Here is a 72,089-nt window from a genome sequence, read left to right on the forward strand (position 1 = left end):
ATACTAAGAAACATAACTCACCAGCCCGTGTTCTGCTCCTTAAAACTAAGTTGCTATTAAGAATAGAAATAAGTGACATTAATATAAACTAAAGAGTGTGGAACAGTCCAAACTTAAATAAGTCTCTTCGTTATCATCACCACTCGAGCCATGCAGTCTGATACAGAACCTGCGCTCAGCGGGAAACAAAAGTGGAGACACATAGACTACATTATCTGCCGTGATGTGAATTCCTACTCACTCGTTGAAGGGGGAACAATCCCCCTCACAAATTCCAAAGCCCGTTGCGGGGAATCAAAAAAAATTTTCGTTCCGTCATGATTGATCCGTAGACGCGCAGGGAAAAGGAGGCCGAATTCAATTCCCGCTCCTCTGAGTTCAGCCTTTACCTGGTTAAATGCCGCTCTCCGCTTTGCAACATCAGCACTTACATCTGGGTAGAAGTGTATACGCGATCCTTTGTATAACACCTGTCCCTTTTCACGTGCCAAACGGAGAATCAATTCCCTCATCTGGTAGTGATGCATTCGCACGATGAACGGCCTGGGGGCTTGATTAGCTTTCGGCGGGGGGGCTAGAGAACGGTGAGCCCTGTCCACCTCCGGTTTTTTGGCGAAACTCTGTTCCCCGAATACCTCGAGAACCAGTGATTCAATAAATGCAGAAGGATGAGAGCCCTCGGAGCCCTCGGGAATACCGATCACACGAATATTGTTCCTCCTGGATCGATTTTCCAAGTCATCGAGTTTGGCCCTCATTTTTTCGTTATCTTTCGACAGCGCTGAGCAGGTAGATTCCAGGGCAGTAACGCGACCATCCACGTCGGTAAGGGATTCTTCCACATCCTTCAGTTTCTGTTCTTGCTCTAGTAATGAAGTTTTCACTGCAGAGATAGATGATTTAAGCTCTGCAAGGATCTCCACTCTGAGCGCCGCTACCTCAGATCTAATCCCGCCAAGGAGTTCCCTGATATCCCCCTGACTCGAGACGGCCCCGTCCACACTCTGCATTTCGCCAGCAACCTCAGTAATATCGGCCGTCTTTTTAGCGTTGTTTCTCGGCATATTTCCTACTGAGGGTCGTGAATAGTATTTCAAACGCTGTCACCGAGGAAGTGTTGAATATGTCGAAAAATAAATAAGAAACGTGCGGAGCAGAAAACTTTACGACTTCTCACGCCGCCATCTTACCGGAAGTCCTCTATAGTAGTCATCTTTAAATATTTTTATTTTATTCTTTTTTTTTTTTTTCAAAATTTTTTTCAACATGATAACATGCACTTATTTGATGAGAGGAAACTTAAAACGCTTTACATATATTCACCTCTGACACTATTAGTTGGATACTGCAAATGTGGTTTGATGTTGCTCGTAAGTGCAAGATATTGTCACCAAAAAGTCTTGAGTGAAGTTCAAAAGAGACTTTGAAAACAGTTGAGTAATGAAGACAATCACTAAATAATCACAAAACTTTTGGCAAGAAAACACACTGCTTGTACGATAAATGTATTTTATTAATAGTTAATCTCTACAAATTCTTTAATTTTAGAAAACTGAATTGGTGTAAAAGTCTGGAAACTTTTTTCAAGATGAGGCAGTGCTCTTGGAAGGAGGACCATAAACATGGCTGATAATGTGGATCACACAGAGGTAAGCCTTAAATATAAGTAAAAATCCACTCTGAAAACAGAGAGGTTTTTCAGCGTACTTTTCAAATCCTGTGATTTATTTTGTGGTCGCCATACTGCCATTACATTTTTGACATCTTCATAATGTAAAGTCTTAAAATTGCTTTGAGCATGTAGAGGGATGTAGATTATGGAACAGCTGGACTGATTCCCAATCTCCGTACACCAGGAACTAGTACCCTAAAACCACAGTACCTCAGACCAGTCTTTCAGTCATTCCTGGTGTACAGAGTGGAAAATCATTCAGATTGTTGCAAATATCACTGTACATAGTGTTAGTAAGGCAGTGACCTGAAGATTGGCAGGTGAACCTAACAAACTTTATGGCAGCTGGTACAGATCAGAACATCTAAATTTATCTGATTACTGTCACGATTTGGTTATGTTTCATGTTCCTGTTTCATGTCTGTCATGTGATACCCTGTTTAAGTCATGTGATCCTGCCATTTGTTCCCTTGTCTGATGTGTCATGTTGTCATTGTTTCATTGTTCACAGGTGTCCCTTGTCTTGTCATTAGTCTTGTGTGTATTTAAGCCCTCATGTTTGCCATGTGTCTTTGTCAAGTTTTGTTTCACTGTAACCACGGTTGGTAAGCGTCACGTGCGTCTGTGCGTCCGTCTGTGCGTGCGTGCGACTGTAGCCAGTTCGGGCTCGCGTGTCTCTGTTACTACGACTCGGCTACCCCTTTTGCGTTGTGTTGTGTTGTGTTGTGTGATGAATAAAAACTGGAGTCCAATTGCTGGTTCAGAGGTTCTTTATCTGCCTGCATGAGTTGAAAAATGCAGTAATTATTTGTTGCATTCAATGTAGTGCATGTTTAATCAGCCTTCTCCTCGCTCCGCTCAGACCTCCCGCAGACTGAAGCGATCTCACAATGCACAATCTTATTTACAGTAATAAAGAATATAAAGAAAATAGTAATCAGGTGTATCAACAGTCAGTGAAATAATACGATATATATATTTATTTATATATATCTCTAAATAGCCTATACATTGACACTAACCAAGCTCATATGATATACATATTTAAATCACCCACATTCCAGCATTTTATATAACCAATTCGGTTGAACACATATAACAAAGAAATCACAAGTAGTGCATGTTTAATCAGCCTTCTCCTGTCAAACATTCGAACATAGAAAATATATCAGCAGACACGCTTCACAGGCCAACTTTCACACTAACATACAACACAACGTGATATTGCATTCACTCAGTTAAACTTTCGCTTATGCAGGAAAAACAGCTTTAAGAGGGAAGATCACATACTTGTGCATACTCATTTACATTTTAACGAAACCGATCACTTAATTAGTTGTTATTTCCACTTATAACACTCTTTTGAACAGGAGTGCACACAATACATACCTTGCTCTGCTCAGACCTCACCTGGACTGAAGCGAGAGCGTGTAACGCACCAATGATGTCACAACTGCGACGAACGCAAAACTTATAAAGACATAAAAATTAATTTTCTTTTCTTTTCTTACATACATACGTAGCAGAAAAATTAGGATTTTGTGTGACTTTAAAATAAAACACAAGTTATAATTAATACCCGTTACATTCACCCCCTTCTGAATTCACCAAAATCCCAAAGACTCAACCAACTTCACTTATACACTTGACTGGGGTCTCCAAAATGTCTCTACCCATTTCAGCCTGAAAATGCTACCTTCTTAAAAGGTTGAGAGAAATTCAAGGGTGATAAGGTCTTAAAAAACTCCCAGAATAAAATGATGCCTTTTACACCATACCAGGTTTTAAACCACATATCTTCAAGTCAAATGTATAGCATCTATATCACATCAAATGAATTGCTTTACAGCCACAAGGATAATGCTCAAATGTATCAGAGAATATGAACTTAGACTATAGAATAACTCTTAAAACAAGGCGAGTAGTGACTGGGACTTTCTACCCAATGTGTTTGTAAGTGATTTAATCTTTAACTGTCTTTGTGCCATAGATTCAATAAGACGATTGACCTTCTTAACCACTCTTCCAGCACGTGTAACTCGTTCTTGAGTATTTTCTACACCCTGGGTGTCTCGATCTCTAGCCTCTGAACTAGGCTGTTCTGTATTGGGCATATCTCTTTCCTCCACTCTGGGAAGTTTCACTTTGTGAGCTTTGACCCAGGGAATGTTCTGTTTAATCTAATACCCAGAGGCTTGTCTGTCTCTCTGAACTTTCACTTTCCAAGCAATCTGCAGGATCCTGGGGCTGCGGATGAGCAACTGACTCCCCATCATCATCACAGTCATCGAGATACAGGTTACTGGCTCCTCCAAGTTCCGTCTGAATGGGTAAGAAGCTGATGTTCAACAAAGGATTGCGATGTACAACTCTCTTAGTTCCTTTTTCATCCTGTACAATGTAGGTATGTATCTGGGGATTCCGGTTGATGACAACATACAAGGTTGACTCTCACTTGTCGGCAAGTTTTCTCCTTCCCCTCTCTCCCTTATTAGCAATCAGCACATGATCTCCAATGCTTAGGTGAGTGCCTTTTACTCTCTTGTTATATCCTTGAGCTTTTTTTTTCTGTTCTTTGACAGCATGCTGCTGTGCAATAGTTGCTGCTTCATGGAGATGAGAGAGTAGTGTCTTGGCGTGACTACCATAATCAACCACCACAGGATCTCGGAGTACCTGTTTGAACATCACGTCTACCGGAAGTCTTGGCACACGGCCAAACATGAGGTAAAAACGTGAGAAACCTGTTGTTTCATGCACAGTGGCATTATAAGCAAATGATAAGGTCTGGATTTGTTGGGGCCACCGATGCTTAGGTTTGAGAGGCAAAGAACGCAACATAGCTCCTAGAGTCCTATTAAATCGTTCACTTCCCCCATTGCCCATTGGATGATACGCTGTGGTGTGCGACTTAGCCACTCCTGACAATTTAAGTAGCTTGGCGATCAAACCACTCTCAAAATTAGCGCCCTGGTCGGTGTGTATACGTTCAGGAAAGCCATAGACGCAGAAAATGTGACCCCACAGCTTCCTGGCCACTTGCTTAGCTGTCTGATTTGCACATGGAAATGCGTGAGCTAATTTTGTAAAGTGGTCCGTGACCACCAACACATCAACAGAGTTCTGCCTAGAGTCTTCTGCGCTCCAGAAATCCAAACATAACAATTCCATGGGTGCTGAGGTTCTGATACTCTCCAACGGGGCTCTAGCAGATGGTTCAGGTGATTTAGCGAGAATGCATCTCTGGCAACATTTAACATAAGACTTGATGTCTTGCTCCAACTTTGGCCAATAGAATCACTGCCTCGCTAAATGAAGCGTTCTTGCTTGCCCTTGATGTCCAGTGAGGTCATGAATGCCACTCAACACTTTGGCTCTAAGAATCTGAGGGAGTACAAATTGATTACTCTTGTGCTTAGAAATATTTGAATCTTAATACCTACATCCTGTTCTTCCATAGTCCTCATGAAATTCTGGAAGAGATGCTGAAGAGCTGTCCTGAAGGCTGTCGGAACTTGTAACGCAAATTAGAATGATCAGATTGTCAGCTCCCTCTCTATGATTAAATTACTAAAGTTACCCCTGATCAAACCCCTTTTAGTCTGGGATCTAATTGACTTACTGAAATCATCATCTACAAACGCCTCTATTGTCTCACAATGCCGCCGCGCAGGACGTGCAGACCAAATGGCGCCGTCAATTGGAGTAACTCATCGATTGCCACCTAAAAACACAGAACTCTTATTCCTGAATCAACAAAAACCTTTTGTTTTACTGCCCTCCGGGGAGTCATGAGAAGCAGAAACGCCGTGATGTCTACAATTTCCAAACCCCCTAGAGATCTCTTAGACACTGATTTACAGCTCAGGACAACAGGACAGTGTCCGACCGGACGCGCTGGCTGATAATCTCATCAAAATTCGAGTAAAACGCACACACATAGCCCATCACCCCGCGGCTCCAAGAGCAAAAGTCCGCCACACGGTTCCACATGTAAAGGACTCCACATACGCACATACATACATATTGAACCCCGAGAGGGGGGAGCAAAAGTTCAGCACGCGCTTGTGCACTCTCAGCAAACATACACCGAGACAATCTCATGCCTGGACATTATGATCGAAAATCACTCTTTTCTATATATTCTTGAAATGTATTTGTGTTATATGTCATGGTCTGTATATGGAAGACCGTTATAACTAAGTTTTATGGTATAATCAAAAGGTGAAATGCTCCTCATATTGAAGAATCATGTAACTCTGTGTTATTAACTGCCAGAACCGCGATCCGTGGTATCATTGCGTTCAGAAAAAACCAAAGGTGCTGAATTCGTAATTCAATGTATAAAATTATGCATTCTTTCATTTATGCCAAGTTATAAATGTTTTATACCCAAAGTTTACTTCTCCAGTACGTAGCTCCAGAGGGCGTGTACTTGGGTGAACAAAGGTAGTTTGGCGCCACACACATTCGCCACGCGATTGGAGTAAGTACGTGAGAAGGCGTGGTTTTAGCTCCTTCAAAATACGGCGCCAGTCCTCTCTTCATTGCAGTTCCGCCACGAGAGAGAAAGAGAGGCCCGCCTTTTTCCTGCCTTCTTCCAAAGAAACCTTCGGTTACTTGTTTTATTTCGTCTTAAGTGTTTCTTTTGAGAGTCTATCTCAGTTTGATAATCTTCTTACAACCAACGAAACCGACTTAAGCTCTTTGGCTAAGTTTAACGAATGCTCCGAGTTACCATCGCAACAAACCCCGCCTTGACGAAGCTGCTGACCACGTGTTCCTGGCTCCTTTGTTACACGAAGCATACACAAGAGGGCATCACTGAGCAAGTACTGTATTTCTTGAATTTGTAATCCAACGAAATGCTGTTTTAAGTGGTCAAATAATTACTAGAAATTGTTGGGGTCTTGTTGAGCATTAAGGTTTTAAACTGTTTTGCCTTTCTTACTTGTCCTGACTCTCACACACACACTTACACTCACACATCCACACGTGCTCCTGAACACACACACACACCCGTTTCTCAAACTTACACACACACACACACACCCACACACGCACTCCTAAGCCCACACGCACCCTCACCCTTTTTACGCACACACACACAACCAATCCTCTAACACTCTCTCTCCCCTTTTCTCCTTCTCTCTATATCTCTCTCATAAGTTTGTTTTGTTTTATTTGATTTTATTCTTTATTTTGCGATCGCTACATTGTTTGTTTGTTATGCATATTTACTCCTGCGTGATTTGAAATAATACATGTAATCTTAGTTGTTCGATTAAAACCTTTAATCTGTGTGAATTGAATCTGTCTCATATTGTGCCATTATTGAAATCCCTAAAGGTGTTATTACCTACTAAGCTCTACCAACAGTTTACTATTATATATGTAAATGAATATCTGAAGTTGTCTACACACGAAAATAATCAATTCCTTGTGGCCACGGGAAAGGGTTATTTGTCGGTGTGAAAGACGACAGGTTTTTGCTCAGAAATTGTGCATCCGATCTGCCGGACGGATGGTTCGCACAATAAATGAACTTTAAACTCCTATCTAAATTCCCCTAATTAAAATATAATTCTACCTACCTATATCAGTAATTACTACGAGAAATCGTGTAATTGATGATATAAGTTGAGGTTTTAACCTAATCCCTATTTGGCATAATTCAATTTGTGTAAACGACATATACATATTCATATCTCATGAATAAGACCTCTCATTTGAGCTAATAAATTCCCTAACGTAGAGGAATTGTTGTTACAAACTTTATTAAAGGGATACTTCACCTCTGGAAAGATGAATGTGTATTTAAAATGGGTCATTTATGGAGAAGAAATGTGAAATTATTTTTGAATTTGGAGCTTTCTAGACTGAGAAAAGCCAGAAAATTTATTTTTGGCTTATGTGGATGAAAGACAACAACTCCCAGAATGCACTTGCTTCGCTGCTCTATGAGGCCACTCCCAAGCCACGCCTACCGGTAAGAGTGCGCAGTAAAACAACAAGACTAGGCTATTAGTGAGTCTCCGTGACGAGTCTGCACGGGATTTCGAGATCGCCCAAAATGTCCGAGATTCAGCTTTTTGCATTCTACAGTCACCATTCATTATGTTTACTGTGGCGAGCAGGACGAGGCTGAGGCCCGCGGGAGAACGACACGAGGCCGGTGGCGTGATTACTGATGACCGACACCGAGACGCACCGGTCTCGTATCTCTCACGGAGGAGTGGGTATTTTCTCAGTAATGTTAAAACGCACATCAACCGATCACTTGTTTAGCGTTCATGTAAACACTACATTCAGATTCACCGATCGGAATGAATTCAGTTAGATTGAAACAAAAGGTGTGCATGTAAACAATGAAAGGCGACTGCAGAAAGCAAAAGCCGAATCCCGGACATTTTGGATGATCTCGATGGCCGGACATGTCCGGGAAAAAGAGGATGGTAACCCCTACTACTCAGCTTTCTCCTACTACTCAGCTTTCTCCACAGAACAAGAGCCTGCTAGCTTAGCTTCCAAAGAAAGATGGCTGACACTATGTGTACATTCTGAGAGTGAGATCCCCTAAATTTAGAGCATCTCCCTCAGGCCATGCTGCCAAACAGACAATGGTCATCATGGGTAGGGGCATTTTGGGGAAGTGGAAACAGGCAAGCAAACAAAATTTTATTTTATTTTTTTAAGACCAACATTTTTTTTTGTGTGTATATCAAAAACATTTACCTAAAACTTTGTCCTTCAACAGGCCATGGGTTATTTCTTCTCCCCCGGTTCTATGGCAGCCGTGTAAATCACCAGCATCATTAAGGATGCCATTCGAAACCTACAGTAGAACATACAGGGCTTACAGTATGTACTGGACAGACTTTTAAACAGCAACATTAACAATCTACAATTACTATCAAACCATGTATTGACACAATGTATTAACCTATTTCCAAGGTGCAGGCAGTAATATGTGACCAGGCAACGACTAACATCAAGGCTTTGCACCTACTTGGGGCCACCCTGGACCCTCTGGGTGGCGAGGATTCCCACTGCATTCTGGTGGGTGTTCAGAGGGTTCCTGTGGTCTTCGATGTCCCACACCTACTGAAGTCCATTAGGAACAACCTCTTCAAATGGCCTAAAGGTAAGCACAGTAAACACAGCAATCACATTTGTAATGATTTGTCTATGAAATGGTTTCATGAAGACGAATGGCATGACTAAGATACAACATTATCGCAATGATTCTCATACCAGCTCATATTTATTTACATCCTTAGATCCAAGGCAAAGATGTTCTTTGGTGACATATTTCAAACTTTTATGAGCTCGACAAGCTCCACACTATACTCATGGCGAGAGGCACATACCTTTGCCTGCATTTTCAAAAATGCGTGTTAGTTTGGCAACACAGTTGTTTAGCCACACTGTTTCTGCAGGTAAATTCCATGTGCATTATTCATTTTTGCAATGACTAGTAGCAGATTTTGAAGATTATAATGTAATACTGACCTCCTATTACAGTTTTTCTCAATTGCTAAAACACAATTTCTGAAACCTTGCTCCATTTTCTGAAAACATTAAACACAAAACCTCATCTTCAAGCACTATTCACAAAACCTCTGACTCCTCTTGCAAAATGAAACTTTCACCTCAAAACAGTTTTACCTGTGTTCAAAATCAAACACTGCTCTCAAATCTTAAACAAAGTGATCAAAATGATATATACTATCAAGCAGTCAGTAAACAATACACCAAAAAAAAGAAAACACATTGTTCGAAACATATAGTTCTCGAAAGATATCTATGCTATTCTGTTTAGACTTACCCGTGACACCTTACTGTACCATCAAATCGTTCAGGGAGAAGTACATTTTTAATCTCAAAACAAATTTCTTATGTTTCCGTCATTGTCTTTTGATGAACGAAAACATGTTCTGTCATAGTAGCTCAAAATTGATCAGAAATTACTACTCTGCTTTGCTCTTTGCATTTTTTTGTGTTCTTCCTCCTCCTTGTACCCCTATTTTTACAGTACTGTACCCTGCACCTCACAAACTTGTCCTTTGTCTCTGTGATACTGTAATTATTGTTCTTTGTTGATATGAACCTGCAACCAGTCAAAATCTATTGAGCAGTCAGTGCTGTTAACAAATGGAAAGTACAATGTTCAGGGCCATACAATTTGTTCATTGTACAGTATACAGCCTACAATGCACTGTACTACTGTATTTACGGCAATACGGCAGAAGCAAAAGAAACTGCTGAATTTATTGCCAGAATAAATCGCCTTTATTAACTCCAGGTAATTCTAAAAAAAATAAAAATTAACTTCACAAACATACAACCTACCAACTAACTTCAACCTACTAACTACAACCTACCTACTAACTACGACACACCTACCCACACCTACCTATCTACAACTACCCTACATGCAGTCTCCCAGTTTCTGAGCTTAACATATTCCTTACTCCTTAATTAGGTCTGCCAAGGATTCAAACTCCTGGAGACGACCCCTTGGTACAGGAAGCCAGGAGAAGGAGAACTTCCTTGTTGACTGCATAAGCTGGGTGGCAAGCTGGCAGTTCAGGTCAGTCAATAAGAAAAGCGTGAGTTTGGACTGCTCGACTGGCTGGGGTCACATTTGCTTTAAAAAGATGAAATCACCCACACTGTGTAAGAGTACACGACCCACTTTCCCACTGTAAATATTGATAGGCCTCAGTACTTTTGTAATTTTTCATTGCTGCTCCATCAACTCCTTCTGACAGGACGAAGTAGTTAAATATGTGGAATCTTTGTATTAAAGTCATACGAGCAAGTTAATTCTCTCTTTTGGAAGTGGACCTTCTCAGTTCAACTCAGCTGTTATTTGTCAAATAATCACAGACAGAAACACATACAGGAGAACTGAGAGCTCTTTAATTATATTAATGATAGAAAAGAGAGAATACAGGACAGTCTCTGACTCGATATGAAACACTTCTATAAAGACACAAGAATATTACAAATAACTCTCTTCTGATTTCCATGAAGCTCTGGTTAATATGTGTATATAAACTTAGTACTCTTCTAATATATTCTGTGCACTTTAAATCAAGCCTTTTTAGGGATAGTTCACCCGAAACTGTCCACTGACTTCTAATGTATGGACAAAGAAATCTCTAAATATTGTCTTTTATGTTCCACAGAAGAAAGAAAGTTATCCAGCTTTTGGTCGACATGAGGGCATATGTACATTATGTCAATTATCATTTTTGAGTGAATCATCTTTTTAATATATTTACGTTGAATCATTTAGCAGACGCTTTAATCCAGAGCGATTTACAAATGAAGAGAACAATAGAAGTTAAACTAACAATATTCAAGTGCTGTGAATAATAGCGTGAATAGTAGTTATTTGGTAAAAGAGTATAATGTACATGCATTAGGAACACAAGCAAGACTATGACATTAAACTACTTGATGTTGTTGATCTGTCAGTCTATCGGGGGAATTAATGAGAATAAACCGTGCTTTATACAACCCTCCTCTCCATCGTATGATAAAGTCCTGCTGATACAGAACGCCAGCAGAAGCATCAACGGCACATCAATACATCTTTAATAAAACTCTGTTTACCGTATGTGTTTAATGGAGCGCAAACAGAGCAATTGAGTTTTGAGTTTTATGAGTCAAGAGTTATCTCTAATAACCCTAAATGTCACAGAAAGGAAGGGTGTGTGCAGTGAAAAGAATGACATTGACTTCATTTATTGAGTGCAGATGTTTAAACTGAACTGCAGGCGGTCTGTGAATGAGACGCAGGCTTTTGCATTGAAACACAGCAGGCAAACGCTGCACTACTGTCTCGAGAGTGTTCGTCCCCGCTGTGTGTCGAACTCTGATGTGTGTCAGTTCTACAACAGCAGTGAACAGACTTCATTAACCCTCCAACATCAGGCCTCAAGAACATGTACAATACACAGTCAGCCAGTGGGTTCAGATACACAAGATATTTAGACAAATACCTAAATATATGAAACCATGTAAAATTGCTGTAACTGTTAAAATGTTCAGTAAAACTGATTACGTATGGGAGAATGAGAAAAGTGTAAGTCAGAAGCACCAGGAACAAACTGCCCAAAATTTTCTTGCGGTTTAGAGAAGTAAGTGATATTGTGTGTGAAAGACCGCGACAAGTGCCAACAAAACACAGAATGATTATCAGGTAGGGGATTAAACAGCCGATCGATAGGGACAAATGGCTAAACAGCCGATGAGAGTTAATGCCTGTAAAGATCAGAGGAACAAACCAGATGATCACAGAAACGACACAGCAGACTTTTAGTGAATGATGAGATCTGTACCAGATAGGATTAGAAACCATAAGATATCGTTCAAAAGCAACACATGCCATAAAATACACACCCACAATCAAACTATACACATATGCCATATGCACATCCAATGACCATGTGAATGTGTGTGTTAATCTACAAATGATCTGAATGAGATCTGAAAAAATCAAATGAATAACAAACACTGGAGTGGAGCGATGAGATTTGATAAGAGCACACAACGCAAACAGAGTTAAGATCATGATTGGAATCTCAATGGCTGCAATGATCCAGATAATGAATGGGTCTGCAGAATCAAGTTTACTGAGAAATTCCCACGTCTGATCATCATTATAATCTACTCCACTTGATCCGTTGGTATAAAAATCTTCACTTGATCCGTTGCTGCTGGCGTTTTGTTCTGCCATTGTTTCATGAAATCTTGACAGGCAACACTAAATAACAAACCAGTCATTAGTTTAAAAACATGCATTCATTTACTATTTACTACTTTATTAAAAACATTAGGGAAAGATATATGACATAACTTGTTTTCTGTGTGATTGTTGAAATAAAGTTTCCTCAGTTTGCTTGACATGTTCTTTAGAGGAGATGTGTGTAATGTTAGAAAGCTTGAAATACGTGAAATGTAAGATTAAAGTTTGGAAATCCTCCATTTGAACAATATCACAGAAGCAAGAATGCTGTTGTTCTGAATATTCAGTCCAGCACAGCTGCAAGTGTACAATGGTTTATTAAACTAGGAATAAATCTTGAAGAACTTACGTTACTGACAGGATTGTGTGTTTCGTCTGCAGGTCAAAGCAGAAGTTTGTGGAGCAACACACAGACTGACAGATGTTTCACAAGTTTCCACTGCCGTGTTTAAAGAGCTCTTCATTCACTGCACACACTGTAAAAACACACATCTTAAAGCTTGTGGATCTAATGTAGGAAATGCCTGAGATTACAGACAAACTATTTGATCCAACGTGTGCAACTGTAATTACCTTAAAGACACAATTAACTAACAATGGTGCTTTGAGTGAAAAACCAGTCTAACTTTCACAAACGGTTCGGCTCAACTACGACGACTGAAGTAATCTGAAAACGCTTTATATCTGATGCTTTCATTTTTAAAGTTCACTCAGCGTTTATAACTCTTTCCCCGCAAGTGTTTTTGCTCATTTTCAGATAAACTGAACTGTTCAGGTAAACTTAAGTCAACGGAATTATAATGCATTTCTATACAAATTATTATACATATATTTAAACGTGGATACATCAAATTTCTTCTTCCTATCACAGATCCTGTGATAAAGCAGTCTTCGACTCTACAGTGTCTGAACCACAAGCTCTCAGTCGTGGAAAATGAGTCGAACTCAGAGAAGTGATCGTCCACTTGAAGATGAAGATGTGACACTCAAACTCTTCAGTTTCTTTGGTTCAGCCGTTTGTAGGCCTGAGTTTGTAACTAATGCATTATTCACTTCTGCACATTGTTTTAACATTTGTGATGCTTATTTATTTAGTGATGTAATATTCAAAGTGTACTTTTCAGTAATACAGGTATAACTGAAATGTTCTACAAAAGTGTATAATATAGCTCTGCCATAGCATTTCACTGATCTTTATTATAATGTATTTTGTTCAAGAGATTATATCTGCTGCTGTACTTTTTTAATGTACTCTAGGTATTTATTTTGCAATGTACACAAGATAGTATATTAAAGTTTTCTTGATTTCAAAGTGTGTGTATGTCTTAACATTTATATATAGTATATTTTAAATGAACTGTAAAGAAATACACTTAAATGCACTAAATGTACTTGAAGTTCCATTTTAGCACAATTTAATATATTAAAATATATTGCAAATATCTTAAAATTGATCTTAAGCATATCTTGAAATACATTTAATATACTGTTGTTTCAAAATAATATATTTAACACGCACTTAGTACAGTATAATTTAAATATATTAAGTATGCCCAAAAAAGCACAATTTAAATACATTTCCTTTTCAACTGGGAAACAGATGATGAAGTTTATGAGCTGATCACATCATCATCAAATGAATATCAAGAACCTGAAATGGAAACTGGTTCTGACAGGACCTTAAAGAAAACTCTGTGGTGAGATCTGGTATTTATCTCATCTCCTGAAGAACCCCTAGTATAGAAGTAGCTAGGTAGTCTTTTGCTGTCAGGTCAGAATAGGATTAAATCCTCACTAGCTTGTTTAGCCTATACCAGTAAATCTAGGCATGTCCTTACACCTTCGTGCAACAATAACAATCATTGACAACTAGGCCTATTGATCAAACTCATGCTTACCCTCCAGCAGAATCTCTCCTGGATCCTTCGTTGTCCTTGGTCTTCACAAGATATACTATAATGCTCTTTCTATTACTTATAGAACTGTCTTTGTAAGCTGAAGTAAAACTGAACAGTGTTTGTCTTTATAAAATAAAAAAAATTATTTGAACAAACGATAAAAATACTGGTTACACAATGATTAACATTTGTTGCAAATCATCAAGAGGTTACAGGTTATAATACTTCATCTTATCCAATCTCAACAGGGCAGTCCTGTATGAGTGGAGAATTACACAGGCTATTTACCTTGTAAGCAGTTCAAGCAATAGATGTAAAAAATAACTTGTCCTCATCTGAGCTATTCAAGTTAAGATAATACAGCAGAGCAATTTAAGCAAAAAGAATTTCAGTTAATAACTCCCCAGGGATGCACACGACATCAAAAATGCAACAACTAACAGTCAAAAAGCAGTCATATTTATACGGAACTGGGTTACATTGTTCCAATGCAGTTTCTTGGATTTTTTTAGTTCCAGAGGAACTAAATCATGTGACATCAACCTTCTATTGCCTCAGTCAAGGAGGCTTCTGATGTCGACATTGTTCCCCATATATGGGCATTCTTCCCTCCTTTCCGTCTTCTGCGCTTCAGGCCTCTGTGTTAGTGTGTGCGTGTATATGTATCTGGAAGTGTATTTGTAGGTTCAAAATATCTTTCAAAATTCAAATAATTCCCTGCAACTTCCAAACCTGCTTTAAACAATTCCATCTTAATTTCTTTAATTTCTTCTACACATAATCAAGCACACTAGAGAGTCAACAAGCTGAACAACATGTGCTAACGTTTGAATAAAGGCTGAAACACAATGACACAATAATTCCCACATGAGACGACATGATCTTGCCGGGAATCAGACTGAAGACTGAAGACGCTGCTCATCAGGAGATGATTGTGTTTATGAGCTGCTCAGCGTTCTTTTATAGCCTGAATTAACTCCAGAAACACCAAACAAAGATGCATTAAACATCATTAAGAGTTAATGTACATGCAACTGCATCAGCAATCAGCAAACCAAACCAAACTCCACAATATAAAACCATTTAAAAAAAGACACAAGTGTTATAGAAAGGAGAATGAGAATAGCCAGAAATACAGTTATATAATACTAAGATTTTGTCATACTGTAAGTTTATCATATTATGGTTATGCAGTAAGGGCTGAATAACATTTCTCTTTGTAGTTTTGAGATAATGACATTTATGCGTGGTTTGTGAAAATGAAAAGAAAATTGTCACTGAAATAAGGCCATGAAACCCATACTGATTATTTCTTCACAAGACTTTTGAAAATTGTATCATGTAGCATAGAATATTTGCTCCAAAACTATGTGAAAATCATCCTGACTGCTCATTCAGATAAGACAATATATTAATTTAAAAAATGTAAGACGTGTTTTCTGTAAGAAATATTTATGCGAAGAGGCGTGATCACATCATTAATATGTAAGCCTTTCACACCTGAGAAAGACAAAGACCCTCCCCTAACGGCCCTATTAGGAGCTATCAGGCCCTATCATTCTGAGCAACCTTGCACAAAGAATGAGATTTAAAAAAGAATGGCTTTTTGATTGTTTGGATTTATTTACAACACAATATAATCCAAAGATACACAACAAATGACAAAAAAGCACACTATTGAAAACAATGATCCAAAGACAGAGACCTTTGTGCCATTCCTAAAAACATTGTACATACATTTCATTTCCAAGGTGTTTGACTCCAAACTGAATGTCAGAATGGGAAAGAAAGGTGATTTAAGCAATTTTGAGCGTGGCATGGTTGTTGGTGCCAGACGGGCCGGTCTGAGTATTTCACAATGTGCCCAGTTACTGGGATTTTCACGCACAACCATTTCTAGGGTTTACAAAGAATGGTGTGAAAAGGGAAAAACATCCAGTATGCGGCAGTCCTGTGGGCGAAAATGCCTTGTTGATGCTAGAGGTCAGAGGAGAATGGGCCGACTGATTCAAGCTGATAGAAGAGCAACTTTGACTGAAATAACCACTCGTTACAACCGAGGTATGCAGCAAAGCATTTGTGAAGCCACAACACGCAGAACCTTGAGGCGGATGGGCTACAACAGCAGAAGACCCCACCGGGTACCACTCATCTCCACTACAAATAGGAAAAAGAGGCTACAATTTGCACAAGCTCACCAAAATTAGACAGTTGAAGACTGGAAAAATGTTGCCTGGTCTGATGAGTCTCGATTTCTGTTGAGACATTCAGATGGTAGAGTCAGAATTTGGCGTAAACAGAATGAGAACATGGATCCATCATGCCTTGTTACCATTGTGCAGGCTGGTGGTGGTGGTGTAATGGTGTGGGGGATGTTTTCTTGGCACACTTTAGGCCCCTTAGTGCCAATTAGGCATCGTTTAAATGCCACGGCCTACCTGAGCATTGTTTCTGAAAAATGTCCATCCCTTTATGACCACCATGTACCCATCCTCTGATGGCTACTTCCAGCAGGATAATGCACCATGTCACAAAGCTCGAATCATTTCAAATTGGTTTCTTGAACATGACAATGAGTTCACTGTACTAAAATGGCCCCCACAGTCACCAGATCTCAACCCAATAGAGCATCTTTGGGATGTGGTGGAACGGGAGCTTCGTGCCCTGGATGTGCATCCCACAAATCTCCATCAACTGCAAGATGCTATCCTATCAATATGGGCCAACATTTCTAAAGAATGCTTTCAGCACCTTGTTGAATCAATGCCACGTAGAATTAAGGCAATTCTGAAGGCGAAAGGGGGTCACAAACACAGTATTAGTATGGTGTTCCTAATAATCCTTTAGGTGAGTGTATACCTCAATGTACAAAATAATATAATCAGATTTATATGGGAACATATGTCTTAAATATGTTGAAAAATATATTTATTTATATTACATAATACATTATATATATTATTATCATATTATATATTGTATACATGGTAAATATGAAATAATCTAATGTACAATGTCTGTCATATATTTTAAAATATAATAGATTGAATAAGACATCAATACAGTTCACATTAACTGCATGAGGTTTATTTCAAAAGCAACAGCTGAAGGGACAGTGACCTGAGAACAAACAGAATGAAAGGCATGTCACCATGGTTCCATCTGAAGCTTATGTACACATAATGTACATAATGTGATCGGCAAACGGCAAGCTGGTTTGCTGGTAGGGATGTGCCATATATGCCATATCATAATATCATAGTTCCAGGCTATAAAATCTTTTTTTTTTCTTTTAAACATGTTATATTTTTATGTGATCCAATAGATGGCAACAACAAAAACTATAAATGAACAAAAATACTTACATTTCCTAAAGGACAACTGTTCTTTATTGTAATAAAATAAAACAGTCTTCAGTGCAACAAAAACAGAACAATCCCTCAGTGGAAAAAACAGGACAACAATCCTTTAGTGCAGTGTTATGGATCCCGCATGCTAACTTATCAAGACCCACTCTGATTGGCCAGCCTTGGCTAGTCCTTCAGTTGTCCATGGACTTTTTCTTCTCCAACTCACAGATCCTTTTGTTTATGGCCGTTCGTATGTCTGGAATCTTCGCCCCTGGGTGTTGCTGAAAAACTGCATCTGTAAAAGAAAAGAAAATGTGACCAGTCACGGAAAGTAGGGACACAAGTCGGTTCTGGGGCATTTTGAGTTATTCACAGATTCTGAAAGTGTAGTCTCCAAGCTTTCCAACGATGTGTAACACAAGGAAATCTGATAATATTTGGAGAAGTTATGGCCATTTAAAGGTAGGCACTCAAAAACGCACAAAGGGGAGAAAACAGCGTCTGAAGATTCTCACCTTTCTCCTGCTGGGAGTGACAATAGGGCTCATTTACATCTCATTTAGATAAGCCATACCCCCCTGTAAAGCTGTAAGCACGGGGGGAGCAGAAAGGCCAGGAAAATGTGCCATCAAATAAAAAATAAAAAATAAAGTTTGCAGGTAATATATAAATAAATGTCTCTTAGCATCTACCGATAAAACTGTATAGGCAACTCTTGTGTACACTGAATAAAAAATAAGATAAACTCTAGACAATGTTCAAATCAAAAACAGGATGTGCTATGTGATATATAGGCTATAGTATGAGTAGGCTATTAGTAGGCTATAGCATTCATTTCGTTCGTTTTTTTAAATAAGATACTAGCTGAAATGTGTTTTTTTAAAATCAAGTGATCAAAGTGCTCGTTGCTGCGGCGATCAATGCATTGTCTTCACTCGACGCACGCTTCAATCCGTTGCGCATACTCTCAATTCGTTCTGTTTAATATCACAAAACATAATGCAAACGTTTGCGTGTCCCTGCTTGATATACAACCACTGCTGAACATAATCGTTTTGATAAGAGAAAAAAACTATACGAAAAAAAAAAAAAATAACTATACGAGGGCGGATTCGAACTCAGACCCTCTGACACTACTGGCGAACGCATTACCTCTGGACCATTAAGATACACATTAGAAAAATTGTTGGATCTATATATTGGCACTGACAACATGCATTAGGCTACATCTCATTAAACAACAAATTAAACCCCATGTAACCTACTATTTAAATCGATTGCTGGACATCGTAATGTTATTGGTGTCCATCTTAATTTAATTTTGAAATCAGATAGAGCCGGCCAGAGCGCTGCATAATAAGTAGCCACGCCGGCTTATTCATTATGGAAATTCACACCGACAATGACACGCCCCTACTGCGTGCTAGAATCTCCGAAAAACAAGCCGATTTCAAAATCAAAATGTACGCTTTTAAATATACCAATACTGCTATCTCAAACATGCAGAGGCTTCTTCGTGATCTCAACAAACAGATTCTGCAAAAAAACGAAAATCACAAATTTTTTAAAAAAAAGCTTCTTTCTCATTTTGCTCGAAAGTTGTGCTGCCGACTTGTGTCCCTGGTTTCCGTGACGGGTCACAAATAAGAAAGACATCCATAATGTTAGCCTCTGATTGTTGCAAAAGATGAGGTGGATCCTAATACTGGTAATATTTTTCTTATATGCCTAGTCCCCGCTCTTCAGTGGGTTACCTGTAAATAGTTCAGTCTGAAATCAGAATTGGCTTCTCAAAGAACCAAGGAAGGAGTTAGGAAGGTTCTCCAAGGGGCTTTTAGAGCGATGAGGTTATACTACTGTATCCACTTTGTTTTCCAGGAAGTATTGTGGTCAGTGAAAGCAACTGTATTTTGCCATAGCCAAGCGTATGCCTATGGGAGGTGAATTGGTGCTTGTGCTGGGATTTTAAAGCTGCAACAGGGGATCTATTTTAATGCTAAAAAATGTTTGATGTATTCTGACTAGATAGAGAAATCGCTTTATATCTAAAAGAATATCAAAGCTGTTAAAGCTTTTTATACGTCCATCTGTTTCGCTAGTTGTGTACATTTCAGTCCTAAAGTGTTTGTTACCCTTTACCATTTACAATAACTTTGCAAAATATATTAATCCATTAAAAGTAAATTCTTATTGTCTTACTGAGTAAAGCTGTAAGCTTCTTGGGGTCCAGAGGCTGGAGTCTCTCTGCAGATGGATCGACCTTGTTGACCCCTCCCGTCAGGTTGGACTTCAGTAGGACATCAATGCTGAACAGGCCCAGCAGGAGGGTGCGGGCCATTCCTTTCGCTGTAGGTTGTGCTTTTGCAGTCTCCCAACAATGGGCAGACACTCTGGTGGAGTCATCATTCCCACCTAATTAATTGTAAGAAGGAAAGACAAACCAGAATAAAAACAAAGAAAATCACCAGTGACAGAATGTTTTTTCCTCAGACCAATTTTGCCTCAGTGGCGCTACAGTGTTTAACCCTAGGCTAAATTTTTCCTACAGGAAACCCTATACTACATCAGTAGATATCCCCTAAAAATGTAGACACAGATACATCTCTAAGAATAACACCAAAAATAAGGAGACTGATTTATTCAATCTAAAAGAATCACTATTTTAATCTACAAGAGATAGTTGCCTTTAACTGCCATTTTGCGCAGCCTGGTGTTCTCCTTATGTAAAGCCTTGACTTGGGTCTCAAGATCTTTACTGGCTGCAGAAGATCCTACACTCTGCTGGTCCTGCAGTCTTTCATTCTCTTCCCTGAGGGCCCTGATCTCCACCTCAAGTGCCTCTAAAGCAGTCCCCACTGGGCTGAGGTTAGGTTCTTCTTGGAGAAGAACCTCTAATTCAGACTGTCTTGCAGCTATGAGCTATGAGTCTAGTTTTTCTGTTGGGTAAAAATGACCAAATCAATTATGTATGAAACAATACACACAAAAGTTAGGAAAATGAAACCAAAAACTGATTAAAATGAATCATTAAGGACTTCCGGTTATGGCGGCCATGTAGGAAGACGTGTTTTTTTTGCTGCTCCGCTGCTAAGTTCGCAAAAAAGCTCTCCTGCTCATTTACAGTTTCAAATAGAAGAATATTTTGAGGTGTGCCTAGCTCGGTAAAGTCACAAAAGGGGAAAGGTGGGACAACCAGACAGCCGAGCCTGTTTGACTGTAATCTTCGTGACGAAGCATCCAAGGCTAACCAGGCCAAAATGAACCAGCAGGCACCAAAGCTGATCAAATACTGGCAAAATTAGGCTCAATGGAAACAGGGTTCACCTCTAGGCTTGATAGTTTGGCAGCAACTCTACAAGATGTGAAAAAGGAGATTAGTGACTGCAAAGACGCACGTCCTATGCGGAGGAGCGCATTTCCACCGCGGAAGACGAGCTAATTAGCCTGCAAGCTAAAGACAACACGCTACAAGCTAAGAACAAAACCATGGAGGATAAACTAATGGATAGTTATAAAGCGCTATACAAATAAAAAGTGAAAAAGCGCTATACAAATAAATTTGAATTGAATAGTTGCTAGATCTCGTTTAAACAATCTACGGCTTGTGAATTTGCCAGAGGGCGCTGAAGGTGGGGACATGTGTGCCTTTTTAGAGAAATGGATCCCCGAGGCGTTGGAAAACGAGGGGCTACAGTCCTCTATTGTTTTGGAAAGAGCACACAGAATCGGACCAAAGAACGACAACGCATCACGCCCGAGGACCGTGATAATGAGGTTTCACAACTATAAGAACAAGCAGGCAGTATTTATCGCTGCACGGGAGAAAAAGGAGGCTTATTACGAAGTTTCTACCCAGATTTGGCCACGGGAATTGCCCAGCTGAGGAAGAAGTTCGACCAAGTTCGCGCGGAACTACGTAAACTGGGTATTCGCCATGGAATGTCTCATCCCGCGACCCTGCTTGTGACTCACAAGGGCAAAACTCATTCTTTTAAAACCCCTGCTGAGGCACACTTTTTTCTCAGGAGAATCCAAGAACACTTACATGAAGAAGAGACAGGAACACAAGATGATAGAGCCAATTAATGTGGTATGTGATTTGTTGTAGGCAGGACACAAATAACCATGACAAGCCCATTTTCAATTTATTTTATCTTATTTCACTTAATGACTGACACGTAATTATTTTGTACTAAAGTTTGAAGCTATATATTTACAAAAGTGTATTATATAGCATGACTGTTTACTTCTATTCAACAGTGATCATAAGATGTCACATTATTATGAGACAAATTAAGATTTTACTGTTATACAACAAGCCGAGTGTTAATCGAAGTGAGCAGGAGTTATAAGTTAATACTTGTTAGAGTACATCTTGTCTGCAACATCTTCAAAAGATAAAACAGGTTATGAATAAACTGAAAGAAATGAATGCTAAAATCTTACTGTTGCAAGAAACTCATCTCATTGATGATAGTATAAGGGTGAGAAGGAGGTGGAAGGGCACTGTGTATGCGGCATCGTTTACATCTCAAGCTAGAGGGGTTATGACACTAATTCATGAGTCGGTTCCATTTAAAATAAAAAATATTATTAAAGATAAAAGGGGAATATTTCTTATACTTCAAGGATCTTTGTTATCAGAAATGCTAAATATAACAAATGTTTATGGTCCTAATGTGGTTGATAGCAATTTTTATAATGACCTATTTCTTACTCTTTCAACACTTCCAGGACTTCATATGATAGCCGGGGATTTTAATTGTACATTAAACCCAGAAATAGACAGATCAACTGGGGTTGATAATTCACATAACAACTGTAGGGCTACAATCCATAGGTTTATGAGAGATTTAAATTTATTAGATATATGGAGAGAGAGAAACCCAAATATTAAAACTTATTCCTGTCATTCGGGTACCTTTAAGACATACTCTAGATAGAATAGATTTCTTTCTTGTTTCTTCAGAATTGCAATCTAAAATTTCTGACTGCTCTTATGATAATATTGTGATCTCGTATCATGCACCATGCTGTTTGGCCTACAGGGATGATAAATTATTAAGAGATCCACCCAGATGGCATTTCCAACAAATGGTTACAAGATGAAGACTTATATTTAGGAAAATTTAGGAAATATTTAGGAAAACAGATAGATGAGTACTTTCAAATTAATACTACACAAACTACTGCATGCGTTAAATGGGAAGCTTTCAGAATATGATAAGCAGTCTGCTTTTAGAGCTGCCTCAAGTCTTCTACGCTTGAAACAGACATTTTACGAGCAAGGTGATAGAGCTGGCAAATTGTTGGCATGGCAAATAAAACAGCTTGAAACGAAATCGCCAATTACATCAATAATATCAAATGGGCAGACACTGTTGGATCCAATAGAAATTAATAATGCGTTTAAGGGCTATTATGAAGAATTGTATGGTGGATGGCAATAAACCTGCACTTACAAAATTCCAGGACAGTCTCCCTCACCCTGCTTATAGTAGCCTACGACCATTATAGCATAATATACAGACCACACATCACAGCATCACTTTAATTGAGAATAAAAATAAAAGGAATTATGAGAGCTCAAATATATCCATTTCTTAACAGGTGCATCACTCAACTGAACTCAACTGACATTGCCAGGCACACAGATGTAACCAAAAGAAATGTCCCAAAGGTATATTCACAAACCATTAATTGACCTTTACATAGTTCTTACCAAAGGAGTTTAAATTAATCACTGTAGCATTGAATGTTCCCAGTATATATAGGTTTTAACATCAGAATTTGCTGAAATGAATGTTTTGTCTTTGCAGCACATCGCAGAAGAAAGGGCCGAAAAACACAGATAATGGAGGCAATTGACAAGGGTCTGGACCGTCTCCTGCAAAATGAGAACACCCATGACTACGATAGGGAGCGGTTTGAATGGGAGAAAGAGATGGAGAGAAATAGAATGGAGCTGGAAAGGAAACGCCTTGATTTTGAAATAAAGAAGATGGAAGCTGATGAAAAGAGAGCAGAAGACAACAGGGTGCTAATGCTCCAGATCTTTCAGTGCTTTAGGCCCCAGTCCAAGCATTCACCTTTTTCAGCCCCACATTACTACCCTTATACACCACCTCATCCACGCCCATCAGCTGAGAGCATGGACTTTCCATCCACAACCCCTGGACCCCCTGCCCCAGCAGCATATCAAGTGCACTACTACAATGACCCACCCAACTAGCTTTTTGTGCCTTAACATCTTGCAGGAAAGCATTATTTGTTCTTAGGCCTTTAAGATTTAGTGTGTTTTAGAAGGTCTGGCAGTTCACCATTTTTATTTATTTCACTTTACTTTGATTTTTGTATGGTTTCAGTGCTTCCCTACAGAAAGCAATATTTAGCACGTTATGTAGGGGAAAGGGTGTGTTAAAAAAACTTTGGCTGGACAAATTCCGAATGTGCCTTTTTCTTTTAGGAAAGCAATATTTGCACATTTCTTTTATATTTTGTAAAAATAGTTTATTTTATAACAAAACACTGAAAAAAAAAGTTGAACAAAACTTCAATCTTATGTGAATTGCCAAGTTCAGAAATGAAGGATGCTCTGCACTATAAATAAATGTTTGATTTCAATTTCACGTGCGTCTTGACTGCATAGTTTGTGTATGAGCTTCCAAAGCTTCTTTGCAATTTACTGATTTGTATTAATATGGGCTACTAAGGCCTCCCGGATGTGCTCTGCATGGGGAGAGAGTAGAAAATATCTGCTGCTCTGGTCCTGCCTCTGATTGATCAAACACATCTTCCAGGGGTTCCTGGTAAGCAACTTTCTGCATTTCACAGAAGTTGTGCAACACTACACAAGCAGACACAACATACTTCACATTTTGGGTTTGACAGTCATTTCTTTTCATTATGCATCTCCAACGGCCCTTGAGGCGGCCAAATGCGTGTTCAACGTGGATACGAGCACGGCTCAAGGAGGCGTTGTAGGCTGCCCTGGGACCCCTCGCTGTACCTTCCGGGAATGGCTTCATTATGTTGCTAGTCAAGCTGTAGGCAGAATCGGCCACAATCAGGACAGGTATGTCGACCCCTTGGATGTTCCTGCTGACTGGAGGGAAAAAGGTACCATCCTCCAGCTTGCGGCACAGACGTGAACACTCAAAAACATATGCATCGTGGCACTTCCCAGGCCAGCCAACATCAAAATCAAGGAAGCTGTAAGTGTGGTCTACAAGACCTTGAAGAAGAACACTGTACCATCCTTTTCTGTTATAAAAGTCGGTGGGATAGCTCGATGGGGCTATGATTGGTATGTGTGTGCCATCCAAAGCCCCAGCACACATGGGGAATCCTGTCTTCCTCTCAAATCCTGTGATGATGGCTTGGACTTCAGCGACAGTTTTTGGCCTCTTTACAAAAACCCTCCTGAGTTTGCTCAGTGCCTCACACACCTCCCAGAAAATATTACAGGCGGTGCTGGTTCCAATACCAAACAGGTTGGCAACATCGTGGAACTCAACATTACTGGCAAGCTTGTAGATTGTAACTGCTACCCTCTTCTCTAGAGGTACTGGATCCAACATGTTGGTAGTTTGAGGTTTGATGTATGGGTGCAGCTGGTCACAAAGGATATTGAAGGTCTCTTTGGGCATTCTGAAGTTGAGGTACCAATCATTGTCTTGAAAATTCTGGAGCACCTCTGTTTCCCAAAAGGAAGGGCCTCGCTCTCGTGTTGTTCTCTCATTGTAGTATGAATTTGCTATGAAAGAGAGAAGGCCATCAGTACATAATGTCAGTTTGCAGTGTTAATATTCAACACAGACGCAAGTAATCAAAACATTTTTTTTTACAAATTTAAGTACCTAAACTACAGAAAACGATTCAAATGAGAACAATAACATCAAAAGTATTAAGACATTTAAAGGGATACTCCACTTTAAAATGAAAAAATTTTCATCATATACTCACCCTCATGTTGTTTCAAACCTGTATGAATTTCTTTCTTCTGCTGAACAGAGAGGAAGATATTTAGAAGATTATCAGTAACCAGACAGTTTCTGGTCCCATGGAAGTCAATGATATTCTTCTACATATCTTCCTTTCTGTTCAGCAGAAGAAAGAAATTCATACAGGTTTGAAACAACACGAGGGTGAGTATATGATGACAGAATTTTCATTTTAAAGTGGAGTATCCCTTTAAGGATGACATTTTGATTTTCAATCTAAAGTTAAAACCTAAACCCAGCCCTGACTTACTACACTTTATAACTATACAAGTAGACCACCAGAAAAAAACTGCCAATATTGCTTGCATTTGTGTACATTTTTATTACACCTTTATTGTAGTCTGTATTCTTCACTGTATCTTTACAGTTTACACATGGGCAAGCATTTTTATTATAATTATTCATAGGCTTTTATTATTTAAATGTGCCATGTAGGCTATTCTATATGGATAGCAATGATAAATAAACAAAAATACTTAAAAAAAATATACTATAACCATATACAAATAGTTTATATCCATACTACATTTCTTGTAGCCCAGTGGAAATATGTTTTCAATGGGTGACTAAATGGCACTGTACACTTTTTGCGTATGGTTGAGGGTCCGGTTAGATGGATAAAAAACATTTCACCAGGTTAAAATCTATTAGCTCAAGCTTTACGCTTGATTTATTTGTAACATTAACCTCTAATTATGAAGTGAGCCCTCGCTTGATTGTGCATTATTTTTGAATAGCTATTGCTTGGAGATGTCTTGTCGTTATCTCTAGATGTATGATACAAACATAAAAATTATACTTACCGCATGCTGCTATACATGTCATCCATCTCGATCTAATCATTCTTTTTGTCTTCGCACTTGTGGTGTTTTTCATCTTTCTCTTTCTGCAAATTGTATATGGTGTATAGCGACATGACCCAGCACCCAAAACACTGTCAAAACACTCCAACGCACCCTCCATTCTTCGCGAAAGATGGATAAAAAGGGCGCAAAAGAAAGAAATAGCTACCTTGAAAAAAAAAAAAGCCCCGCCAAATCCTGGCTAAATCAGAGATGCCGATTCGCACGGGACTAATATTATCACAGGACCTCCGTTTTCGGCGAAATATGGTAGGTCATTTGCGGGGGAATTATTACTTTACAAATTACAGACATGGCCGATTCGCACGGATTAAGATCACAGACGACCTCCGCAATTATTACAAATGACTGGAGGTCACCAGGTAATACTTATCCCGTGCGAATAGGGCTTTTATTATTCTTTGTTTCAGTCGGGCGGGGCTGCGATCCTGAGGGTGGATGGAGGACACCTGTGTTTGGAGTTTAACGTCCTGTTAAAAGCTTCCTACTTCCTGCCTTCCGGGAGGGAGAGAGTGGTTCTCTCCCCGGCGTGTCTTGTCCTTTATGTTTTTGTTATTGCCGGCATTTTGTGTTTAGTTTTGGTTCTGTTTGGTAAATAAATTGGTTATATTTTTATTAAGCGTTTTCGTTTTTTACTTCTTTGTCATAAACTCCGAGCCGGGTTATGACAGCACCGACTCCGAACCGGCCCCGCCTTGGTGGAAAAGGGGTATAAGTGATGTTGGGTGACGTCACTTCTTGTTGACGTTCGAAGTATTATTGAACAAAACGGAGGCTAGCTAGACCCTCCCTCCTCCTCATCCGTGCACTAACGCCCCAACCCCCACCCCCAAATCATTCTTGTCGTTTATTGGCTGGAACAGTTTGTTGTGTTTCGTGGTGCGGGTTAGCCCAGTTTGTTTTTCTTGCTGTTTGTGGAGCCTGTGGTGTCTACAGAGACCGTGTGTCTTTACAGTGTGTTCAGGGGACAGGCAGTAAGCGAATGGTGGGGAGATGTTTGCTGTATGTGACAAAAATGTGCTGTATGTGCTGTCTGTCAGCTCTCTGGACCTACTCCCACTGTTATTGCGACTCTCTATAGACCACCAAAACCAAACAAGGATTTCATCTCTGACTTTTCTGCATTTCTGTCTCATCTGACCACACTTTCATCTAATGTCATACTACTGGGATATTTCAATATCCACATGGACAACCTCAACAACACTTTCACTAAAGATTTTACCTCTTGTATAGATAGCCTTGGATTTCAACAGTTTGTCAACTTTCCCACACACAATAAAGGACATATTCTGGACTTAATCTGTTGCTCAGGAATAACACCTATGGACTGCAAAACTGACTACCTCCCTTATACTGATCATCTGCTTCTTTCATTTAATGTCAATCTGTCTTTCAGTAAATCCAACCTACCACGTACTATTCATTTCCGTAAAATCAAGGACATCAACCTGAACAATCTCATAACTCATATCAAAAACCTTCCCAGTGCAGATAGCCTTTCTACAACAGATGAGTTTCTCACACATTACAACACACACCTCCAAAACACTCTCAACACTCTGGCTCCACTCAAAACTCGATCTGTCACCTTCACTAACACAGCACCCTGGTTTACTCCCACACTCAGAAAACAAAAAGCAATAGGCCGCCGGCTGGAAAGACTCCATAGGAAAACTGGACTCACCATACACAAAGACATGTACACAACTCACATCCTCCAATACAAAGACTCCATCTCCAAAGCCAAATCCACCTACTACTCCCGGGTTAATCAGCTCCAATGAAGGCAATTCCATGAAGGCTCTTTTCTCCCTCATCTCTAACATCACAAAACCCCCTGATTCACTTCCATCCCATCTCTATTCTTCTGACTTTTGCAATAAACTGTCATCTTTTTTCACCACAAAAATCCAACACATTCACCAGCAACTTACTCCGTCAGTCTTAAGCCCATCCATTCCACCCTCATTCACTCCAACCCATCCATTTTCAACATTTACCCCTCCCTCTGTTAATCAAATTTCCACTCTTATCCAGAAATCAAATACCTCCTCCTGTCAACTAGACCCTCTCCCCACTTCTCTTGTTAAAGCTTCCACTCCTGCTCTTTCCCCCATCATCACTAATATTATTCATGCCTCCCTCACCTCTGGTACTGTACCCCCCTCTCTGAAAACTGCTGCTGTTACTCCCATACTCAAGAAACCCGGTTCCGATCCCACTGACCTCAATAACTTCCGCCCCATCTCAAACCTTCCATTCATCTCCAAACTTCTTGAAAAAACTGTCGCTGCTCAACTCCAAACCCACCTTTCCTCCAATAACCTTTATGAACAATTTCAATCTGGCTTTCGCTCCCTCCATAGTACTGAAACGGCTCTTATCAAAATCACCAATGACCTCCTCCTTTCTGCTGACTCCGGTTCACTATCCATCCTCCTTCTGCTTGATCTCAGTGCAGCCTTTGACACCATTTCACATTCCATCCTTCTGGACAGACTCTCCTCCATCGGCATCACTGGCATTCCCCTCACCTGGTTCCGCTCCTACCTTTCCGACCGCTCCCAGTTTATTCAGCTAAAGTCTTTCACCTCTCATCCCTTCCCTCTCACTTCTGGTGTTCCTCAGGGTTCTGTCCTTGGCCCCTTGCTTTTTCTGATCTATCTTCTCCCCCTTGGTCACATCTTCAGGAAACACAACAATCATTTTCATTGCTATGCGGATGACACCCAGCTCTACATCTCCAGTAAACCCAACAGCACACTCCCACCCTCCTCCCTAACCAACTGCCTTCATGAAATAAAGTCCTGGTTCACCTCAAACTTAACAGCAATAAAACTGAACTTCTACTCACTGGCACAAAATCCACCTTAAGTAAAATAAACAATTTCTCAATTTTCATTGACGGCTCCTCCATTTCCCCCTCCCCTCAGGTAAAGAGTCTGGGTGTCATCCTGGACAGCACCCTCAGCTTCACTGCACACATCAATAACATCACCCGCTCAGCCTACTTTCACCTTACCTACGCCCTTCTCACTCCTCTTTCCACTGCCGTTCTTGTCCATAGCCTTGTCACTTCCCGAATCGATTACTGTAACTCTATCCTGTTTGGTCTCCCTCAAAAAACCCTCCATAAACTCCAACTTGTTCAGAATTCTGCTGCACGCATCATCACTCACACACCCTCCATCAAGCACATCACACCAGTCCTCCAACAGCTACACTGGCTACCTATCACATACCGCATCCACTACAAAATCCTGCTCCTCACTTTCAAAGCCATCCATAACCTCGCCCCTCCATACCTGACTGACCTCATTCATATTGCCACACCTGCCCGCTCTCTTCGCTCCTCCTCCTCTCTCCATCTCATTGTCCCGCCAGCCCGCCTCGTCACCATGGGGAGTAGGGCCTTCAGCCGCTCTGCTCCCCAGCTCTGGAACACTCTCCCCCCTGACCTCCGTAACTCTGACTCACTGCCACACTTCAAATCCACACTCAAAACTCATCTGTTTAGACAAGCCTACTTACTCTGACCACTACTACATTATCCTCCTGTACTGCTTTTAACTGATGTATTTTAACCTGTTTTTATACTAGTTTTTACCCTAGTTACTTTTTAGTTTGTTTTAATGCACCTTCTTGTAAGGCGACCTTGAGTGTCCAGAAAGGCGCCAAATAAATAAAATGTATTATTATTATTATTAAAAAATGTTTGGGCCTAAAAAACGTGTGACATCGCTTAGAGCACCTTTAACTAAGACACTGTAAAAATTAAAAAGGTTAAAACTCCCTTTATTTGGAAGTAGATGCCATCTTAAGGATTTTAAGGTAACAATGTCATTTTGGATGACAGAATGCCTTCCATAAAAACTGGAAGGAGTCTTTAATACACATATTTTAGAAGTTGTACTGAACACACAAAAATGTTTTTTATTTTGTATACGAGTAAGTGCAAGTATATTTTTTAATTTGGCAAACAAGACTCGGTGTGTACCATTCTTGTCGGTGTGGTTGTGGCCCAATGCCGGCAGGTTTGCAGTTCTTCAGAGTTCTTTACTGCTCGGGTCAGTGTGTTTGGGCTGATTCTGGGGTGTCATTCATCCCAAGTCTGGCAATCGCAACTGTGCCAAGTTATTTCTTCCGGGCTGCCGGATCTGGGCCATTATCGGGCCAAATCGTTAAAGCTACCTGGGTAATTGTACTGATGAACGTAAATAGTGAAAGTGATGGTTTATAGTTTAAAATATTAGTATTTATCTTATTTCATCAGCTGGGCTCATGTGGAGCACCTTTGTTGATTTTATGTACATTATGAAGCATAAACGTTGGGGTCCTGTACACTTGCGATGGATTATTTTTCTAAAAATCTCCATGTTCATCTGAAAGTAATTTATATCCGGGATGGAATGCGGTGTAATGCTGCGGATCAGTCTTTATTTACACAGATCAAGAAGTAGGCAACAAATCACTGCCCATAGACACTTCATTCAGACAGGATCGTTCACCTTCTACAGGCCAAAGGTCTCTATATTAAAGGGATCAACCAAAAATGAAAACTTTCCCTTAAAGGGATAGTTCAATCTCACTTCAAGTCATCCTAGGTGTATATGACATTCTTCTTTCAGACTAATCAGAGTTATATTAAAAAACTTCCTGGCTCTTCCAAGCTTTACAATGGCAGTGAATGGAGGATCAGATTTGGAAGCCCAAAAAATCCATCCATCATAACAGTAATCCATATGTCTCTGGGGGTTAATAAAGGCCTTATGAAGCGATGCGTTTCTGTGAGAAAAATATCCATATTTAAAACTTTAAAAACTAAAATGACACGCTTCAAATATGGAAATTTAAATACGGCCAGACCTGAAAAAGTGTCACACGAGTCAGAATTCGGCTCAAAATCGGACGGAAATCACACAGTGTATGCCCGCCTTAGTATCTGTGAAGTAAAGAGGTCAAAGATTCTCTGATCAAGATGCACAACGTTCCAACGAGTTCAGTTTAAAGTGGGGAGCCACTTCAGTCGGTTTACAGGAGTGATTAGCATGCTCATCATACATACACACTGTCAGGGATGTTGGTCACGCTTCCAACAGGGAACCCTTTTAACCCTGGAAAGATCACTTCTAAGTTCTTTGTGCATATCTTTTCAATAGCAAAAAAATAACTTTGAATGCTCAAAAGCTTTTGAATTTTAACTTTATTATTTGGAACAAGTTTATCTGAATTTAAACCCATGCACTGAAAGAGTTCAGGGTTGAAACGAAGCGTGCTCACATTGGAAGCTTTGGACAGTTATTAGTGCTATGTCTCTTTTGAGCGCCTGCTGTGCTGAAACTCTTCCCACACAGACGGCATGGGTACGGCTTCTCTCCCGCGTGCACTCGCGCATGTGTCTTCAAGTTTCCTGACTTGGAGAAACTCTTCCCACATTGTGAACACTTGTGAGGTTTCTCTCCTGACTTGGGAGGTTTTTCACCTGACTTGGAAGGTTTCTCTCCTGACTTGTGAGGTTTCTCTCCTGACTTGTGAGGTTTCTCTCCTGACTTGGGAGGTTTTTCTCCTGACTTGGGAGGTTTCTCTCCTGACTTGGGAGGTTTTTCTCCTGACTTGTGAGGTTTCTCTCCTGACTTGGGAGGTTTTTCTCCTGACTTGTGAGGTTTCTCTCCTGACTTGTGAGGTTTCTCTACGAATAAATGTATTCTCCTGTGCTCTTTCAGACAGGTGGCACTAGTGAAGATATTCCCACACTCAGTGCACACGTGAGCGCTCACTCCTGAATGTAATTTCTGGTGCTCCTTCAAATAGTCCAGACGTAGAAATCTCATTCCACAGAAGGAACACAAGAAAGGCCTCTCATCCGCATGGGTTTTCAGGTGCATCTGCAAGTTTTCTGCAAGACTAAACTCCACGCCACACTGATCACAGTTAAAGTGACTTTCTACAGCGTGAGAGAGCATGTGTTTCTTGAGGATCTGTGCCCATCTGAAAGTCTTTCCGCACTGACTGCATTTGTAAGGTTTCTCAGAAGAGTGAATTCTTAGGTGACTCTGAAGTTCTCCTTTACGTTTGACACTCTTTCCACACTCATGGCATGTGAAAGCTCTCTCTCCAGAGTGAACTAGTGCATGCTTCGAAAGGTTTGTTTTCTGTGAGAAACTCATTCCACATTGACTGCAGCTATAAGGCCTTTCAAGTTCACCAGTGTCGTTATGTTTGTGTGTCTTAAGGCTTTTGTTGGTTTTGAATGTCTTTCCACACTGCTCACATTTGAATGGCTTCTCTCCAGTGTGAACTCTCATGTGAGCCTTAAGGATTCCTCTTTCATTGAAGCTCTTCCCACATTGATGGCATTTGAATGGCTTCTCTCCAGTGTGAACTCTCATGTGAACTGTAAGGTTTCCTTTTTCATTGAAGCTCTTCCCACATTGATGGCATTTGAAAGGCATCTCTCCGGAGTGAATTCTCATGTGAGGGCGAACGTGTCCTTTATGTCTGAAACCCTTTCCACACAGAGGGCATGGGTACGGCTTCTCTCCTGTGTGCACTCGCACATGTGTCTTCAAGTTTCCTGCCTGGGAGAAACTCTTCCCACATTGGGAACACTTGTAAGGTTTCTCTCCTGACTTGTGAGGTTTCTCTACGAATAAATGTATCCTCCTGTGCTCTTTCAGACAGGTGGCACTAGTGAAGATATTCCCACACTCAGTGCACACGTGAGCGCTCACTCCTGAATGTAATTTCTGGTGCTCCTTCAAATAGTCCAGTCGTGAAAATCTCATTCCACAGAAGGAACACAAGAAAGGCCTCTCATCCGCATGGGTTTTCAGGTGTGTCTGTAAGTTTTCTGCCAGACTAAACTGTTCACCACACTGATCACAGTTATAGCGACTTTCTCCAGCATGAGAGAGCATGTGTTTCTTGAAGATCTGTGCCCATCTGAAAGTCTTTCCGCACTGACTGCATGTGTAAGGTTTCTCAGAAGAGTGGATTCTCAGGTGACTCTGAAGTTCTCCTTTACGTATGACACTCTTTCCACACTCATGGCATGTGAAAGCTTTCTCTCCAGAGTGAACTAGTGCATGCTTCGAAAGGTTTGTTTTCTGTGAGAAACTCTTTTCACATTGACTGCAGCTATAAGGCCTTTCAAGTTCACCAGTGTCGTTATGTTTGTGTGTCTTAAGGCTTTTGTTGGTTTTGAATGTCTTTCCACACTGCTCACATTTGAACGGCTTCTCTCCAGTGTGAACTCTCATGTGAGCCTTAAGATTTCCTCTTTCATTGAAGCTCTTCCCACAGTGATGGCATTTGAAAGGCATCTCTCCGGAGTGAATTCTCATGTGAGTGCGGACGTGTCCTTTATATCTGAAACCCTTTCCACATTGAGGGCATGGGTACGGCTTCTCTCCAGTGTGAACTCTCATGTGAGCCTTAAGGCGTCCTTTTACTTTGAAACTCTTTCCACATTCTGGGCAGGTGAAAACATCTCCAGGCATTTCAATCTGTGAGCTATTAGAAGAATGCTCTCCTGTGACAAACTCCTGTTGCTCCACTTCATTCAGCTCTTGACTTTCTTCTTTAACTTCCACCAGTTTCTCCACTTCATTCAGCTCTTGACTTTCTTCTTTAACTTCCACCTGTTTCTCCACTTCATTCAGCTCTTGACTTTCTTTAACTTCCACCAGTTTCTCCACTTCATTCAGCTCTTGACTTTCTTCTTTAACTTCCACCTGTTTATCCACTTCATTCAGCTCTTGACTTTCTTCTTCAACTTCCACCAGTTTCTCCACTTCATTCAGCTCTTGACTTTCTTCTTTAACTTCCACCAGTTTCTCCACTTCATTCAGCTCTTGACTTTCTTCTTTAACTTCCACTAGTTTCTCCACTTCATTCAGCTCTTGACTTTCTTCTTTAACTTCCACCAGTTTCTCCACTTCTTTCAGCTCTTGACTTTCTTCTTTAACTTCCACCAGTTTCTCCACTTCATTCAGCTCTTGACTTTCTTCTTTAACTTCCACCTGTTTATCCACTTCATTCAGCTCTTGACTTTCTTCTTCAACTTCCACCAGTTTCTCCACTTCATTCAGCTCTTGACTTTCTTCTTTAACTTCCACCAGGTCTAAAATGAAGATGTACACAAGTCAAATTAAGCTGAAAATTTAAATGAAAGTGAATGGATTCAGTGAAAAGAATCAGGAATGGACACCAACCTCTTTGTTCCTCTGTATCTTCATTTTTGCATGCCTCACTCATGTTGTCACTCTCCTCTTTGACAACCTCCATTTCCATGTTTGCAGTTGTATACCCTCAGTATTTTTTTTACTTGACTTATTTCTTCTGTAATGTGTTTTACGGCGCATCTGAGTGGTTTGTTCACTTGTAAAAAGGTGGGAATGTTCCTGTATTTACCGATGAACTTCTATGGCTTCACTGCAGATGTGAATCATAATCGCTGTGTAAATTTGAACTGTTGGAGTAAAGAAGAAAGACATTATTAGTATTCAATATTCAGCAAATAATCCAAGCAATACTGCCCATTTCCTAAACACTAAATCTAAAAGTTTTCCTACTGCAACCCTCTACAATCCAAGTATATGGAAATAAAATAATGACCAATGTATTTGAAACAAAAAAGCAATGCAAAAAAAAAAATGCATTGCATTAACCATGGTTGCATTTTAAAGCAAGGTATTTTTAGAGCTTGCATATTTATTGGCATGGTCGTATATTTAAGCTGTGAATAATTAAATAGAAACAAATTCACACACATTTTCATTATTAAAAATTCAGTAATCCATATTCACCTTTCAGATTTCACTTCCAAAATATTCCGTCTGTTTATTTTTTTATACACAGTTTAGCCTATATTTTTAAATACTGTTTATACACTCTATTATATTTGACATGCAATTTTCAGTCCATTTTATTTCTCTTTACAAATTCTCTTCCACAAATTCAGTGGTTCAAATTCGACAGAAAATTCAACAATTGACATCCAGGAACTGCAGGAATATCAGTAGTGTGTCGATTCAAAATCTCCATCTGCAGTTAGTCGTCTCACCAGCAGGGGGTGCAAACGGCTGTTGACCGAAGAAGACTATAGAGCAACGGGTGAGATACTCACTCATTCAATACATCGTGCTCCAGGATTCCCCTGCCTTCGGGACTTTTAAAGTAGCTCAATGGACTAATACAGTGATATAATAGACGGGGGATCGACTAGTCGGTCTCCATTGTCTCAGGAGCCCCAGCTGAGGACCAGGGAGAGCGGAGCAGACAGCAAGCGGCGCCGGCAGGGCAGCGGGACTCGGGAAGGCCTCCAGGCCGGCAGCGGGCTCTGAAGCGGTGGTGGCCATTGTGATCAAGGGCTCAGAAGGGGCTGCCATCTTGCCGAGGCCTCAGAAGCAGCGGCAGCCATTTTTGGCTGAAACCCCCAAACTTGACCCCATCGCAGAGACGTCAGCTGCTCGCACCGAACAAAGTGGCGTGTCTTCCAGGCTCAAATACCTATGGACCGCCCTAATGTCTTCATCGGCAAGTCATGGCTACCAGGAACTCTGACTTGGCAGCCATGACGGGACAAAACTCTGGGGTAAGGGCTACTGTGGGAGTGCCACGTTCCTCCTCCGCAACTCCCACAGTAAGTGCAGAGCAGCTAAACTGCAGTGCAAGATAGATCTAATACTCCAGTGTCCAGTTAAGGTCCCAAAACAGCATGAGTGAGCCGAGCGGTTCAGACAGCCCTCCCCGAAAGAAGATCGGGGAGAGCTCATGTTGGTCAAATGAGCCAACTCAATAAAATCCAGAGCATAATCCTCAATGCAGCGACGCGTAATTCTCTCTGCTGGATCCATTATGGGTCGGACGTTCTGTCACTGAACAAGGGAATCAAAGACAGCAAGCAGAGATGAGGGATCCAAATGCAGGGAGATTTTAATGAAAATAAACAATCATAACATAAATCAGGAACAAAATAACACTGAGAAAAACAAAGAAAACACAGGGAACTGCATGACATCAAACAACGACCGACAGAACTAGAGAACACAAGGGCTATTTAAACAGAGGGGCAAACCAGCTTAACAAGGGAAACTGACACACCTGGAGCAGAATAATGAAAATTGATAAAACTACAAAACTACAACCTGGCCACAGGAAAGAACACAGAAACTAGGCACAGAGAAACTACAAAATCAAATTCCCACAGAGCACAAGATAGGCCTATAGGCTAGACGCAGATCTGACACACATAATGCACACAGTTTCATGCTAAGCGTTTCCCAGTGATTCTGCCGTTAAGTTTGCTTGACATTGATAGTACGATATTTGCAAATTTACAGACCGTCTGTAAAGTATCATACGACGTATACACGTTTCTAACTTCAATAGCATTCAAAGAGAATGACTTGCAGTCATAAATCCAACTGTTAAGTGTACATGTAGGTGTCAGGCATAATGCACACCTTTTAGATTATGGATATTTAAAGGGCCCCTATTATGGATTTTTGAAAATGACCTTTCTTGAAGTGTGTAACACAGCTCTAAGTGAATGAAAACATCCTGCTAAGTTCAAAATCTGAAAGTTCACCGTATATAAAGTTATCGTCTTTCAAAAGTAAGAGTCGACTCTGAGTCAATGAAATTAATTGTTTTTCAAACGAGTCATCAGCCGTTTCGTTGTGACGTCAAGATGAAACATTAGCATATTGCCCGCGCACTTATAGCACGCGCAGACTCCAGGGAAACCTCAAACCTGCAGCTGATCCCTGTGGACACTGGAGAGCATCATGTCCAGGAGACGCTGTGCTCTATAATGTGAAGGTAAAGCCAGTGTTTTTCAATGCCCAAAGACGAGCATGTGGAGAATCAGTGGTTAAAATTCATCTTTACCATGATATCACAGCAGTATAATCCTAAACTCTTGCTGTGTTCCCTTTATTTCACTGACGACTGCTTCTCAATCATCACGTCTACACTGTTAATGAGAGGTTTGGCGATTCTGTGTAACTCTGCACTGAATAAAAACTCTGATTCTGAACAACTTAAACACCATCTCATTGGCCATTGTGATCATGAGATCAACAACTATGTCTGTGATTGGCTACATTGCTCACCGCTGCAGAAACACGTGGAAATAGATTAATTTGCCATTCTCCAGAGCGCAAACACAAATGTGCACTGGAGCGTTTGCCAAAATATTATTACAGTATCAGCTGAGGAGCTCTTGCTTGTATTTGAGTGTGTTTAGCAGAACCGTAGCACCGGGCCTGGCTAAAGCTGTGTGTGTATCAGCCGAGGAGCTCTTGCTTGTATTTGAGTGTGTTTAGCAGAACCGTAGCACCGGGCCTGGCTAAAGCTGTGTGTGTATCAGCCGAGGAGCTCTTGCTTGTATTTGAGTGTGTTTAGCAGAACCGTAGCACCAGGCCTGGCTAAAGCTGTGTGTGTATCAGCTGAGGAGCTCTTGCTTGAGTTAGTGTGTGAACAAGGCACAACTGCAGAGTGTGTGTTTCTCCGTCTCACACACAGCCTGAGAGGGAGAGAGATTATCTATACAACGCAGGCTACTATAATAATTTAGTCGCTGGGCTCGATACTGCGTTTCGGTACCCGCGGTACACTGTTAAATGTTTATGTTAATTTACACCCAAATTTTAACATGATTAACCTGTTATTTTTAATAACTGTGCCTTACTGTTAATTTTAGGAAATACATGTTAAATAACACCTCGTTTTTGTTATTTAACACCTCATTGTTAAATAACATCTCATTTTTGTTATTTAACCGCAAAATCGAAAATTCCAGCAAAGATGTCGGATAGAGTAAGATGGTCTGGTATGTTTGGAGATAAATTCCGATATGCAGTTTTATGCTTATTATAAAAAAAAAAAGTTATTATTTATCAGTGGAGAAGTTAGCAATTTCATTTCGTTTTTTTTTTAGGTTGCTAAACAACGACTGATTCAATCAATCGGTCGACGGTGCAATCCATTACTAACAAACTAAATATTGTATGCATTTACTGAATGAAGATTAGACAAAAACACCTGATTTCTCTACTGCAAATGTTATCAAGAATAATCTTGCATAGCCTATTCCACAGACAGAAATAAGAAAGTTTGCGGTGTTTTATGTGCATGCGCAAATGTGTTTGTTATCGTGGGTGTAATAGCCTTTTATTACCCTAATACCTACACTCCGGATTTTACGCGAGACGGCCTATAGCCTACATTTAGTTGAGGAACTGCGCTGCCAATATGTGTGTGTGTGTCTCTCCACTGTTCTTTCTGAACACGGTGTAAATATCCGTATGACACGCAGCACACTGGCAGGCGCCCGGGCCTCTTTAATATGGACTTTAAGCAACAGCTGCGAATGGAACGGCTACGGCGACCGGAAGTATGCTGTCACACCGCCGTAGCCAAGAACGTAAAAATCACTAAGCAACCGTACACAGGAAAGCGCAACGCGGCATTAATTCATTTATTGAGATACAAAAAAAAAAGTCATTTAAAAAAGCAAGAGAAGGATTGCTTTTGGCATTAAATTACAATCTTTTGTCAGAAGAGGAGCTTTTACTATTGTATGATGTAAATAAGTCTAAAAACCTAGATTTACTCTCACGTTGTAGCGACTCCGGCAAATCAGCTGTTCTCCCGTAGTAGACCGTTACAGTAGAACGTTGCAAAGTAGCAGTTAAATTCGTGCATGCGCAATACAACGCCAGAATGCCGTTGCCGTTCCACCAGAGGCTGTTGCTTAAAGTCCCTATTATGTCTATTGGCGCCACTACCGGTATCTGAAATAACATGATCATACAGTATTTTTTGCATTCTGGGAAGGAGCGTAGAAGAAGGCATTTGAACCTGCAATGAACGCGGAGGTCCATGTCGGAAGATCGCGGTGGAGATATCGACCAAAATCACAATAATCCGGTGAGATTAAAGAGTTTCTTGAAAGTCATGCATAATTTTAACATCTATCAGTGATGTTGATGTATGCTAAACGCCACGGACTTACACCACATGAAATGAAATAACTTAGCTAGCTAGCTAGCTGCTAATGAGCCAAGGTGATTCAAGCTAGCAACATTTCGATAGTTTGTCCATTCATTTTAGAAACAATGAGCTTATTTTAATGTCCATTTATGTATACGATCTAAATCTAAACAATAGGCTAACGTTAGGCCTATAACGTTTAAGTAGCATTCCCGTGGTCAAGTTTGTGTGGCATTCTTGCCATGTGCACCACGTCTGGTTAAAGCAGATTCACCCTGAAAATCAAACGGCTAACATAAATCTATTTACTGATTAGCTGTTTATGATGCTAGATAGTTGGTCAAAGACTGTATTTGATGAATTCATGTCAACTGCTCGTCTTTGATGGATTATAGCTGTTTGGGCTACCAGACATGCTGGTGTGACTATTTTATGTGCAGGTTTTAGCCTATCAATGAGGTAAATCCAGCAATGAGGTAAAAACAGCTACTACTGATCGGGCTAGTCCAATATCTAGCTACGTGAACAGCTAACGTTATTCTCTTTTAATTGCATTGGCATAGTGCACCCTATTTTGTGTTTTTTTGCTGTTTTGATTATCATTGAGTTGTAGATCAACGTTTACATTTGTTTTTTTTGTTTATTTTTTTTATTACAGATGCAGGGTACCATGACAGCACAGAAACGGGTGGAAATTTGAATGGTTTCTTACTTGCTTTAATCTTGCAATTTACTGTTAATCTATCAGTAATTGGCTTGCATAATGTTTTCTTGCCAAACTTATGGACAACAGATGATGTCGAGCTGTCCTATCAGGTCATCCATCTTCTGTCTCACTTTTCTGAAGATGTCTCAGGGCTCATTGTTCTTGCAGATGTAAGTTCCCCTACACACACACACACACACACACACACACACCTCTCTCTGCCTCTCTTTCTCACACACACTCCTCTCTAACCATCTATCTCTCCCTCACTTTGCCTCTGTCTCTATCTATTCCTCTATCTTTACCTATCTTTCACTATCTCTCTCTTTTTCTTTACCTACCCTGTATCTATCTCTCTGTTTTATCACTCTATCCCTATCAATCTATCCCTATATCTTCCTCTAGTTCTACCTCTATCTCTCCATCTTTCCTTCTATTTCCCTCTCTCTCTCTCCCTCTATATCTGTATCTATCTAACTCTCTCCCTCTATCTCTTTTATCTATCTCACTTTATCTATCTATCCATCACTATCTCTCTCTGTATCTTTCTCTATCTCTCTATCTATATCCCCCTCTCTTTATCTATATCTTCCTGTCTCTCCATCTCTCATTCTATCTATACATCCATCTCACTCAGTGGTAGTCTTATGTCATTAATATTGTGTTAGATTTGTTCTATGTCCTAGGGATATGCCACTGCAGCTGACCTTGAGAGTTCACTCTCTATACCTGTAACTCCTCGTCTGATACTTCTTGGTAAGTTGGTTTTAGATAGGACAGTTGGCTTTGGTGCTGGATGTAGTAAATTCAATGGTATCAAACTAAACTGTATTCAAAATGAAAACTAAAACAGAAATTTGATAGTTAAAACATTTCTGTTTCAGGAGAAACGGGAAGCCGCTTCCAGCGCTGGATGCTCAGCCTTGAGGGCCAGATCGTTTGCGAAGGGATCCAGTCCACCTTTGTGACAGGGCTGGCGTCTTTTTTTCCCCTGTTTTTACATCTTTAACCTACAGTACCAAGCCTATGTGTAACATTTTTATGTGACCAGGAGTCCACAGTGTATATCAGTGAAATATAATTAAATAGACCGAATATTTTGGAAGTGAAATCTAAAAGGTGAATATGGAGTATTGAATTTTTAATAATGAAAATGTGTGTGTAATGTTTTTAATTTAAATATGTACAGGTTCAATATACGACCATGTTGCATTTCATCCCATAAATACGCAAGCCCTAATAATATAATGCATTAAAATGCAAGCATGGTTAATGCAATGCATATTTTTTTCAATTAGTGCAATTCAGCAAGCTTTTTTGTTTCAAAAACATTTGTCATAAATGTTTTTCCATACAAGTAAATCACTTGCATGTGATCAAAGAAATGTCTATATAAGCCAATGGCTAGGAAATTGTCTGATTTCACCTGCCTGTGATTGAGTTAAAGTGAGGATTTTCAAAGCGTGATATTCCTTTTCTAATCAGATCGAGAGAACAGCATAAATGGCATAATAGCGTAGAAATAGCGTAATGGCATAGAAATAGCGTAATGACGTAGAAATAGCGTAATGGTAGGGGTGGGCAATATCTCGATATTTACGATATATCGAGATATTTTTTAAACTCGATATGGATTTTGACATATCAATATATTGTTTATATTTAATTCTGATTTCGCCACTTTGCTTGTTTGCCTTCTCTGTGCTGTGCTCGCCCCCGCCCTCCTCTGCCTCCTTGCTTTTGTTCCCCCTCCCCTCGCATGTTGTCTCATTCAACCAAGTCCCCCGAGTCCGGTCAGGCACATCAATCTTTCCCCGCCCAGAGAGTGCTTGAAGTAGGGCTGGGAAAAAAATCGATTTGATTTAAAAATCGAGTTGGTAGGTCAAATCAATTCATATTTTCAAAAAATCGATTTTTTAGATTTGTTTTCTCCCAATACATACATTTTGCATTCGCCAAATCTTCCTTCAGGGTTTCCGTAGAACGCTCCCTGCGGCGCAGCCCTCGATGCTTCACGACATCACGACAAAAAGACTAGCATGTTTAATTTTTTAACGGCCCTCCACGACGACGACGGCGCGCGAGTGAGTGAGTGAGTGAGTGAGGGAGAGACGGAGAGTGAGTGAGAGTGTGTGTGTTCTCGAGTGAGTGAGCGAGTGTGTGTGTGTGTGAGAGAGAGTGTGTGTGAGAGAGAGAGAGAGAGAGAGAGAGAGAGAGAGAGAGAGAGAGAGAGTGTGTGTATGTGCGAGCGAGTGTGTGTGTGTGTGTGTGTGTAGGCTATGTGAGTGAGCTTGTGTAGCCTATATGTGCGAGTGAATGAGTGTGTGAGACGGCTTGCGATGACTGGTCGTAAAACAATGTGTAGTCTGACATGTTTCTTGTCCACGACATGACAAGATTTTTAGGAGTCAAAATCGTGTAATCTGACAGTGACTATTGTAACAGACAAAAAAATCGTGTAATCTGAACCAGGCATAAGAGTTACCTCAGGATTTTTTGTTTTATTAGCTCAATCCAAATAAGTTACAGTATAAATAATTTGGATGTTTAACAATCTTTGTTGCACACTGCACAGTGACTTTTCAGTAAGAGAAAGGGTTTGCCTTTGCAATTTTGTTTATGTTGATGCACTTTAATTAAATACAATAAATATATATTTTTAAAATATATTTACAGTTCACAGTTATTTTGTTTTAAATGGGGGGAGAAAAAAATCGAATCGAATCGTAAATCGAGTTTTTTATAAAAAAATCACAGATTTTTTTAGGGGAAAAAATCGCCCAGCTCTAGCTTGAAGTGCGTCAGAAACAGCGCGCGCGATCAGTTGTTGTTGGTAATTTGTTGTGTAGCGTTGCCTCTTGCCGCATTGCTTTTGTTTGAGGGCGCTTAACACACTCACACTTAACATGCCCCCCTGTAAACGGGCCTGGCACCTCGCGCCAGGTCTAGACATGGTGAAAGTTTCCTGATTGTTTCCTGATTGTCCTGATTAGCCTACCTATTCTGCTATAGATACAGTTAAGGTTGTGCCAATAGACGATAGTATCATGTATCGACGATAGACAGAGATATCGCCGATGGCAGATGCCTTTGACGATATCAATACGATAATTGGCTCGTTTTCCCATTAATGTATTAAATCATTATTATTATTATTATTATGAAGCTAGTATAGTTATTAAATTAATTAGGAACTACAATTATATTTGCCTTGCCTAAATTCATAACGGCATCACCACATAACCACACTTGCGACATCACCGACGCGCGCGTATGAGGACTCCTCAAAGAAAATGTTTTTAAAACAGACTAAAAAACTACATCCCATAACGAAATTTAATTGCAAGGTGATCCATTCACACATTGTCAAGAGTGCTTGTTTTAACAGACGCATCATTCTTATACAGAGCCAAGATGAAAACGCATTAAAATGCAACCAAGATGAAGACGCGGCATCGTTGTTCGTCAGTATTTTGTTTCCATAGCACATTAACAAAATATTTAATGACACTAATAACAGTAAAAACAATACAATTACAAAATATTAATTATAATAATATCAATAAAATTATATAGGCCGCCTAGGCCTAATACAAGTATTTAGTTCACGAAGCATATCTGTGAAACTCTGCCATCTGTGAAAATCAAAAGCAACTTCAAACTTGTTTAACAAGAAATATTCTTCAAATTTTTTCACTGTCAATAATGTAAGTCCACAAGAGAAATATTAAGCCAGTAAATTAGGATAGTTGCTGTAGCCTACCGTTATATCCACCGTCGTCTCTGAGAGAACGCGCCGTTAATGCAGCGAAAGCTCAGTCCGTTTCTGCTTTCATTTTCAGGGAATGAGCGCGTTTACATGCTCGTTATTAACTCGATTATGCTGAATAAACAGACAATGCATGTGGTCATGTAAACGCATTAACCCGTTTTCCTTTATCAAAGTCAAGTCATAGGTTTAAGTATAACCGATCGACTTTTAGATTTTTGCCTCTGATTTCTCCCGGCATTTAAAACCCGCGTTAGTTGGGCTTATTGAAGTGCGGTGCGCATATGTGAAGAGCATCCAGACAGAGAGAGCACTGGTAGGAGGACATATATCGCAGACTCCAACACTTTTTTTTCACCCAAGAAATTAAAACGTGTTCACATCTCGTGCAGAAGTAGCCTACAGTCAAAATGCTGCAGATCTGTAACGGCATGAGAGGATAATGTGTGTCCGTAAATTTCCCGCTGACATGATGAAATACTCTGAGTCAGATACAAGAATGATTAGGATCTTTTTTTACCTCACTATACCGCGAAATAACCTGATTTAGCCTATTAATAAACACTCCACCTTTGCTAGCAAAATAGAAAAAAATTCTCATATTTAAAACGAAGTAATAAAACAAGCAAATTGATGAGTAAATAAGCAAGTTAATAATCAAATAAGTAAGCCCCGCCCCCCTCACGATAATATCGTGTATCGCCGATCTCACGGACCGACGATAAGACGATATGAAAATGGAGCATATCGCCCAAGCCTAGATACAGTGCCAAAAAGAAGAGAAGAGGATAAAGGTGGATAAAGACAAAGGTAAAGTGATGTAATGAATGAACAGTTTATCTAATTGCATAGTAGTAAGATACTGTAATTTAATGGCAGTTATTTTTACCTTAAACTTTATGCTAGCAGTTGTTCTGAGTTCTCCAGAGGCCCCAGACAGTGTGATTTTGTAACAATCATGTCAGTTTTTAGACGCATTTTTATCACTTTTTTTAAAATGTTTTACTCTACAGTTGTGCAGTTTTTGGGGGATATATGGCATTTTTAACATTTATTTGCCAAAATTAGTAATGATGTTTCTATACAGGTTTATTAAAAATAGTGCAATATGTATTATTTCTTCCTTTATTTTACAGTTAAATTATTATTTTTGTATACAGGGATTTAATTATTTTTTTAAATGTCGCAGAAGCACTTTGTTCCTACATGAACTGCCTACCTATTTGCACTTCAATAAAAAAAGACTTTGTGGTATTTGGCATATTTGTTTTTGCAGTAGGGGTTATTTTTCCTGTAAAGATATCGAGATATATATCATATATCGAGATATAGCAAAATATATCGAGATATATTTTTTGCTCCATATCGCCCAGCCCTACGTAATGGCATAGAAATAGCGTAATGATGAAGAAATAGCGTAATGACGTAGAAATAGCGTAATGACGTAGAAATAGCGTAATGACGTAGAAATAGTGTAATGATGTAGAAATAGCGTAATGGCATAGAAATAGTGTAATGACGTAGAAGTAGTGTTATGACGTAGTGTTATGACATAGAAATAGTGTAAAGACGTAGAAATAGTGTAATGGCGTAGAAATAGTGTAAAGACGTAGAAATAGTGTAATGATGTAGAAATAGCGTAATGGCATAGAAATAGTGTAAAGACGTAGAAATAGCGTAATGGCGTAGAAATAGCGTAATGACGTAGAAATAGTGTAATGACGTAGAAATAGCGTAATGACGTAGAAATAGTGTAATGGCATAGAAATAGTGTAATGACGTACAAATAGCGTAATGATGTAGAAATAGTGTAATGACGTAGAAATAGCGTAATGGCATAGAAATAGCGTAATGACGTAGAAATAGCGTAATGACGTAGAAATAGTGTAATGATGTAGAAATAGCGTAATGACGTAGAAATAGTGTAATGATGTAGAAATAGCGTAATGACGTAGAAATAGCGTAATGATGTAGAAATAGCGTAATGGCATAGAAATAGTGTAATGACGTAGAAATAGCGTAATGACGTAGAAATAGTGTAAAGACGTAGAAATAGTGTAATGACGTACAAATAGCGTAATGATGTAGAAATAGTGTAATGACGTAGAAATAGCGTAATGGCATAGAAATAGCGTAATGACGTAGAAATAGCGTAATGACGTAGAAATAGTGTAATGATGTAGAAATAGCGTAATGACGTAGAAATAGTGTAATGATGTAGAAATAGTGTAATGATGTAGAAATAGTGTAAAGACGTAGAAATAGCGTAAAGACGTAGAAATAGCGTAATGGCATAGAAATAGTGTAATGACGTAGAAATAGCGTAATGACGTAGAAATAGTGTAAAGACGTAGAAATAGTGTAATGACGTACAAATAGCGTAATGATGTAGAAATAGTGTAATGACGTAGAAATAGCGTAATGGCATAGAAATAGCGTAATGACGTAGAAATAGCGTAATGACGTAGAAATAGCGTAATGATGTAGAAATAGCGTAATGATGTAGAAATAGCGTAATGACGTAGAAATAGCGTAATGATGTAGAAATAGCGTAATGACGTAGAAATAGCGTAATGATGTAGAAATAGTGTAATGACGTAGAAATAGCGTAATGGCGTAGAAATAGCGTAATGGCGTAGAAATAGCGTAATGACGTAGAAATAGCGTAATGACGTAGAAATAGCGTAATGATGTAGAAATAGCGTAATGATGTAGAAATAGCGTAATGACGTAGAAATAGCGTAATGACGTAGAAATAGCGTAATGGCATAGAAATAGCGTAATGATGTAGAAATAGCGTAATGACGTAGAAATAGCGTAATGACGTAGAAATAGCGTAATGATGTAGAAATAGCGTAATGACGTAGAAATAGTGTAATGACGTAGAAATAGCGTAATGATGTAGAAATAGCGTAATGACGTAGAAATAGCGTAATGATGTAGAAATAGCGTAATGACGTAGAAATAGTGTAATGACGTAGAAATAGCGTAATGACGTAGAAATAGTGTAATGATGTAGAAATAGCGTAATGATGTAGAAATAGTGTAATGATGTAGAAATAGCGTAATGACGTAGAAATAGCGTAATGATGTAGAAATAGTGTAATGATGTAGAAATAGCGTAATGATGTAGAAATAGCGTAAAGACGTAGAAATAGCGTAATGATGTAGAAATAGCGTAATGACGTAGAAATAGCGTAATGATGTAGAAATAGCGTAATGATGTAGAAATAGCGTAATGACGTAGAAATAGCGTAATGATGTAGAAATAGCGTAATGACGTAGAAATAGTGTAATGACGTAGAAATAGCGTAATGATGTAGAAATAGCGTAATGACGTAGAAATAGCGTAATGATGTAGAAATAGCGTAATGACGTAGAAATAGCGTAATGGCGTAGAAATAGTGTAATGACGTAGAAATAGCGTAATGACGTAGAAATAGCGTAATGGCGTAGAAATAGCGTAATGATGTAGAAATAGCGTAATGACGTAGAAATAGCGTAATGACGTAGAAATAGCGTAATGACGTAGAAATAGCGTAATGATGTAGAAATAGTGTAATGACGTAGAAATAGCGTAATGATGTAGAAATAGCGTAATGACGTAGAAATAGCGTAATGATGTAGAAATAGCGTAATGACGTAGAAATAGCGTAATGATGTAGAAATAGCGTAATGACGTAGAAATAGCGTAATGATGTAGAAATAGCGTAATGGTAGAAATAGCGTAATGATGTAGAAATAGCGTAATGACGTAGAAATAGTGTAATGACGTAGAAATAGCGTAATGACGTAGAAATAGCGTAATGGCGTAGAAATAGCGTAATGATGTAGAAATAGCGTAATGACGTAGAAATAGCGTAATGATGTAGAAATAGTGTAATGACGTAGAAATAGCGTAATGATGTAGAAATAGCGTAATGACGTAGAAATAGCGTAATGATGTAGAAATAGCGTAATGACGTAGAAATAGTGTAATGACGTAGAAATAGCGTAATGACGTAGAAATAGCGTAATGACGTAGAAATAGCGTAATGGCGTAGAAATAGCGTAATGACGTAGAAATAGCGTAATGACGTAGAAATAGCGTAATGACGTAGAAATAGCGTAATGACGTAGAAATAGCGTAATGGCATAGAAATAGCGTAATGACGTAGAAATAGCGTAATGGCGTAGAAATAGCGTAATGACGTAATAAATAGCGTAATGGCGTAGAAATAGCGTAATGACATAGAAATAGCGTAATGATGTAGAAATAGCGTAATGATGTAGAAATAGTGTAATGACGTAGAAAGTGTAATGACGTAGAAATAGCGTAATGACGTAGAAATGACGTAGAAATAGCGTAATGACGTAGAAATAGCGTAATGATGTTGAAATAGCGTAATGATGTAGAAATAGCGTAATGACGTAGAAATAGCATAATGACGTAGAAATAGCGTAATGATGTAGAAATAGCGTAATGATGTAGAAATAGCGTAATGATGTGGAAATAACGTAATGATGTAGAAATAGCATAATGATGTAGAAATAGCGTAATGATGTAGAAATAGCATAATGACGTAGAAATAGCGTAATGATGTAGAAATAGCATAATGACGTAGAAATAGCGTAATGACATTGAAATACCATAATGATGACACACGTAAGAAAATTGTTTTTAATTTTTTTTTTTTTATCTTTTTTGGTGCACTTCAAGAGTTTAAAATTAAGAGCTCTAACCCTCATTAAGTGTGAAAATTGAATAAAGAAAAAGTCGGTGCATTGACTTCAATGGGACTCAAACCTCTTCTTAGTGATATAGTGTCTACATTACACTACATACTACTACTAATAATAATGATAATAATAATAATACTAATAATGTTATAATACTATTCCAATTGCAGTAACAGTCATATATTGTAAAACAAATGCACTAATAAATTAAACTTCCATAATTAGTTTTGTCCTAATTTCTATAAATGCAAGAGATAAACCCATGAGCTTTTATTTTGGCGGAAAACAAGTTTACAAACGCGTCTCATAACAAATCTGGTGAAATTCTGTAATTGTCAACTATGCAGATGTGTAAATAATGCGTAGCTTTATGTCCCAATGTAGGAATAAAGCTGCGACGGAACTGACACACGTGGAATATTGCGCCACAGAAACAGCCTTGAGGTCTAGCAGAGTGAGCGCACCGAGTTTTAGCCTGCGCTCATCATCTGCCAACGGGGTCAGAGAAATACTCTTCTTTCAAACAGAAACAACATCATTCTTCTGACCCCAGTGGCAGATGATTTAGCTTTTTTAAAGCAACAACTCACTTCATTTTTAATCATTTCCCCAGAAAACAAGACACACTCTCATTTGTCATTTTACTCATCTATATGCATCTTGATTTAAGAATATGTAGATATTTGGACTGGAAACGAGAGAACAATACTGAGTAAGAACAGCATTTACCCGTGGACTCAGCGAGTGTTCAGCTAAACACTGTGAAGAGTTAAACGCATCACTGGTACGTAGTAATATAGTGTAGAACATTTTACATCTCGTTTGTTAACGTTGTGTGATGCAATAACTGACATGAGCTAACCATGAGGCAAGAGCTATACATCTGATACTGTATTTATTCATCTTTCTTAAAAATACAGCTGCTCATTGTTTGTTTATGTTCACAGTGCATTAACTAATGTTAACAAAATACATTGAATAATGTATTAGTAAATGCTGAAATGAATAACTTTTGTTAACTTTCCAAGGCTGAGAAAACTGGCTATGTATTCCAGACACTGGGAGAGGCTCTTTAGTGCTAGCGAAACGCGGTGACGTGTGTGTGTGTGTGTGTGTGTGTGTGTGTGTGTGTTAAAAAAAAAAAAAAAAAACTTTTAATATATTATTAAAGTATTATTAAAATATTACTAATTTTGTCAAGAATTATAAAAAAATTGGCAATAAGCTCATAATTTGTGCTAAAATAGTCTAAATGTTTAGTTTTAAAACCTATTTTAAAAAGCTGTTTATGTCTATTTTGACGTTTCTGCTTAAAGGTTGTCTAAGCGATCCCGGGAGACGTTTCTTCTTGTTGACATTCAAATTATTGTCAAACAAAACGGAGGCTGGCTAGACCCTCCCTCCTCCTCATCCCGTCTCCTCCCTCCTCCCCTCCCTTCCGGCATAAAGGAAAGTCAAAATAGTCACTACAAAGTTAAGTTTTACTGATACTTCATTCAATGTGTAATGTCGCCAAGTTAGATAAATGCTTTTATATATTGCAGAACAGAATGCAGAAAAAGAGACACATTATCTTAAAATCGTTTTGCCACCTGAGGTTATAAATAGCTCCCATACAAGGACGCAATGATAGCAAGATAACGTTAGCTTCGCGTTTCCCAGTGAGCATAAACAACGGCGGCTTTGTAAACCAATTTAGTCAAAGTTGTCAAGAGCCTATAAATGAATATTCAAATTCACGTCAAACCGTGGGTGAAAACAACCCTTAACTTACACAAATTGTCGCCCTACTGTGAATTTGCTTAATCATTTACAATAGAGATTGATCGCTGCTAGAAACATACATGTTGTATTCACCAAAGGTAACGCTGACTGCATAAATCTAGCTAATTACATCCTTGTGTTGGTTTGGCGAACATGAACGTCAGTTTAGAAAGAAAAGTGGATTTACCTGTTCTGCAAAAACAGAGCAACTGAATGTCGGATAGTAGCTAATCCCTTCTGCCGGCGGAGGTCTCGCCACATTTCAAAGGTTTTTCCGATGTAAATTCGGGACTTCGCGCGTTCCTTATCCTTGTCCCTCTTGCAAGTTGTTCTGTTCATCGGAACGTCGTCTCTTTGGTCGTGTGTCGGCCATAATTCAAACTTCCCTCTTCATCTCTCTCCTCCACACACCCACCTCATGTGCACGCGCACTAACCCCGCAAACGCGCAAACCCCACCCTCCAACACTTCTTGTCGGTTATTGGCTGGAGCTCTGTTTGTTATGTTTCGTGGTGCGGGTGAGCACAGTTTGTTTTTGTTGCCGTTTGTGGAGCCTGTGGTGTCTACAGAGACCGCGTTTTTTTACAGTGTGTTCAGGGGACAGGCAGCTAGCGGATAGTGAGGAGATGTTTGCTGTATGTGACAAAAAATGTTTTGGCCTGACATCGCTTAGACAACCTTTAAGTTCAGCAGACAGTGGTCCGGGTTCGACCAGATCATGTGAGTGGAGAGCGCTCACTCCGCTCAGGGGCGCTCGCTCAACCCAGAATGGCCTGCAGGTTCGAAAATATGTGGAATAAGGGCTGCCTCCGGCTAAAGTTTTGACTAGTAGTTGTTCATTTAAGCCATTAGTGGACAAATAGCCCCTTTATATTAATAGGCTCTATGCACGAACGCTGCTGACGTATTCCCGGTAGGATCTCAGCCGGCGTCTTTACTTCCGCATAGCGCATTCTATAGGACAATTCACTTTAATAAAATTCATTTTCTCAGAAACGGAGACAACGATTTTAGAAACTGATTCGCTATTCGGATTTCCTGCGATATGATGGAATACTCACCCTCAAATTTGTTGATGTAGCTCGAAATTTATAATTTAAAGAATTTTTCTTTCTTACTCATATATGTGACCGTTAACTGCCTCACAATATTGTTAACATCATTCACGTTAACCGCTGGAAGTTCTTGTAAACAGCGAGTGTAATTTGCCACTATCTCTACCTAATGCAAAAACTGCTTCTGACGCAGCACCGGATGTAACTGGGCGGGCTGAGACAAAACGCGGAAGCGATCGTGCATAGAGCCTATTGAATTACTTAAATAAGCTATATACAGGATAATGAGCGAATATTTGGTGTGGCATTTGTGATCATTATTTTGTGTTGTGTAAGCTTAGAGCTTATTTTACAGTCAGAAGAGCTTGCCTTCAGAAAGACATGGCCATTTTATTTGCTCTCACTGGAAACTGTTTGCACTAGAGAAAAGCGATTTTGTTTAATTCAGTTCAAGGCACGCTCTGTAATGTGGAGTGTGTGTGATGCACACTATTGACAACACTGAAGCTTCACTAAATTAAATTGCAATATCTGTCAGAAAAATCTATTGTCTTTATTGTGGTAAACTTGTAGAATTTATCATTTTTAATCTGTTAAGGGAATATATATTTTAATAATAGGTTAACATTACAACTGTGACATGTTGTAGCTATTGTTTCTATGTGCGTAGGTTGCTATTTTTCATAACAAATGCTATAGTAAAATATATAAATGTTAAATAAAGACTTAGGCTATCACACATTGAAGTAGACAATTCTGTCAAACTGATGCGCTTTCAGGTGCTTAAATAATATAAAATACATCATATATGCTATGTGAACAAGTAGGTTATTACTTTATTGCAGTTATCATCCAACTATGCATGTGTAGATGATACCACAAAAGACCATTATACACAAATAATATTGCCACTGTCCTAATGCCAAAGGGTATTTAAGAAAAAAGTGATCTGGAAATATTTCCACTTGCATGATGAAAAGAAACAAAAGCAACATGTGTAAATCATGGTCATATAGCCTAATGTAATGCGGTCAGAAATAAACTAAAAAATAATCTGCCAACCAATTTTAGAAGAACCGTTTTTACTTGCTTTTTAATGAAATAAATGTTACTAGTGAACAACAGCATGTGTCATGACTTTTATTTATTTATTGGGGGAGACTGAGTAATATAGTAAATCACTCAGTGCGGTGAATTCAGGCGACGCCGAATTTACGACGCTTACATGCAGTGCAGGATAGTTCCGACTACACACACACACACACACACACACACACACACACACACACACACACGAGCACGCACGTGCGTACACACACACACTGACACCTGCAGCATTAGCACCTGTGTGAAACACTGAAAACATAACTGATATTTACCTGAGCTGCAGTAAACCTGTCCTCATCTTCAGTTAAAGAACTGCTTCTTCAGGGTGAGTCACTAACGGACTGACTGTGAACTGACCCGTGTGTGTGCAGCGCCCCCTGCTGTACTGGAGGATGAGGAGCTGACCCGTGTGTGTGTGTGCGTGCGCGCGCGTGTGTGTGTGTGTGTGTGTGTGTGTGTGTGTGTGTGTGTGTGTGTGTGAGAGAGAGAGAGAGCAGCGCCCCCTGCTAGTTGACCCGTGGACAAAAAACAGCAACATACAAAACTCTCCTAGGGGAAAGAGAATATACATGCGTAAATGTTGTCAATATACAAAAAGTATTAACCAAGCAGAAAAACAAACAAACAAACAAACAAAGAGGGGGAGCTACTTCAAAATACACAAGTCAAAGGCAAAAATGCTAAATAAAATAAAATGAACATTTGGAGCGGCACAAACATAAGGGTAGATTAATCAAAACAGTAGTTTACTAGATACGTCACTACACATTTTCCTTGCACTTTTAGTAGATTTGATCTTTTTTCAGTGAGGTAAAAAAACTATTTAAAATCATTTATAAACCAAACAAAGGAAGGTTTAGACCAGGGGTCGGCAATAGCAAAGTCCTTTTAGGCAAGTCGTGCCACTCGGCCGCCATCTTGGCAACGGCTCCGGGCAGCTATTTCGGACTAACAAGACCAGGCTCCTATCTAAATGAATGGGCAGAGAGTCAGAACTGCACTTTCACTGGTCACTGGGACATAAAAACTGCATGTATAGAAACAGCAGTAAAATATGATAAAAATCGCTGAAAAAGTTTGATGATTTTGCCCCAAAATAAGGTTTAAAACGCCTTTTTCCCCACAGGTTATACTTTTACTACGCATGCGCAAGGGTTCACGACACCAACTTCATTTACGTCTCTATCCAGAATGCCGGTGTTGTGCATATTCAATGTCAATATTGTTCTCCTTTATTTAAATATAAGCCGGTTTGCACTTTATCAGTAATAACAATGTATTGTATATATCAGTAGTTTTAACTATTAATTAAAATGAATCGGTTCAAAGGAGTCATTAGTTCGCGAATTGGACGTGTCATACGGTTGTGTGATTATCCCAGCAGTTAGGACATGGACATCCCACAAGGTTAGTGTCAACACAGAAAACATTACATCACTCCCATACACAAAAGAAATATATTTGAATTATATTTTCAGGAAATATTTTGGAATATATGCAAATATTTGAAATTGGCCCAATAAATATATTTCATACTTATATTTCATATATTTTTGTTATATTTCAGAATATATTTCAATGTATTTGGAATATACGCCACATATATTTTTGGCATTTTTGGGGACCCATACAGAAAAAAATACATTGAAATATATTCTGAAATATAACAAAAATATATGAAATATAAGTATGAAATATATTTATTGGGCCAATTTCAAATATTTGCATATATTCCAAAATATTTCCTGAAAATATATTTCTTTTGTGTATGGGCTGGATAGGTTTTTTCATTTATTTAGAGAGTAATTTTATGTCAGCTGAATGTGCGGAACGCATTTCAGGCGACGTATTTTAGCACAATTCACACCCAGCGGTAATTCAGGGGAAAAAAAATCTCTGAATGCTCCAACATGAAACTTTGGTCTTCCGACCTTTTACCATCATGTCGTTTTATTTTGATTAATGTGCGTGCAGCAGGAGAGTCTTGTTTACACTTTCGCCTGGCTTCGGAAAGAGAGAGAGAGAGTGCGCGCGCGCGACCGGGGCTCTCTCTCTCTGCTTGTCCTTTCCATACGGTTCTTTCAGTTAAATATGCGCCCTGTTACTGATCTTGCACACACAACAACTTGCTGTCGCAAAACCTCAACTGTGCGCATGCGTCAGTGGAACCAGACGATAGGTTTAAATGTTTCGCGGCTTGACTGTTAAAAGCAGATGATTGGCTTTCCAGCGGGAGGGGCGGGACATGTGCATACAACCGCCATCTTTGCCGTTACGGGTTTTCCTTATATAGTTCTATTGAGGGTTGAGGAAGTGGCATGTCTCTTATATAAATTGTCTCTGGCAATAGGCAATATTTTCTGGCCCGTCGATTTTTGGAAGTCCGTTTTTTTTTTTTTTTTTAATCAGCCTATTTTTATTTTACAATAACGGTTTACAAATAGCCTAGGCCCCGTGTATCATTCGTTCAATCGTTTTTTAAAATTAAAACCAAAAAAATAAAAAAATAAAAACGACTTGTTTTTCCATTAGCTTATCCTGAACTAAAATGAAACTTGAGAAAAGCCGCGCGGCGATTTCACCGCCGCATACTGTGGGAACATAATCCATAAGGAATCATGCGCTGCGGGATTAAATTTTAAAGTATAAAGACGGTAGCGGTCGGAACTCTGGTGTAGCCTACTTTGGACGGAGCGGGCGGTCTGACTGACAATAGCCCACTCCCGACATGTTTTGACAGTGCATCCGCACTTGATTCTGCACACCTGTAGCCTACACCTAGCTCTGAGCGGCTGTTTGGTACTGAAAGCATTGTCAGTCGTCAACATTCTTTTTTTGCAAGGATGTTTGAAATAGTTCGGCAGAAAATAGCCTATAATTCATTTGTCAGTAGGGCAATATGGTTTTCGTTTATAGTCAAAAGGTTCGTTTATGTTGCTTAGAAATTTGAGTGATAGGCTTTTAATTTATGTTATTTATATTTCATTAATTTTTTTCTGTGACATTTTTTTTTCTCTGCTGACAGTACAATGTTAAAATAATATTTATATAATAATTATATTATATATTATATATTTTTATATAATATTTATATTGATATTATATTGATATTATATTTATACACGAACACAATTTTTGTAGCGGTTGCTGAATAGAACCTTGTGGGAGCGGGACGGGGGAAAAAAAACAGTCCCGCGCAGACCTCCTTATACCTTAGGTGTGTATGTGTGTGTCCCGAAGGCTAAATAATAATAAAAAAAAGGAATAAAGTTCCAAAGTCGGACTGTGAGCGAATGAGGCATGATTGCTATTCACACCTTTATTAAAATGGCTGTAATCTGTTTTTAATTAGTTCGATTTACTATTTAGTAGTTAAAAAGAGTATTTAATTTGTATCCATAGGCCTACTCCGTGTAGCTGGCCCGCCATCTACTGGCTAAAAGAAATATTGGCCCGCGGCCAAAGTTACTTGCCGACCCCTGGTTTAGACCATCTCCACTTACTGCGGTGAATGTGATATTTACCCATAAGAATAATCACATTGACTAAATCTGATACTGATGAATGTACAGTATCCATATAAAAGAGGATGTGTGGCAAGGTGAGGGTAGGGATATTATCAGTCTCAAGTGACAGCCAGTTATGTGTCTCGGACCAGAAGCTAGCCTACTGGACGCTGGGCAAAAAGAAACCCAGCCATCTCACTAAACACATAAGAGTCTACATCAAATCTGAATCTTTTTCTAAGGCCTTGTCCACACTAATATTTTTCCGTTTGAAAACGTATATTTTTCTCTCTGGTTTGTCCTTCCGTCCACACTGAGACGGCGTTTAAAACGAAGCTTTTTGAAAACTCTCTCCAAAGTGGACACATCTGAAAACACTGTTTCCGCATTGTAGTGTGGACTGAGAAACCGGCGGTGTTTAAGAAATGATGACGTAAGTTTAGGCATGTTCACTTTGTTAGTTGAATTTCCAAAACAGCCTAATACATGAATGAACCTCATCGTCGATTATGGTCTAGTCTGAGTCTAACATCATAACTAACATGGTCAGGCTGGTTGTTTCCATGTTCTAATGCTGCGGCAGCTTCCCGCAAAAGCTCACTAACAGACTTCGCCATATCTCGTCGTCTCGATTACAATATAATCACATTTAAATAATTTCGTTTCACACATTCAACTCATGCGGGACATCAATGACTTAGCTAGAAGGCGTGTCTCAGCGCCGTTACTAGAATAAGCCACACCCACTCATTAACATAGAATTTGCATGCAAGTTGTCTTTGAAAATGAAAACGAAAATGAAAACTGAAATAAAAGAGGAATTAAAATGAAAACGAAAATTTACATTTGTATTTGAATTGTGTCACTATTATTGCGTGAGCATTACTAAAGAGCATTATAAAAACTGTATTTGTAGTTTCTTTTTCACGTTTAGCTTTTCATTTTAATATTGGCAGTCTTGCCGCGAGACTGTAGTGAAAATGAAATGTGAAATCAGCAATTGCATTTTATTTTTCAATTTGACAGGGATAATGCTGTGAAAATGAAATGTGAAATCAGCAATTGCATTTTATTTTTCAATTTGACAGGGATAATGCTGTGAAAATGAAATCATTTTATTTCATTCTCAATTTTGTCACATATTTTGCGTGCTGTTTTCTGTAATGAAATCGTTAATATGGTTTAATTTTCATTTTAATCATTTAATTTATTTATTTAAATTTGGCAGGATATTCCTTCCATAGTTGTGATTATAATGCTGTTTTTGTGCAATCGTATCTGATGTTGTAGATAGTGAGGTGATTATCAGGGCACAGTGTTACCAGTCCATGAGGAAAAACGAAGAGCCACACTCTTCGTCTCTCCAGGTGTTCAGGATGAACTGTAGTCAGGTCCAGCTCGAGGACACACATTTGTTTGTGTTTATAGTTGCTACGCTGGTAGCGTGTTTGACTGCGGTTGCAGTTTGTTTGAAAAAGTGTTCAAGTGAAATGTCAGACTGCTGTTGCAGTCAATTTATGTTAATGTTTCATTTGTATTCTAATTTTAAACCGTATATAATGTTTTATTTATTTGGATTTAATTTAAAGTCGACAAGAATCCTCCTGTCATCAGTACTTTATGGCTTGCTGTTTCAGAGTGATCACACTACAGCATGATGAAACTCAAGACGGTAATGAAATGAAACATGAAAAAACAAGTTTTGACTTTCTATCTGTCCACTGCTGCAAACTCTAAACATAAAAAGGATTTATTTAGAAAAATTAAGCTTTTAAAGTTTATAAACATGCTCTCAGTAATTACATAATTTTTTTTTTTAAGCCGGAATCCATCCTGAAGCAGTGGATCGATTACTTGTGAGGAAGCCAAAAACCTCTAGCAGAAGTGGTATTAAGTCCACTCTTTACAGGGCACACACAGGTGATCACATTTACATTATTTTATAACTAGCAAAAATATGTACAAATTAATGGGCTTTTAATAGGGCTTTTATTATTTCTATTATCTTTTTTTTGTGTGTGCTTTTGTAACAGAGTAAAGTAAGGAAAAACAGAAACAAAGTGTGAATAGTGTCAAAATGCTTATTTTAGTTATAAAATATTTGTTCTTGTTCAATTAATCCTGTTCATTGGTTATTTAAATAATGCATCTTGGAAAGAGGGAGACACCTACAGGCAAGAAGGGTGTACAATGGGTTGAATCAGCCATCTTCTCAGTTCACGCGAGCTGTTGAGAAGGATGGTAGGTGAAAAAGTCTCTGGTCGATCGGTTAAGAAAATGTTGGAAGTAAATAGTCAATAGTGAAAAAAGTCAATTGCATTTGTCTAGAAATATGTTTGAGAGAACTTTATTCTATATTTCCTGTTCAGAATGGTAAATTAGTGTGTAGCAGGGTTTTACATGCCTTACAGGTGGCTGTGCACGCTAATGGCGTCCGCTTTTTATTTCATTTGGTATATTTGATTGATTATTTTGTTTATTATTTTCTGTTTTATTACCGGACCAGCAGTATTTATTGTCTGTTTGATGCTCTTCGTGTCTTTTCCAGGTATGATGTATTACTTTCCTTCTGTGCAATTTTTGTTCTATATTTATAAAAGAAAAAGAGACTGAGTCATATTTGTATGTAACAAAAAAAAAAAAAAAAAAAATTATCTTCTCAGTTCACGCGAGCTTTTGAGAAGGATGTTTTATGACCGGACCAGCAGTATTTATTGTCTGTTTGATGCTCTTCGTGTCTTTTCCAGATTTTCTCTGATGCATTAAACACTAAAGTGAATGTGCTCAGCAAATTTGCTTTCGCGTGGTCATTATTGAAATGAAAGAACACACGAACCGAGAGGGGTTACACTTTTTTTTTTAGGTCCCCTTCCCAATAATTAGGTGCTCTCTTCTGTGGAGTCTTTAATAAGTGTCAGGCCTCAGCCACTGATCTGCAAGGTTCTGCATGGCTTGTCGGAGATTAATCTGGTTGAGTCTAAGTTTGGCCTGGTACCCTAAGGTTCTTTGCTGTCCTATCAGTGCCCTGCTGAGTCTTCAAGGGATGCTGTCAAGCATGCAGAAGCCCCTCCTTTCCCTACGCTTCCTCTGGATGGGTTTCTGTCAAACACAGCGCATCTAGGTTATTATCTGAAATCATATCATTAACAACGAGTGCTTCTGAAGTAAGCGATCGAATATTCAGCAACCCAAGCTTTAGCATTTGCTCATCTGTAATATAGCTGTTTTTTATTTGTTGAACATCAATTAAATTTTTAACCTTAGATGGGTTTTTTGGATTTCCAAATTCGGGGAACAGACACAGTCTCTATATGATGAAAGCTAGGTGAAAGAGGCTCTATGTGATGGGATTTATCTGACCTTGGTGACGCGAGGCCGCTAGCAGACGGTCGGTTTAGCCAGTCTGTCTGCTTCCTGACCTGAGCCCCAGATTGTCATGTTTGAGCTCTAAGACTATGAGCCATATTACTAGAGAGAATAGCAGCACCATCCCAGGAGGGATGAATACCATCTCTTTTCAACAGGTCAGGTCTGCCCCAAAAACTTTTCCAATTGTCTATGAATTCTATATTATTAAGCGGACACCACCGAGACAGCCAGACAGTGAACACAATCTACTAACTATCTCATCACTCCTGCGAACAGGAAGGGGGCCAGAGCAAATTACAGTGCTTGACATCGTACTTGCAAGTTCACACACCTCTTTAATATTAATTTTGGTGATCTCGAACATCATTAGTGCCGACATGAATAATGATCTTAGAGAATTTACGATTAGCATTAGCCAGCACTTTTAAATTTGCTTTGATGTCAGGCGCTCTGGCTCCCGGCAAACATGTGACTATGGTGGCTGGTGTCTCTATTTTCACGTTCCGTGTGATCGAATCACCAATTACTAGGGCACAATCAACAGAACTCTCAGTGGGTGTTTCACTGAGCGGGGCAAATCGATTTGTTATGGTAATCGGAATGGAAGGGTGATTTTTTGATCCGCGACTGGAGCGATCCCTCAATGTCACCCATTTGCCCGGCTGCGCAGTCACTAATTCAGCTGGAACCACGCCATGTAAAGAGTTCACTATGCTAGGCGCATCCAAAATAGTATTTAAAGCTCTAGCACTCTTACTATCCTCAATTAAGGTTTGGATGCGTGTTTCTAGTTCTGAAATCTTCTCTGTCAGCCTAACTGACTCCTTGCATTTATCACATATAAATCCTATATTGCCGACAGAGAAGGCTATGCTAAACATGTGACATGAAGTGCAGGTGACAATAACAGGACAAGACATTACTCACCGTGTTTGTTGACTAATTATTACTTACCTGAGCTTTTATGAACTCAAAGGTGCGGACGCGCGAGAGAAAAATAAATAAATAAAATAGCTGAGCGCACGGGTGGCGCGTTAACAGGCTAGCAGTAGCGAATTAACGTGTTGTGCTAGTAGTAGCGGAAGCTAGCGATGTCAGGTTAATCTGAGATGTTGGGTAAGCTGTATTTAGTATAAACAACTACAAATTGTAGTAAATGATGGTTCAAAACAAAGAAATACGAGGCTAAGACTGAGCTTACAGCACCGAAGCACACAAACTCACAGCAGGCAGAGAGGCAGACAGAAGCAATCGATCAGCAATCGTTCAGGAGAGAATACGAAACGATGTGTATTGTAGTTACTACACTACGTACCGAACAGTTCGTTGGACCATTTTTTCTGCCGAAAAAAATTCCGTTATTTCAAATGAAGGCGCGTCGTGGGTGGCAAGCGTGGCGCGACCACAACATCAACTGGCAAATGCAATGTAAGGAACGACACTGAGCTCCTCTTATTGTGTTTGTGTGGACTGTTATCAGTTTTGACCTGTGAAGTGGGACTCGCGAGCCCTATGCGCGAGCCTGATCAAGCAACACCACACAGCGCTAAGAGATCCAGACCAGTAAAGAAAGCATTTGAATTTCAAATGCTTTTTGAAATCGCCACTGAAGTAATAACATGCGAGATCTAGTGAGAAACATGCACATTTTTCTGTTATTAACGGATCAAACAGCGCTGAAGTGGAAACCAGGAAGAAACATCGTGCCATGAATGATCTGGCCGGTGTCCACAGATCAGCAACATTCACCATGGAATGGATTTGCTGTAGTAACACTAACTGCAAGGTATGGAAGTTTGTCAGGAATAGTGGGCAATAATGCTTTCAAGTAACATTACGTCGGTTTTATTTTGACATTATGAATACAATTATTGCTGCCCTCAAATGTTAATCTGAACTAAAAATAAACTTGTTTATAACTAGCCTACTACTACAATATTACATTTCATTTTGTCCAAGGAGCTGTTTTGTTTTATATGCTCATAAGAAGAGTCAAGTATAGCTCCATTATTGTTCAGTAAAAAAAGCAACAAAAAAATAAATAAAATAAATCATACTTTGATGTTAGTTTCATTAAATAAAATAATAATAATAATAGTACAAAAAAATTCAAGGAAATTTCTCTGGCATTTATTTATTTTTGCTGTATGGAAAACGTACCGAACCGTGACACAAGTGTATCGTATCGAACCGAACCGTGAATTTTGTGAACTGTTACACCCCTAATGTGCAAATATTACAGTATATCACAACTATATACTCATTAAAATATATGAACTTACTGTCAATGCTTCCATTGCTTGTGGACACTGGATGTGTTTGAAGACCAAGAGGGCTTCACAGAAATACCGGTACAAGGTCTTGTCCGTCCGTGGGCCCTCCTTGTCCATGTCCAGGTCCCTCTGGATCCTGAGGAGATCAGACTTTGCCAGCGTTATAATCTTCTGGCAATCTTCAATCCCAGGAGCCAGCTGAACTCTGTTTGGATTAAACATAACAAATGAGACTTTTGAAGAATAAAACCCAAGTTGTGAAAGATTCTTAAATGTAGAACAATAAAATATATCCTTTATTATCATGTAATAAACATGTAATAAGTACATAGGCGGAGTTTGACATTCGAGCCAGGGGGGGCAAAAAAAAATAAAATCATTGTAGCAGCTGGGACCTGCATTGCCTATCACTTGGGGAACTCAGCACTAGCACATATGGACAAAACAAACATGCTAAATAAACACATATTTATTTTTAATCCAAGAAAAAACAGTACAATACAATCATATTTGTAAACAGGTATACTTCGCATAAACAGCCACTTGACTTCGCATCACATCTTCGTTCGGGCACAATTAATCAATGAAATGTGGACCACTTTTGCACTGTTAAAATATTATCTTCAACCAAAACGAAAAGATTTTTAAAGTTTTTCTTTCCTTTTTTCAAAACACATTGTGGCAATGAGAGTGATTAAAAAACAAGTTATTTCGCATTTTGTTGTAATTCATGAAACATTTAAAACATTTTTAGAGGGAAAAATGAACAGTCACACAATACTCTCCACTTTTGAAACACATTGTGGCAAAGTTATATTTCGCATTTTGTTGTAGCCTACTTCATGAAACATTTAAAATATTTTGAGAGGGAAAAATAAACAGTCACACAATTCTCTACACATTTGAAACACATTGTGGCAATGAGAGTGATTAAAAAACAAGTTATTTCGCATTTTGTTGTAGCCTACTTCATGAAACATTTAAAACATTTTGAGAGGGAAAAATGAACAGTCACACAATACTCCACACATTTGAAACATATTGAACAGCATATTGAAAGCAGTGTGTTGAATTTCTCCAGCTTAAGCAGTTATTTTGCAGAGAAATAAAACGTACAGACCTAGACATTGCCCAGACTAGTGCAACAGTAATTTTCGTTTTTTGCGTCCTGCATATGTGTCGATAATGGTCTCAGGTGAGAGCTTGGCCGTAATGTCGCTTTCGATGTGAAGGATCGCAAGAGAAGAAAACCTGGCTGCTCCCATCGGCAACCGCAGCCAGTTCCTTATCCTCCTCATCACAGAGAAGCTTCTCTCAGAGGTAGATGATCCAATCAGCAGAGTGAGCGATAACTGTAAAAGTTTATAGAGATTTGGGTAGGTTGTTTTTTTTACAGCTTTTTTAAGATGCTCAATTGAAATTGGTCCGTTAGCAGAGGCTTTGACAAGCTTCATCTCGGCTGCAACAAGAAAGGGGTTAACTTTTAGTGCCAGAGGAGTGTCTTTTTGTAATAGTGGATCAATTCCATTTTCGTCGCATGTCAAAACTGCGGCACACGGACTCTCCGGAGAACCTCCTTTCCAGCTCATTGATGAGAGTGTCCAGCACGGGGAAATATAGTTTCAGCTGATAGACAGAACTCTCTGCTGTTTCTTCTTCGGTTGTTTCCTTTTGCCCTAAAGTACTGGTAATCAAGAAACCATCAAGGGAGGTGGGCGGATTTGAAACACGTTTCATTTTGGGTGCGGCTGGGCCTGCGGAGACGTGAATCTGACGATCAGTGTTTTCTTCGGGCACGGCAAAGTTGTTGTCCAGGCACAACTGTTTGACTGACTTCCACTCATCGCTCCAGGAGTCTGCCTGCCTTTTAGACACGAAGTGTGCTTTCAGGCCGTCAGTAAGGGCGGCAGCTTCGGACAGTGTGCAGTTGGATGACTGTAGTTCCTTGTACGTAACGGGGATCACACGCAGTAGCTCCCACATTTTCGACATGAAGTCATGGATACCACTGGCTTGCGCTGACCACTTCTCTCCCTCTTCACTAATTTCTCTCAAACACTCCATAATCGCAGAGTAGTGACTTTTCACTGATTTCACACATCTCCACTTGCATGCCCATCTCGTGTCACTGGGCTGAACTACTTCAGTTACTTTCACGTTCAAGGATTTTTGGAGTTCAATAAATCTCTGGTGGTTTGACGGTTCCGAAAACAGTGAATACACATTGTCAATAATGCTCAGGAATGATTTCACACATCGGTTCACGGAACAGCATTCCACAAGCACAAAATTTAATTTGTGCGCTAAGCAGTGTATGTAGGCTGCGTATGGGTGAGTCTCTTTGATGCGCTGCTGCACACCAGACACATGACCTGACATGACGGACGCACCGTCATAACTCTGTGCCACGATTGGGATGTTTTTAACACCACACATATCAAGCCCTTTGTAGATGGCCTCCACAATCCCAGCCGCGTTGCGAGATGCAGAACAGTCCATGAAACACAAAAAACGCTCCTTGATTTCCAATTCCTCGGCATATCGTATGCACACTGACAGCTGCTCAGTTTTGGAGGACCTGGCCTCGTCCGCAATTATGGAGAAAAAGCCAGTTTCCTGCACTTTTTCAGCAATGTTGTTGTAAAGCATGTGTGCACAGATGTCAATTATTTCGTTTTGAAAATCTGGGCTTGTGGCATTAAAATAATTGGATTGCATGTTTTCAAAATCAGCATCATATTTCGATAAAAAGCGGCAAACCTCGAGGAAATTGCCACGCGATTCTGACTCTTCTCCCTCCTTGTGTCCACGAAAGGGCAAACCAAGTTTAGACAGTAGCCTCACAACATCAACTACTTTGCATAGATAACCTCTGTTCTTTTCTACTGTAGTTTTATGGCTTTCAGAAAGTTTAGCTGCAATAGATCCATTTGAAGATGAGCTGGCTGCTTAGAAGTTATTCCACTTAATCATACAGTTCAGATGGGCCTGGCTTTTCCCATGTTTCTCTAGTTTACTGCTCAGTTTTTTCCAGTCACTCATGCCCTTTCTAAATGTGTCCTCAATGCAGCTTTCAGTCTGGAAATGGCGACAAGCAAAACAGTAGACTGAATCATTTCTAACGGAATACTCAAGCCAAGGGTAATTCTTGTAGAAGTAAGTGGAAAATGATCGTTTTGTACTTCCAAAACATTTTGAGGGGAATTGGGGCAGAGCAGGTTGCTTGGGACAGCCGTGTTTTTCTCCAAGATCATCTTTGTTGGTGTTAACGTTACCTGCACCTAGCGCATCTGTGGCCGTGGAGTGAACGTCAGGACTGCTAACGGTTGCTGCTGCTGATCCAGAGCTGCTGGGGGTTCACTCCAATTTCACAGCAGTGTCTGTTTGGATATCGTCATCATCGGTTACTGTTGTTTGTGTTGTATGCTCCCCCTGCCCCCCCGCAAACTCCGCGCCTGAATAAGTACGTGGATTACTGCACTTACTCTGGAGGATCATCAGCAGCAGCAGCAGAGGCAGAGCGAGCTTCTTCATCTTCAACTTCCTGGGGCTGGTTTTTAAAGTCCCTGTGAAATCAAAATTGACCCTATTTACTTTGTTAGCACATATTACTAGTCTTGTGGTGAACAATTAATCTATGCAAGTAAATATAAAAAAAAAAATTACCATGGTAATCTTTAATCAAAATCTGAAAAGTTACTTCCGGTCTGGAATGGCGTCTTTTTCTGATGACGTAGGCTTGACGGCTTGGTTTGAAAACGCTTAACCACTCCCCTCAAACCGTTAGTCTGCTATGAGCGAGAGATGGAGAGGAGGAGCGCTAAGTAAAACCCTGCCCTCTGTTCAATATTCCGTTTCACTAGGAAATACGTCATAACACTGGAGAAAAGTCGTTTGCAACTTACAGTTGACGGGGACTTTAACAAAGAAGCCACGCCGAAGAAGCTCCTTTAACATGGCCATGCGAGAACGCTGGTCAGGCAAGATCACACAGAGCTGGTTGTAGTCCCAGCATCTGTTGTGGCGGACCCACTCCCTGTGTGAAACCTTGGCTTTTTTGAGCTCGGCTTCTCTTTGTTCGGGCGTGCTATCTTTCATGCACACCCGTTTCAGGTGAGCAGAAAGGCTGTCCTGTGGCTTGTGGCACAGCAGACAGTACAGCACATGGCGATCAGCAGACCTTTAATGGAAAATGAAATGATATAAAATAAATTATACAAACAAAGATCTGAAAGAATGAGAAATTATAAAAAAAAACCAATGATTTAAAATAACCTAACTATGCAGCAAAACAAGGCCTTGTAGCATTTCCATTGTGCTCAGTTTCAACTTTTAAAACTTAAAAAAACACAGTATCTTTGCTTTGAAACTTTGTCAACATGTGTTTGTTGTTTTGCTTTTGAGCTAAAAGCACAATTGAGTCTTAAACCACAATCAAAAGTGACACAAAAACACCCATTCAAATGTAACCACCATTACCTCTGACCTTAAATCTTATTATTTTTGGATAAAATACTTCTCTAAATGAAGGAAACATCCTCTTAAGGAAACACAAAGTAACACAAAGAAACAAAGAAAACACAAGCCTTACCTTTTCTGAGCTTGTTCAGCCATTTCAAATCACAAGATTCTCTCCAGATGTTCACTCTTCAAGAACTGTTGAAATTGTCCTGAGCAGACAAAGGTCTCAGTAATTTTCCATGGGTTTATATCCATCTTAACCATCTTAATCAGATTGCAGCATCTCACAAGCCCCCAAGTCAACTTACCAAACAGGTTTCATCTGCCCCTGGGTTGGCTATGTGTTAATGGCCCATGAAGGTCCACTGGTTTGGTTTAGTTTAGTTTAGGAAGATAAAAACATGTTCCTGTGGAGTTCATTATTTAGATAGATAGATAGCTAGATGACAGCCATTCGGTACAACCAGGGGTTAAATTGGGATTTATTATGTGTGTGTGGGGGGGGGGCTTTCCCTGGGGGTGTCCGGGGATATGTCCCCCCGGGAATTTTTTTTTTTTTTAAAATAAACTATTAAATGGCATTTTCTGGAGAGTTTTGTGCAAAGAAATGGAGAAATTGAGTCTTACATGATATGTGAAAAACTGCAAGGTTAAGAGCATATTTGCATTGTTGTAGTATCAACAGGTATTAGGACATTTAGCCTATCATTTACATTACTGTTAATCAGCAGTGGTGGAAGTAACGAAGTACAAATACTTCGTTTCTGTTGACCTACTTTACTTAAGTAGAATCAATAGTGCATACTTTTGACTTTTGACTTAGTTACATTTTGCAGCAATTATTATACTTTCTACTCCACTACATTTCTACAATGTTTTGTTACATTTTCTGATCAGTTTTTCCCCTGCCAAAAAAGGGATTGAAAGAAATGTCCTGTTTTCGGTGCTGATGCGGTGGTGACGCGTTCATGTAAGGGTGGCGCTGCCAAAAAAGCACCTAAAAGCTGTCACAAAGAACCGGCAAAAGTAATGATTATGAATATGTCAAATATAGCAAGGAGACATTTTAATTGTTTATTAATAAACAAGTGTTTTCTGTGTCAGTGCCCTGCATAGATGAAGTTGACGATGTTATCCTTGCAATCTTCACAGTAGTGAACTCGCCAGAGAGAAATGCACATTTCATACGGATTAGGCTACTGTCATGGTTCACGAATGCATTGCTTTCTTTTTGTCTCGTGCGTTTGTTATTTGTGTGTGTGTGTATGTGTCGCGTGGATTTGTGGGTGTGGCCGGAGCTATCACGCTCATTCATCAATCTGCAATCATCATCGGCGCCAGCTGCGACTCATCATCACTTCCTTAAATACTCACCGTTTTCTCCTCTCCATTGTCAGATCGTTGTTGAAGTCTTGTGCTGTCTGGTGTCCTGATCCTGTGTTCCTGTTCCCGTTCTGTGCTCGTGTGGTGTTTGTTCCTGGATTCCTGTTCGCTGTTCTGTTCGTCGTTCACGCCGGAATTCACCATCACCATCACTGCACTTCAGCAGCAGCCAAGACTCACCCGTGTTTGACCATCGAGGTCCCTGCGTCACCCAGCTCTGTCTGTTACTCTGTATGTTTTATCATTTATACAAATAAAGAGTTTATTGCACCTGCTATTGCTTCCTCGTTCTCACAACATGACAGAACGATCTGACCGTCCCATGGAAGCAGCAGGTGGAGCTCAGATGTCCATGGAGACGTTCGTCTACAACAGCCTTCAATGCATGGACGCCCAGGAGGAGGGGCTTAACAACACTGGCCGTGCTGTTCAGGCTCTGGTGACGCAGGTGTCCGAGCTCACCCAGGAAAAATTAAACAACTGCGAGCTCCCACTGCGCCGCCCACACCGTTCGTTCCTCCCACACCATCGGATCCTCTCTCCCAGTCGGAACCTTGCCTACCTGTGCCTGAGAGGTATGCCGGAGAACCCAGTTTCTGTCGAGCGTTCCTGACAGGATGCTCCATGCACTTTGCGTTGCAACCTAGAACCTTCAACTCTGAGCGATCCAAGGTCGCATTCGTCCTCTCTCTGCTGACTTGGAGAGCGGCACTTTGGGGAACGGCGGTGTGGGAAAACCAGGACCCATGCTGCGAGTCGTTCCAGGCACTCTCCGCCGCCATGAAGCGAGTCTTTGACCGTGCGGTCGCCGGAAGGGAGGTGGCGAGGGTGCTCTCCGAACTTCGCCAGGGAGAGAGGTCAAATTAGGGGATAAAATTTTAGTAAAATAATAATAAAAAAAGATTTTCACCACAGGGGGACTTTAATGTAGAGTTTAGCTCCAACCCTAATCAAAAACACTTACACAAGCTAATCAGTGTCTTCCGGATTACTAGAACGTTTAAGGCAAGTGAGTTTAATCAAGGCTGGAGCTAAACTCTGCAGGAAAGTGTAACTCAAGAGCCAGAGTTGAGAATCCTGGTCTAATGCCTGTGGTTTTAGGTATAACATTGTCTTGTTTGGAGGGGTGGATGGCTTTTCGCGAAAGGTGATTTTGTTTTTCTTCTTTTGTACAGTGTAAAGTAACATTGGAATTATGTACAGGGTACCAGATAAACAGAACTAACAACACTTTCGAATTTTACAGATAATGTACCTGGGTGCTGCCACAAACAATACAGCATTAACTGCACTGACCTTCTTCCAAGAGTCTGTGGAAAGATATGGCTTCCCTCTCAGGTAAGTTGAGGTAAATATTTCGAAGAATATTGGTAACCAAACAGTCGTCTGGCACCATTCACTTCCATATTCCATATTACAAAATACTATGAAAGTCAATGGTGCCCCAAAAGTTTTGTTACAAACATTCAAAATGTCATCTTTTGTGTTCAGCAGAACAAAGGATTTTGTACAGGTTTGGAACAACTCAAGGGTGAGTAAATGATGTCAGAATTCTCATTTTGGGTGAACTATCCCTTTAAATGAAATGGGGGGCATTTAATAAATAACACTGTTTGTCCTCTAGTCTAGTGCACGACCACTGAGGCCCTGTCCCAAATCGCGCACTTCATGTGGACTTTCGGTCTCGTGGACTTGAATTGCACGTGCTCGCCGAGTCTACGAGTCCGTAGACCGTCCCATTCAGCATTTTAACGCTCTGAAGTGTGCTCAGCAGCGCCCCCTGTGTACCCTTGAAGCGGTCTTCCGCGAAACCCGCATAGATGCAGGCTCCACGCACTTTAACTACCCAGGAATCCTTGCGAAAGGCCAATCAGACAACGGATGGGAGGAGATTTCGCCCACGGATAATTGTTGACATGGCTGAGAAGAAAATATTACGGTTTTTATGACCTAGATGTATATTTTACTAGTTGTTACCTACAGTTTACAAACATTATGGTCATCGAGCAGTGGTTGATGTCTCAAACATAATAATAGTGTGTTGAATAATACGATCACATTATAATTCATTAAATAAATAGAACCAAATGTCGTGGCTTTACTGAGTCATATGTAAACATAGTATGAATATTGAAACCTGTAAATTCATCTGAAACTCATGCACATTTTCATTATGTGTTAAAATTGTAATCTTAGTTCAAATGGAACATTATGTATTATTATGTAGCTAGCTACAACTGTATACATCTTTTAAATAAGCATGATGTATCTATTGTCTAATGCCCAGGTGGTATACACAATATTAAAATATAGAACTGTAAAAAGGCTGTGTAGTTGACATGCAGATAAGACGTCGGAGCGCAAAAACGTGATTTCTCCTGTCCAACAACATCCAGGCCGTTATTTCCGGCATGCCGATCGAGTCTGTCTCAATGCGCCCTCGTGGACTCGTGCCAAGGGCCCTATAGGTCTGCACTACATTACGTCACCAAAGTGTGGACTCTGAGGAAGTCCACAAGTCCGGAGTGTGCCATTTGGGACAGGGCCTGAGAGTCGCACCTTATGAACACTACTTCCTGGGGTTAAGATCTTTAGTGTCCCACTAAACTGCTGCGCAGCAGATAATTCAGAGAGACTTCAGACAATGCCTTTGAATATGCTTTATCGCACGGCTGAGAGGATCTCATAACAATTAGTAGTGGGAAGTTTGGATCATTTTACTGACTCGGATCTTTGAAACTCGTTCATCAAAATGAACAATTTTTTTCTCAAGTAATGTCGTTCATTTCAGCAGAATGTATTTAAAATGTTACATGCTAATAGCCAAATTCCCCAAACATATCAAATGTTAATTGCATTTAAAATAATAATATAAAAGAAATTGCAAGGAAAAGGCCCAATTCTCAGAAACCAAACATGTCCCCTGCCCGTCACCATGTAAGTGTAAATGCATTTAAGAAAAAAAAAGAAATTTGAAGAAATCTAACGTTACAATGCTAGTTTAGTAATTTGACAGTAACATAATACAATTGTAAATTTCTGCATTTTAACCCTTAATATGCACTAGGAGGGGGGAGGGTAATGAACTCCTGAGAAACACGATAGCTGCTGATAATACTGAAGGAGCTTATATATGTATATAGTGAAAGGCGTCGTATTCCTATAGAGGATCAGCTGAGAGTCACTGATGCGAGATTGACTAACGTGACCTTCCAGAACTAACGCTACGCTTAATTTTTGTTGCAATTGACATTACAGTGAAACCTGAACAAGCGTGTGTGTGTATATTTGCTTCTGTTATTCATCGTGGATGTGTTGTGGTGTCACTCCTTTAACATCATTTGGGGTCCCCCACAACCCTAATAGCACATAAATAAGTTTATATTACAGGGCCGTTGAATGCTTGAATCTGATGACGAACGCTCAATTATTTTCAGGGAAACGCACAGCTAAAGTAGTTCCAGGCAGGTCTTGACTGCATTACAGCTCCATATCACTTCGCGTAGTCAACTGTAATAACGGAAAATAGGATACAATTCATAACAAGTAAAACCATGCTCCCATACGATTGATCTGCAATTTTCAATGTCTATCTTCACAATCAATGGAAACATGCAGTTTAATTCTAATAAATAAAGTATATAGTCCTATCTGTAATCAATAGAAAATTAAACTGTATATACTAAATAAATGGATAGTCCTGCAGCATGGATTTTTAATGCAGATAATATAAAAAATTTAAAATTCTTAATAGGCCTACTTGTTAAAAGGGTTTTGTGTTTCATTTATTAGGCTAGTCTACTGTCATCTGTCAATAACAGAAAAAAAAAATAAACTAATTAATTAAAACGAATTGAATAAATAAATAATAATATTGACGCACATGCTTTTCTGTCTCATTGCAAAATCTCTCTCTAATAACTGCATTAATAACTGCATAAAGCCGGGGACACACTTACAGTAAGACCACTTGATCATGCCCAAACGAGTGTTCAGAGCGTTCAGTCTATGTTTACAGCGGTGTTTAAAATCTTCTGCAGTCGTCGATGAAAACAGTCAGAGAATATGTCATCTAGTCGTTAAGTGTGTCCCCAGCATTAGTCTGCTATCAGCGGCTCAAACCTCCGTTACTACAGTAACTCTAAAATGACGTTTTGGACTTAGCAACGGAGGCATGGGATTAGATGCGTAAGAAATTAGTCCTACATACGAGAGCGTTTTAATGACAAAAACTTTACAAACGTCTTGAAATACATAATCTGAACAATGTTTTGAGGTGTGGTAACTGTAGTATAAACGGAATAATTGACTTCAGGCTGTTGAATTATTAGAAAAATAATGCACACCCGAGGTGGTAATGCAGTCACGAAGCGGAGTGGCCGTTACACATCTGGTGTGCATTATTTTTCTAATAATTTTCCAATTCAATG

The 72,089-nt window shown here is 39.5% G+C and overlaps 1 protein-coding gene and 1 long non-coding RNA gene across 3 annotated transcripts; both read right to left on the reverse strand.

Annotated features, from left to right (window-relative positions):
• Positions 1 to 10,582: 10,582 nt before the first annotated feature.
• On the reverse strand, positions 10,583 to 14,892 carry LOC311292586. Its single transcript, XR_014627761.1, has 3 exons — positions 14,330 to 14,892; positions 12,781 to 12,907; positions 10,583 to 12,449 (listed from the first exon to the last, which is right to left on the reverse strand). It is a non-coding gene; the product is annotated as an uncharacterized lncRNA (long non-coding RNA).
• A 16,841-nt stretch (positions 14,893 to 31,733) lies between these two features.
• LOC311292528 (uncharacterized protein) lies at positions 31,734 to 53,054 on the reverse strand. 2 transcript variants are annotated; one of them, XM_084412242.1, is made up of 4 exons: positions 52,940 to 53,026; positions 35,676 to 36,426; positions 34,762 to 35,018; positions 31,734 to 34,670 (listed from the first exon to the last, which is right to left on the reverse strand). In XM_084412242.1, the coding sequence occupies exons 3-4, from the start codon at positions 34,838 to 34,840 to the stop codon at positions 31,825 to 31,827; spliced, it is 2,925 nt and encodes a 974-aa protein (XP_084268368.1). In that variant the 5' UTR covers positions 34,841 to 35,018; positions 35,676 to 36,426; positions 52,940 to 53,026; the 3' UTR covers positions 31,734 to 31,824. The 2 variants fall into 2 exon arrangements, with proteins under 2 accessions (XP_084268368.1, XP_084268367.1); XM_084412241.1 differs by lacking the exon at positions 35,676 to 36,426 and having other exon boundaries at positions 52,940 to 53,054.
• Positions 53,055 to 72,089: the final 19,035 nt, after the last annotated feature.

Source organism: Rutilus rutilus (assembly GCF_951802725.1).
Source record: "Rutilus rutilus genome assembly, chromosome: 6".
NCBI lineage: Eukaryota > Metazoa > Chordata > Actinopteri > Cypriniformes > Leuciscidae > Rutilus > Rutilus rutilus.

Excerpts from the sequence above, each read along its gene's own strand:
- LOC311292528 (XM_084412241.1), bottom strand. The coding sequence starts at position 34,840 with ATGGAAATGGAGGTTGTCAAAGAGGAGAGTGACAACATGAGTGAGGCA. Across the intron at positions 34,671-34,761 it reads AGATACAGAGGAACAAAGAG|ACCTGGTGGAAGTTAAAGAA; the intron begins GTTGGTGTCCAT and ends TCTTCATTTTAG.